The following is a 70,526-nucleotide window of genomic DNA, read 5'->3' as shown; positions in this document are numbered from 1 at the left end:
GCCCCCCCCCCCCCCCCCCCCCCCCACCCTATCTATCCTCCTGAGAAGAAGTTTGTTTTCGAATTCCGATTCAAACAGGAGTATGCCATGCTAATGTGCCTTGGATGATCCACGTCTGGTCAGGCGCTGATGAGCACATTGAACTATCCATGTGGCCAAGAACCCTCATAACCTAAGCACAACAACGCAATTATCAGAGGCACGCTCTACCACTGAGCTAATAGCTCATCGCGCGGGCCTCCTTTGGGAGGGAGGCCTGCTACGCCAAAAGCAAGAAATACGGCATCTCCATGCCGCCACACCACAGGGGGAACATGGGGACGCCAAAAAAGGACTGGTTTTCAGCGTGTTTTTTCGCCTAATTAACGAAGGTGCCACGCCACGCCACGCAAGATGAGACAAGTACGTCAAGTCAAAGTTAACCAACAACCAAATGGCCTCAGGAGCCCAGCTACATACACTTTTGTTAGCAGCGCATTGGCATCAAATCCAAACCCCTAACTGAGAATTATACTGTGTATATTTTGCACATATCATCACGGACACGGGTGTACAAAATTATATCCAACAAACTGCATGTCGGTCATCACTGGAACTGGGGGTCTGCTGCACCCACACCACCGAACCTTGCAGCCGCGACACCGGCGTTGGGGGGGCGGGCCGCCACGACCACATTGTCGTCGGCGAACAGCGCCTTGATGAAGGAAGGGGTCTTCAGGGGACGCCGACCGGTCATCCGAGGGTACACGTCTTCCAGGAAGTAATACACATGGCCAGCAATCATACCCTGAAAGAAACATGATTTACAAGTTAAGAGCTATCGTAGCCACTCGTCCAAAAGAGAAAACAAATACCTGCGGATTTATGATTCAATTAATTTGTCCAAAAGTAAAGAATAAATGACGATCAGGAGGTACGCAAGACAGAGTACTTAAGAGAAAGGGGCTAGCTATTTGTAACGAATATGACAGTAACATGTGAGCAGTGGGAAAGGTAAACTAGTCAGACAAGACACTGGCCAGTCAGCCAGCCAGCCAGCCAGCATAGTAGCAGCCATCCACTTTCTTAGCATCAATACAAGCTGCTACATCAACCAAAATGAAGTCGCGTAAAATCCCAACCACAATCTCTAATGGTCGATTTGCAGGTTTGTAGCGCTAGCGGCATTCATAAAACAGTAGCTCATTCTGTAGATTTGAACCATGTTAAAACTTTCAAAACTGCCCAGTAACATCCGGTTAGCTGGTTATAAAACCATCATCAGGTTTTGGACAACCATGGGATAAAAGAAGGTACGTCTATACTGGCAAGTGGCAACCAAACTCAAACTTTGGCTAACAAAACCTAAATATGGCAGCCTTTAGGCAGAGCGGATAAGAGAAATATTGAGTGGTTGCAACATTACTGCAGCAGAAAATGGTACAAATAAACAACATGTCAACATTCCTACAAATCCACGCGAAGAACTAAGCACTAACAGCTAATCCTAAATATTGTTCAGTCAGTTAGCAATCAATGGCTTACATGACCAGAAAAGATGTTCAAATCATAAACACTAACAAAATCGCTACTGCAACCATTACTCTGAAATTCATCAGTTAAGCAAAACTCACCAAAAGATCAACCCATGTGCTGCTCCCCACCAGAATAGAGAAGCCAAGAAGGACCTGCAAGTTAAAAGAAACAGTTCAGACCACTATTTTTCATCTCCGATAAAATAATATAACATGAATAAAAAATTCACTAACTTTGCCAGTCATGGTATGAGATGACCAAGTAAGGATCACAGGAGAACAGTATCAGAGCAAAATGTGGCAGTTTATTCAGTTTGTCATGTTTTCCAACAGTGGCATGCCATCCTGTACGATGGACAGATAGCCAGGTGTCTTCCTACTGTAACTGTGCATATTACACAGCAGTTTACAGGTCACCCAGTAATGGCTAGGTTTTGCCTGGTTGGAGTTAATAGGACCAATGATTAGTCCAATTCTCTAGCTGGAACAGGTCAGTCTAAGGTACTTCCATTTCCAGAATATAACTAGCTATTTTACATTCTCTATGCCCGTTAATGCAGAGTTATCACACGCTACCTCACATACACCTTCCAGTATTTATTTACTCATACATGATCTATCCAGGACTTATTCCATGATGACTAAATGAACTAAAATGTTACTTCATTCACTTTATCTTGCATCTCGCACCATTTAGAACGCAAGGATTCCATAGTAAAGGAAAGATCCTTTCCCGTGAAATTCATCTCTACTCCCAATGCACTAGGCCCTCTTTTAAGGGCCTGTTTGGTTCCAATAAGTCACCTGACTTATAAGTCAGGTGACTTAAAATCAGTGACTTATAAGTCACGTCTGTTTGGTTGTCATCTGACTTATAAGTCACCTGAGCACACCTTCCCACCTTGTTTTTTAATGTAAAGGTGATGGGACCCACGTAAAAGGGGGTGACTTATAAGTTTTAAGTTGGGGTGGAGCAACTTATGACTTATAAGTTGGGGTGACTTATAAGTTGGGTCCGTTTGGCAAAATAAGTCACTTTTTGCACTTTTCGACTTATAAGTTGGTGACTTATTTGAAACCAAACAGGGCCTAAGCCAAAACCTATAGTTAGTTACATACGCTGCGAAACCGAGGAGGCAAAGAAAAGAGGTTCATAAATGTTTTGTCTTGAAAATAAAACAGCCTGAATCGATACATGTACCCGCCAGATAGGGTTTTCAAGTCATACAATAACTTATGTATTCCCCCGATATACAGATCTCAGATCTTGTGCATCAATACTCAGGCATGAAAAAATATCAGTTTTTATATGCATAAGCTTGTCAAAGTCATTACAATTAAGTAGTGATTTCCCCTATATACATATCTCGGATCAGGTGAATCAATTCTCAGGCATGAAGAAATATCAATTTGCATGCCTACACTCGTCATCAAATAAGTACTTTTAGAGGAGTATCAAGTGGACAGGTGCAACGCTTACCCAAGGTAAGTAGGCAGCAGTGAAGGTGAACAGACCCAAGAAGCTCATGTGAATGAAGGGATTGTGCTTGCTCCAGACATAAACCTGCCATGCCATATCAGGGGTATTACTAATGTTCTGCCTCCGGCACCCAAAAAGGAGAATTCTTAAAGACAGGATTTCTCTACTATGTGTCCTAGCATAGGCAACTTTTTATAGAAATAGTAAATGCTTGAATCCTTTAAATTAATCGCATACCATCATAAACGTCAATGAATTGCTGAGGAAAAGAATCCTGGCGAATGTCTCAGAAATGTAAGGTATTGTCCCACCAATCAGAACGATGCTAGTCAGGACAGTAGCACCAAACAAGAGCATGTAGAAAAAGTCAGCTGTTCTTCCCCTGAATGAGTTCTCCTCGAGAAGTTTGCAGTAGCGCGCAAGAAAAAACATGTGGAACAGGAAATCCAAATCTGGAAACAAGAGTAACCAGGTTCAGTAATAAGAGTGAAGGGCTACAGCTATACATAAACTTTATCCCATAAATGATATAATAACAGAAAGTATACGTCTCAAAGAGTAAAGGGCTGCCGACGAGCATGTGAATCAAACACGTGCAACAAGCTAGGAACATGTAAGCACTTGTGTTTAGCATGAGCACAGACAAATTAGTAACGTATATCCGAGATAACGACTCTAAATGTCGGATACTCAACGGCAACGCAATCTAGATTCTGCTCATTCATGGCAACATATTATATTAGACAAGCCATCGGTTACCAATTCTCCATTACCGTTTGAAGCACGCAAATATTAACTTCACAAATCTGTGCTTATTGTTCCGTGCTGACTTTGATGCGGCAGCCAACGCAACACGACAAACAAGCAGGCCGTGTCCGTTTCCAATGCGACAAATTACCATATGCACAGCGCCACAAAACACAAGGGAGGGCAGCAGCTCAGCAGCATGTAAAGCGAACGAGCCTTCGCCGACTGTCGCCACGTACCCAAAACCTATCAATTCTAACATATCTCCCTGTGCCGCGGCTTGACCGACTCAATAGACCATACTCTCGGAGCACATGAAATGAATCGCCCCGGTGAGACTTTTATCCTCAAGTGGCAAATGGAGTGGCATGGGAGCAACGAATCCACGCAGCCCTCAGCAAACCCTAGCCCTACGCCATGCCGTGCTACGGAATTTCACAACGCATTGCAGACTTGACTAGGGAGTGGATAGGAGGCGAGCATCGTTGGTTCGTTGGCATACCCATCTTGCGGAAGTAGAGGAAGTTGGTGACGAGGCGCCAGATCTCGTAGTGCTGCACCACCAGCTTGGGGTTGAGGTAGAGGTGGTAGGGCGAGATGATCTGCAACCAACCAATCAATCAATCAATCACTAGGTCATCGACTCGACTCGGCAGCAGAAGCAGCAGATCGCGCCGCGAACGGCCCCCGGGGTGGGCGCAGGGGGGGCGGAAGAGAGGGGGACGGGGGACGTGCGTACCTCGAGGGTGCAGCCGACGGTGGTGAGGACGGCGGCGGTGAGGTAGGAGCGCGTGATGATGGGCATCTGCCGGTACCACTCCTCCACCGCCTGCGCCATCCCTGCTCCTCCTCTCCCCTCCCACACACACGCGCGCGCGGAAACCCTAGCTCCCCGCTCCCTCTACTACTCACCTCTACCTGAGATGGAGATGGGCTCTGGCACGGATCGCCGGCGGAATCGAAGAGCGACGACGGGGATGGGGGAGGAGGGTGGAGGGGGACTGCGGCGTGGTCTCGATCTCTTTCTCGGTTTTTTTTTTCTCTCTTTTGCTTCGGAGTGGATGAGAGAGCCTGGGTCGTGTGGCTGGCATGTGGGGGCCCGCGGGAGGAACCCGTGGGCGGGGCCGCCGCGTCGGTGGCGGTGACGTGCCGTGCCCCAATGGGGCGGCGCCACGTCGGAGGAACACGTCGGACATTGGTGGTGGCCGTCGCCGGCTGCCTCCGTGGACTTCCAGGCCACGGCTGCCGCCACTTGTACTATCTTTTTGTTTTGGGGACTTTTTGAGGTCCCATCCGGTGAAGGAGAAAATGATACTATGAGCCATAGAGCGTCATGAGTTTTTTTTTCAATTTGCGTAAGTCATGAACATGCTAACTCGGGAAAATATGCTCTTATAACCGAACGGTGTGTTGGCTTAGGACTTATCTGCGGCAAATTGTTGAGTCGACCATTTTATCGACAATTGTAGTTCCATCATTGGTCGACGGTGGTTCAAGCAAAGTATGATGCAGGACCTCCTGATCTCAAGATCACACACAAATGTGCTCTGGCATTTATGTAGTCCATGAGAAATACCATATCCTTAACGTTAGCGTTGGCGCGATAACAGGAAAGCGCGTTCTGGATTCTTATGTGAGAGACTCATTCCGTCGAAGCTCGCCGTCGTTCGTCACCTCGGATTTGCTCCCCCACCGCCTACAGACGGCGACCGTAAGCACCCTCAACAACTCAGCACATGCATATGGGTCCGAAGAAAGTTGTAGCGTCCTCCACGGGACCTGCTTCCAAAAAACGAGTGGAAGATCCGCATCAAGAAAGAAGGAGTAGCAGGATACGACACAGCTACAAAATAGTGGTACTCCTTCTATCTTATTCATGTAAATCTTACATGTCTGCTCACACGGTATTCATCTGGTGAAGGAACTGTACCTTCTTCCTGACATCTTACAAAGTTACAATAGTTCACAGAAGATATCGATTTGAAAGTTTCTGGTGTGGTTTGCATCTTTAGTCCTGCATCAGTAATGTCAACCATATGACTCAATCTTGCCCATCCGGATTCAATATCCTGAACTAACTCGCGATGCACAAGGTTTCCCCCATTTATTATTTCACTTTAGTTAGACACCAGTCACCTAACTTTCAATTGGGTTAGTCAACTCCCAATGGAAGGAAGCAGCACCCACGAAGGTGCGCATAGCACCTAGGTCGTCGGTTCACGGGGAAAGGAGTGCCTCGGTGTCTATCTTATTGATCCGGGGGGTGCGGGAGCTGTTGCGCCGAAACTGGAGGTCTACGGGGCTTAGAGGGTAGGCGTTCATCCATGTGAGGATTGATGGCCGACCACTCGGTGGCCTGCCGTTGACCCCTTCGTCTCTTTTTACATCCTCCCAAAGTTGGAGGCCCAAATCGCCTTGCAAATATGTTGAGCGTTATTCAAGGCATGACGGCAAAGGCGAAGTTCGCCAGATATGGCAGTTCCATCGTTTCAACGACGTGGACAATGGAATAGGGACTTGATCACTTTCCCAGGTCCTTATTGAAGGATCTTTGAGCATAATCGAAGGACCCATTTGTAATATTTTATTTGTTAGAGGTCCTTCTACGGATCGTGTTGGTACAACTTGTGTTGATAATGCCAACTTCTCGCGCCTTCAGGAATCTGTGGTTTTCAAATAAAGCAGTGTATAAATGCGCTAGTGCTAATGACAACTATATTTTTCATAGGAGTAACAAAATAATAAGTCAGGACATCCATATAAGAAAAAACGACTCATTATCTTTGATCATTGTTGAAGCGCCGACCTGCACCGCTTCAATGGCCTTCGGGGCACATAATTTTACAATTTCAATCTATACATTTTAACTTAAACAACAAAAATGTTAAACTACTGCCGATATCAAGCAAATTTTAGTTACCATGAAAGAGGCTCAATCATAAAAGTATCCATACACATAAAGTGCAGAACACTCTACATTTATTTTGCAAAGCACACACTTTTGCCGCTTCGTGACTTCAGCCAACCAAATATGTGTAAGCCAAGCCGAGGTATCCAACTAGGCAATACATTTTCTCTATAGAATGCACAAGTGCAAAAAATAGTGTCAGTCATTTGCAAAAAAAAAAAAGAGGAATCCAGCACAAAACCGAAAATGTTATTCTCACTTACTTATTTGAATCTGCTTCTACTTGGTTCTCCATTAGAGATTGACTCCAGTAATTTGAGGTCTTAGCTGTGGTCCTATTTTCACGGTAAAGTGAGCAGAAGTTTTCATTTTCCCTCCAAAACAGAGTAGCGGTGAAAGTAGTACAGAGCTGTAGCGAGGAGTAGTACTCGGAAAAGGAGAACCATTGGATCTGATTTGTGCGGTGGATATGGTCTTTGTTAGGCTCCTAAAACCCCAGCGCAAAAGCCCCCGTCTCCCATTTGTTTCCAGAAGTCTCCGCGCGGCCATGATTTTTTTTTAACTCCGCAGCAGCCGCGCTTCAAGAGCTCCCGGCGAGGGTTTGGGCGGCGGCGGTGGCTGGCCGGAGGAGGAGAGAGGCATGACCAGGAAGAAGCACGCCGCGGTGACCCCCACACCTTCCGAGGGCAAGGAGGGCTCTCTCACATTTGGATCAAATGAAGAGCAGAACAATGTGCAACGTGGAATTGTGAGTGCCGTAGGGCAGGGCTAATACCAGTGAATCTTTGAATTGAGGAACGAGGTTACGGGAAGCAAGAACACACACCATCTTGATCTCTCCAACTCTAGTTGATGGGCAGTGACCAGATCATTCGGAAGGAAGGAGAGGACCATTGGGGAGTGAATTCGCGCCCTAGGTATCACGGCCGTGTCCTTGTAATCGGAGAGGCATCAGGCATGCGAGGGGCGGCGATGTTCAGGAGTCGGGATTTGGGGAAGCGGAGCAGTCGCAGAGCTTTTTTTTGTTTTTTAGGATCACCAAGCTTTATTAATCGAATACCACAGATTGTGGGATACAAGCAAGGTCATGGGGTTGGCCAAACAAAAGGTGGCGCCCCCGATTTAAAGACAACAAGTGCTTGGCTAGCTTATGAGCTTCTATGTTTGCACCACGACTTTCGAAAAAAAATTACATTGAAACAGAACTGGAATATGAGTTAATCTCACTAATAATAGCTCTGTTTACGCCTCTGGATCTGGTGTTTATATCTAATGCTACGATCAACTGTTGTAGCAGTCACGAAGCTGAAGAGACGAGAACGATGATGATCCAATGCGAACAGACGTGACTTTTGCCAGGTGGGTTTTCCATAGCACGGCTCCTTGGGCCTTCATTTTTTTCCATTGTACATTCCTTTGCCCATTCTACTCACCAGAGAAGGAATACCTGGGCCGGGGCCCAGGGCGGGCGCCCTGTTTGCATGGCCTATGGGTCGGCCCTGAGTACTCCTACTGAACTGAATATTAGTTTGGTCACTAGAATTTTCCTAAAAGAAGAAAACAAGTGATGATGAGAAATTTATGCAACCCGGATTCGGCGCGAGTCCAAAATCTGAGCTGCCATAGAACCAGTGCCCCTCATCTTCATTCTTCAAGCTCCATCGTCCACACAAGTCCACAACGCTGGCCGAAGGAATACAACTGACACGGTTTGATCCGATTATCTGCACGTATTCGTTCGCCGTCCTTTTCTAAATATAAGACGTTTATGCAGTTTGATACTTCATTCGTCCCATAGTATAAAAATAGTTTTAACACGGTTAAAAACGCTTTTATATTATGAGATGAAGAGAGTAGTATTTTATTACGGCAGACTATGTGTAGAGTCTGCATATTAGAGGCGAAAATGACAGCTATATTTACACGGAGGGAGTACGCATGGCAGGGTGTAGTAATTTCCTATAGGACAACTGCACAGTGCAGTTAGTATGCCAAATAAAATGGCTGACCGTCATTAGTAGTTAGAGTTAATAATAAAGGTAGTACACTTGATCTTATTCAAACAGTACATTCATGTTTTTTTTTCAGGGCAAACAGTGCCATCATTGTTCATGCTAATTCAACACTACTCCCTCTGTAAAGAAATATAAAGAGTGTTTAAATCACTATTTTAATATCTATAAACATTGTTATATCTCTCTTATAAGTGTCTAAATGGGTTTGCCTTAGTGTGGGAGACGAACCACAACACGCGACCCCTCCTGCATTTCGTACAACAGATAAGTGGGAGTGGCGCCTCATGGTTGACAAGATGACTGCCGACGCCAATGAACTTGAGTTTGACATGTATGAGCACATAAAAACATTGTGCTGCCCTTCCTAATATTGCCTTGAGTTGCATGCCTTTTCCTTGCAAATCGGAGTAAAGTTGGGGCTCTTACGCAAAACAATTATCTTTGTTTGCGTTTTATATCTATCCCAATGTTTAACGACAAACAATGATGATCGTTGGCCATATCTTTCTCTAGCAATACGTACGCTGTTTTTGCTTGAGAAGGTGAATGGAGTCATATGAGGATGTCATCACCCTCGAAGATAGCAACCAAACTATCGATCCTTTATATTGGAAAGGAGGGAGCAACCTTTTTCCTTAGATAATCGGAAAAGCCTCGATCCGTCGTCCGCTTAACTGGCATATGAAACAGGCACATAATTTCACACTTCCACAAAAATAAGCAAAGCTAGCGGGGGCATCTATTTGATACCAAGAAATACCCTCGATCCCAAAAGCACGCAAAGTCGGAACTTGCATCGTCCAATTGAATACGCACAACCGACAAAACATGTGCCGAGCCATAGACGTGTCAGAATAGGCAAAAACTAGCGGTGACATTTATTGATACCAAGAAATACCCTCGAACCTCAAAGCAAGCAAAGTCAGACCTCACCGACAAACATGCGCCAAGCCACAGACGTGTCAGAATAGTCGCGACAAATCTTGGATTTACAAATTTCGTTCACATGCAGGAAAACCTTTGAAATGGCAAACCCGTTCGAGATGTGGAGTTGTGGACGTTTGCTTTGGAACACAAAAGGCGTTGGGTTTTGGTTTGGTTTGTGAAAACAACCGTAGCCGTGGCTAACATAAAAAAGAGCGCCCATTTCTCGGTTGGTTCGCGAAGCTTCCGCGCGGCCCCGATTGATTTTGAACTCCAGAGCTCTCGGCGAGGGTTTGGGCGGCGGAGGGAGGCGGGCATGGCCGGGAAGAAGAGCGCCGCGCCTTCCGAGGGTGAGGAGAGTGCCGTCGTCCCCGGCTCCACTGCCAAGCGCGGGCCCGGCAGACCTAAGATGGACCCCGTCCCCGCCGGTGCCAGCCCCGGCTCCACTGCCAAGCGCGGGCCTGGGAGGCCTAAGAAGGATCCCGTCCCCGCCGCCGCCGGCGCCAGCCCTGGCTCCACTGCCAAGCGCGGGGCCGGGAGGCCTAAGAAGGTCGCCGCCCCCGCCGAGTCCGGCAAGGGCTCTGCTCCGGAGCCCGGGAAGAGCGAGATGGGGGAGAAGGGGGCGACCCCGAAGAAGCAGGGGAAGGGGGAGAAAGAGAAGGCGAAGGCGGCGACCCCGAAGAAGAAGGAGAAGGGGGACAAGGCGGCGGCGCCGGAGAAGAAGGAGAAGGGGGACAAGGCGGCGGCGCCGGAGAAGAAGGAGAAGGGGGACAAGGCGGCGCCCCCGAAGAAGAAGGGGAAGGGGGAGAAGGCGGCGGCGCCAGAGAAGAAAGAGAAGGGGGAGAAGGTTGCTACCAAGAAGAAGGAGAAGGGGGAGAAGGGAGGGAAGGAGAAGATGGGGGACACGGCGGCGACCCCAAAGAAGAAGGAGAAGAAGGGCGGCGAGGCGGCGGAGCCCGGATCCGGATCCGGGAAGCAGGAGCCGTCCGGCGAAGCGGGGAAGCCCAAGCCCAAGCCCACGCCCAAGAAGGCGAAGCAGCAGGCCTCAGACGGGGCGGCCAAGGAGACGCCCAGCAAGAGGAAGCGCGACGACGCCGGGGAACCCCAACCCCAGAAGCCGGCCAAGAGCGCCAAAAAAGTGGACGAGGCCACGCCCACCAAGAAGAAGCAAGCCTCCTCCGGCGGTGCTGAGAAGGCCACCACACCCAGCAAGACACCCCAGAAGAAGGAGGCAAAGAGCGCCAAGAAAAGCCCCGGCAAGGCGGAGAAGGCCACGCCGACCAAGAAGCAGCAGGCCTCCGGCGGGCCGGAGAAGGCCACGCCGAGCAAGAGGAAGCATGGCGATCTGGAATCCCCAAAGGCGGCGAAGAGCGGGCAGAATGGCTCTTCGCCTGCGAAGAAACAGAAGGGCAAGGCAGCAGGGGCGGCGCCGGTGGCTGCCGAGCCGGGCACCTGCAGCTTCCCGATGGCGCGGGTGCGGCTGCTGATGCGGGACAAGGACGCCACCATCCGATCTAACAATGAGACCGTCTTCCTCGTCAACAAGGCCTCGGTAAGACTTCCCCAACTTTTACTCTGAAAAATCTGAATGCAAGTTATGCAGTGATCTGTGTTGGCAATTAGAAATTTCAGTCAGGACTGAAGCTTGGTGTCATCCTATCAGAATGCCATGATTTTGGGTGGAATCTATGCTAGCTAGTGAGATTTAGATTGGTTGTGCTATCAGCCCATCAACGCCCACAAGGTGTTCGATGAGTTGTCTGTCGTGTTCTCACTGTCGATCGTTTGTCTCTACCCTTGGTCAGTCAATATTCCAGTGTAAAGTTGTCTGAGATGTCAAAGCTTGATTTTGTGCTGAGCCAAATGTCAACATAATAAGCTGTGTCTGCTTCTGCTGCTGGCAGTACAAAACTGTCTCACAAGTGAACTGTGAGGACGTCTTTCTTGGCATGTTTTGCAGTGATTTGTAGATAGTACTGTCTATTTCTGCTGTAGATGTGCACATTTCGTCCATGTTTTCGCTTTGGTTTTTCCTAAGCATATCCACTTGAAATATCGTGTCGAAGTGGTAGGAAACCGTGTTATCTAGAGAGAAAAATTGGTGTTCTTTTTTTGGATGGAAGAATATGACCGGTGTTAGTAAAATGGTGTTGTATTTCCAGATTGTTTCTACTATTGCTGAACTTGTATGTGATTGTTAGTCATTCATGGATGAGCTAAATTTATGAGATTGCTCATTATGTAGCTTAATATTCCCAGGCTCACCTTAAACATATTGTTTCTTGTAAATTCATAAATGTCATGGATGAGCTAAATTAGTAGATGAAATGTTCGTTTTAAAATTTAATTTATACTCCCACTGTCCCAAAATAAGTGTCAAGTTGTACTAAATAAACGACACTTATTTTGGGATGGAGGGAGTATGTAGTAAGATTTGCACTGGAATATCAAGCTTCAGCCATCATCCAAAAGACGAGTAGAAGGAATCCTAGACTACCCAACCAGCCAGTTTACTTGGTGGTCGATGCATTTCTCTCCTCCCCGACAGTTGTGCAGTGCTGCCAGCCTGGCAACATTGTTCTGAAAGCTGGCTTATGCTACTGCCTACTAGTTGTAGTGGTTTTGTCCGTAATCAAGGCAGCAACAACATTATGCACAAGTACATAGTCACTGCACTGCCCACCTCCCGTTGCCTCTACTTGCTCCAATAGTTTGATTCATCTTCGTGCTGTTTCTTCTTTATCTTGCTAACTCACGTGCTTATCTTCCAGCAAAATTCTAATTGCTTCTTGTAATTCTTTTCGAGCACCAAACAAGATGGCCATAAGTTGGAAGTCCAGTCTGGCAAGTGAATTTGTTTCTTACTTTCTGGTCCTGCTGAGGAGACCATAAGTTCATAGCACCAACCGCTGGAAGTCCTGTAATTCTTCACTAACCAATAGAGTTCTTTTCTTTCGGGATTGGTATTTGTAATTCATCAATCACTAGATGAAGGTCTTTTGGTTCAACATGATTAAACTGTACCTGCAGCATAGCAGACTGAGGAGGAAGTTGACCTGTGTAAGCTGACAGTGTGGTATAAGTGTATAACAAGCGTGGCCTGATTGCATAGTTACCTCCTGTAGTGCACTAACTCATGTAGATTTCAGTTGTCAACTAAAAAGGTTGCAATGATAATTTACATTTATGGCATCCAGGTTCATAAGAATTATAAGCTTGCTGAGATCATCCAAGTATCTGACTGGGAACATATTCTATTAGAATGGCATCCTTCTTGTTCTAAAAAGTTCAGTTCAATAAAAAAAATCCAGTGTCCTGAATTCTAGACAAGATAATGCAAGCTAGCCTGAAGGTGATGCCCGACCAATAAGAAAAGGAAATTTGCCCCGAGAACAAATTTATCTTTTATTTAGGCGGAGAGTATTTAGGCATGCACGTGACAAGTAAAGTGACCCAAAGCAAAGCTAAAATTGTCGCCCCCCCCCCCTCCCCCAACCAAATGCTTCTCTTTCCTTGCTGTTTGACCATTTTTCATTTTTTTTGAAAATATTGGGGGGAAACAATGGTTGGTGTACCCTGTTTATCTTCGTTGCAACCTGTATTTATGTATCGGTGCCATTCTTTTGGTACTCAGTGATTATGACATCTACTGAATCTTCAATGGGATAGTGTTGTCTATTTCTGCTGATTCAAAATTCAAAATTCAGATTTCCAATCTGCCAAGTGAGTTCTGGTGCTTAGACTTCTGTAATGTGCATGGATTTCAGTTTCAGTGAGGATGCTATTAGAATGTCATCATTCTTGTTCTAAAGTTCAGTTCTAAAATAGCCTCTTGAATTCTAGGAAATGTAATGTGAGCTACCCTGAAGCGATGCCCAACGAGTAAAAAATAATCCCGAGAAGTGAGAACGACAGGGAGTAATTACGACATGGATGTGACAAGAAAAGTAACACCAAGCAAGGATCAGATTGTTGGAGTGGCTTCTCTTTGCTTGCACGATACTCCCTCTGTAAACTAATATAAGATCATTTGGATCACTAAACTAAAGTAGTGATCTAAATTATTCTTATATTAGTTTACAGAGGGAGTATTTCAAAAGTGTTATGGGAAACAGTGGCTGGTGTACCTCGTTTATCTTTGTTGCAACTTGTATTTATGTACCAGTGCCATTTTCTTTTGGTATGCAGTGATTATGACATGTACTGAATCTCGAACTGGATAGTGTTATCGTGTTATATATATATTCATGTTACACATGCACCTGCAGGAGTTATTCTTGGAGGTATTTGCGAAGGATGCTCATGAGAATGCCCTGAAGGAACGTAAAAAGTCAATTACCTACGAGAACCTTTGTAAGTTGACCCTCCTTTTGTTTGCTGTATCCTTATCTAGGAACCCATTTATCTTGTTTGTTGACTATGCTGCCTGAAAGACAGTTCATGTCGAAATAAAGAGCCTCTGTAGACCATACAGTGGATGCATTTGATATGATACTCATTAGTAAAGCAAGTGGTCATAATGTCTTACCCTATTGTTACGATGGTTTTCGCCACTCTTGTCTGAGTAGGCTATGTCACATCCCCTAGGACATCTTGCATGAGTAATTGAAGTGGGTATCTGTTTTCCCATTATCGGTTGCAATCCTTAGCCTGTATCAGCGCTTGATACATTGGGTGTTGTGCTAGCAAATTTGATATCAAGTTTGTTTTTCAAGGAACCAGACATGTTTTGTTGGATGCCAAATATTACTTTCCAAAGACTTGAGGGTTCTTTATTTAAAAGAACTGCGAGTACCCTAAAGTTATTATCATTTCCTCTACTGTTGGTGTTGATAAATCTGAACCGTTCTTGTATCAATTCCAAGTTAATCTAAAACCACAAATCTTACAATGACTCTGCTGTCCTCTATATCTTTTCAGCAACGGCGGTGTGCAATGAGAAACGGTACAAGTTCCTATCAGGTAAAGCTTGTTTTACCCTATTTCTGTTTAAATCCGCAGATGCCTGCGTAGTATGTATGTAGCAAAGACTGGGTGGTGCTGACAGACAGACATCTTGCCGTTTGTTTTGCGTGTGTCCAGATTTCGTGCCACTGAGGGTGACGGCCGGGGATGCACTCAAGGCTGTGGTGAAGGAGCCGTAGAATAGACAGACAAGGTGGTGCATGTCATGCCAGTGCTTGTCCTGTGCTAGCTAGCCTGTGTAGTGTAGGGAGGGAGAAGGAGAAGGACGTGATCTGAGGGTAGAGCTGTTTGTACTAGCGTGTTCTTCTGTCTGTCTGTCTGTCTGTACTAGGCAAGGACAGGTTGAGTAACAAGCAGAGTAAGACCAGTGATGTTTGTGGATGTATGAACGACTACGTGCTGAAGCTCATGTACCTGTGCCTGTGTGTTGTCTTGTGGGAGAAGACATGATTTGTTTTGTCTGTGTGTACCTGTACCTGTACCTGTGCCTGTGTGTTGTCTTGATGTTGAGGAAGGAGTGCAGAAGCTGGTTAAACTGGGAATGAAGCAAGCAAGCAAGCATGCGTGCATGCTGGGGTACATACATTAGTTTTTCTCAAACATTTGTCTCCTGAAACCTGCTGCTTGGTACGTACATGCCTCAGCAATTTCTCTGCTAGCTGAAACATTGATGAAATTGCACGAACCCTGCTAGATATATGCTTGGAGAAATTGCCCACCGCAAAGGCAGCGTCTGCACCGGAAGAGCGGGCTCGAGGTGAGTCATTCTCCCTGTGTTGTCTCGCATGAACCCTGCTAGATGTATGGGGTGAACTCATGTCTTGGACATTGTTTCTTTTTGTTGCTTATTACAATGGTTTTAGAGATTATCAAGTGCTTTTCCAGGGTCAGCAGTCTTCAGCCCAACAATCAATGCCGTCCGTGTCCCTTGGCTGTTTTTTTCAACCAAACGTCTCGCTCCACAGCAGCTAGCCAGCCAGCAAGCAAGTTTGGCTAACACCAACATCCGCAAGCAGAAGAAAAGGAACTTACTTTTGTCCTAGGGCGAGGGAGTCGAAACATTTTCCAGGATGATTAGGACTTGTCATGAATGACTCAATAATTTCCACACACTTTTCGAGTTTATTGAGTGTTTTTGGAGTTGCTTTTATTCAGCCCAAACATTTCTAAATCACCACCCTCGACTCAACTTGCTTTTGGAGTTGGTTGAGTGTTTGGAGTTGGAACATCCACATAGAGAAGCCAATGGAGAAGCCAACCAAGACCAAGCATATGCCTTCGTCGTCTCGCTTTGCAGTAATACTTCTCTACTTGATGATCAAGGTCATGTCTTCAGGTTCTAAATTTGCGTATGCAACTGATACTCTCCTTCCGGGCCAATTTCTAAGTGGTAACCAGACCTTGCTTTCGAAAAATGGTGCCTTCAAGTTGGGTTTCGACTGCCTGTTTCCTCCTTGTGGTTATGATTCTACGTTTGGCATATGGTATATTAAGTCATCAGCTTGTCGCCCTCTTCTAGTTTGGTCGCCCTTAGGTGATTCCACAAACTGTTACCCTGTGTACTCGAGCTTTGGCTTCACAACCTATGGCAACTTAGAACTAGACTGTATTCCAGTTAGCGGTGGAATAATTCCTGGATGGTCATCATATCCGTATTCATCAGAAGTTATAAATAGTACTACTTCTCTACTCACAGTGCTTCTTGACAATGGAAATCTCGTAATAAGAGATCCAGTGAAGAGTTCACTGGTGATCTGGCAAAGCTTTGATAATCCAATTGGTACACTGCTGCCTGGAGGATGGCTGGGATTTAATAGAAACACGAGCAACAACATCTTCCTCATTCCCCATGCTTCTGTTATATCCTGGGATTACAACTATGGTTTAGTTCTGGCTATGAATCCAAACCAAGGTGGAGGGTTTATTGTCGAACAGATTGATGAATATGTTTCCAATAAGGAAGATTATCATGAAATTTATCACGGCACTTTCCCCAGCTGGATGGGGATACATCAAGATGGAGGCAATTTTCTCCTGTTCAGCGATGCACGTGTATATGTACAGCTGAATAACGGCGGTACTATCACTGCAGCTAAACTTGGGGAATGTGGATCTGTGTTGTGGTCTGCTCATGCTCCACATATTCACAAGATACAAATTGTTATTTCAACAGTGATAGTTGTGTTAACCCTCGTCCTCACTGGTCTAGTTCTTTTGCGGATAATCCAGAAGAAGTCATTTATGGACAGACCGGTGAATTCGAACAGCAGCCTCACGATCTTCTCAAACGCCCAGATAAAGAAAGCTACCGGAAATTTCTCGGTAAAGCTTGGAGAAGGAGGTTTTGGCTGTGTTTTCAAGGGAACATTGCAAGGTTCCTCTGTGGTGGCTGTCAAGAAGCTAAAAGAATTTGGACAAGGGGAGAAGCAATTCCGAGCGGAAGTGCAAACGATTGGAATGATCCAACACATCAATGTTGTTCGTTTATTTGGATTTTGTGCCGAAGGAAGTAAAAGGCTGCTGGTGTACGAGTACATGGAGAATGGATCTTTGAGTTCTCATCTGTTTTCGAAAAGCCCGGCAGCTTTGGGCTGGGAGGTCCGGTACCGGATAGCACTTGGAACTGCAAGAGGCTTGGCTTACCTGCATGAGGGATGCACGGACTGTATCATACACTGTGACATGAAGCCGGACAATGTACTCCTTGACGCAGATTTCTGTCCTAAGGTTGCAGACTTTGGTTTGGCCAAACTTCTTGGCCGGGATTTTAGCAGGGCATTGACAACGATGCGTGGGACCATCGGATACCTTGCGCCGGAGTGGATCTCAGGGCTACCGATCACGCATAAGGCTGATGTCTACAGCTACGGAATGATGCTTCTTGAAATCGTATCGGGGCGAAGGAATGCGGAGAAAATCAAACAGGGGAGGTTTACTTACTTTCCCATCTTTGCTGCAGTCAAGGTGAATGAAGGAGATGTTATGTGCCTGCTGGATAGCAGGTTGGAAGACGATGTGGATGTGGATGTGGAGCAGCTGATCAGGGCTTGCAGAACTGCATGCTGGTGCATTCAAGATGCTGAAGATCATAGGCCGATGATGGGGCAAGTTGTTCAGATGCTTGAAGGCGTTCTGGATGTCCAAGTACCTCCCGTTCCAAGGTCGCTCCAGAATTGGGTGGGCATGGACGACTGCTCTCGCTCTACTGATTTATATAGTCTCTGAATTTTCCTGTTTCTATATGTCGAAATGTATGTCAAGAATTAAGCTACTATCAGAGTTATATTCTCTAAACCGAAGTAATGCCTTGTAATTTGTTATCATAGATTTGTCTGAGCACTGAATTTTGGAAGTATGACCAAGTTAGTTTGTGTTCTGTATGAATTTGGGTCAGATGCACATGCCACTGAAATATTTAGGACCCACTTAAACCGACTTAAATGTGCAACATTTTGATTCAGCTTTATTCGAAACGAGAAGCTGAATCATAACCGGCACAGAAGTGATATAAAAAAAAAGATATCTTCTGCGCCCTTTGATCCATATTAACTGTCGCTGCTTTAAGTTGAACTAAAGCCATGACACTTAATGTGGATCGGAGGGAGTACATGTTAGGGCCTGTTCGGCCCTCCTCCACTCCACACTTTCGCTCCGGGAGTTGGCGGAGCGCTAGTTAAAAGTGCCGGAGCAGGTTGTAGATCCTTAAATTTGGTGGAGCCAGTGGATCACCGAACAGCTCCTTAGTAGCTAGTTTCTTGTGATCTTCATTATATTAGAGCAACTCTAACCGATCTCTTGGAGGAGTAAACATTTCTTTGGGGTTTTGCCTAGTTTATTGGCACAATATCAAAACAAAAGCGGTCACACTGGAACTGGTCCTCACCCACCCACCCAGCGGACCTGACCTCATCCCGCCTCGTCCGGTCACGTCTCTATGACATTAAACAGGGTGGAGACCGGGACGCGGCGCGAGCGACGCTCTCGGTCGACACACCTCTTCAATGCCGGCTCCAGTGATCAGCATGAATGTGACGCGAGGAGCAGAGGAGCGGTCAAGCGGGAGAGGGTATTGGGGTGGGACCGGCGTGCCAAACGCGTACGTGGCGGTGGTGGCCGGACTGCTCTGGATGGCTTGCAGCGCCTGGACAATTATGCCCGGACGTTTACAGGCGGAGTGAGGTCCGCATTGAAGATGCCTAACCGCTTACTTAGTTAATGTAGATTAACGAAAAGACCATTTTAAAGTTTTCTAAGGGGCCAATAATATAATTTTATAAGGAGCTCTCTCATCTAATTCTTTTAATTACTATATTCCCTAATATTAGAGGTATTCACTTTTGAATTCCGTTTACGATTTTGATTGGATCAATGATTTTTCATCAATCGACAACAATTGGCCTATAAAACATATCAGCACTGATACTATAGCATCAATAATTCTTTTAATTCACTATGCTTCCTAGTTTTGGAGCTCTCTGATTCGATTAAGGTACTTAATTTTGGATTTGGTTCATGTTTGACCAGGTCAACACTTTTCAAATCAATTGACAGCAACCGAACTATAAAACATATCAGTCTCGTGCACCCACTCACCACCTAGAAAGAAGAAACGCTGGTATGTAATGTAACACCAATATAATAAATGCATCCACCGACATAGAATTTTTTTCCATATAAGCATGGGTTGATCGGCAGATAACACTGAATCACACCGCAAAGACCCCACCAAAACACCGCATTCTGTTTTTTTTTTTAATTTAAGAGAGGTAATATCATCAGAAGTCATAGTACTTGCACTCGATATTCAGTTTGGTGCTATAACTTTGAAAATATAGAATTGCGGTCATTAAACTTGACTCAAGCGTGCAAATACAGTCACAAATGCGTATGCAGGGGTATCCGTATGTATGGACCCATATGTCAGCGAGTGAAGGCGCTTGGCCGAGACTTTTTTTTGCACAAAAACACACTCGTTTTTTTATTTGCGGAAAAGCTGACCATCACGAGGGATTTCTGAGCAAAATCCTCTCATATTTTTTAATTTGCAGAAAAGCCACACTGCTCAGCTCTTAGATACCAGAATTAACAAAAAGAAAAAGAAAAAGGGGAAGCCAGGTTCCGAACGCTTACGACGCGAGGTACTCCAGCCAGTCCACTAATCAAGTTCCAGCGTAAATAGTACGTGTACTAACAAGCAAACGCATGTGCAACTTAAATATGCTGAACATACTGCGCCTATTTTGCGCGCTACTTGTAACACGTAATTAATAAAGTAACATTCTAAAAACATTATACATGCAATGCAAATGATCATTAGAATAAAAACATTTAAATATAAACCTTTCTATTATATAAAAATATTTAGTTAATACCGACATTGAAAATGTTTATTAAATAAATATATTTAATGAATCCAAAAAATATATACACTCTAGATATTTATGAATGTTCACTTATGTATAATATTTACCCATGACTAATATTCAAAAAATTATATAATTTAAATATTAAACACTGTTGAATATTCGTGTCAACAGTTTAACTTTTAAATTATGAAATTATAACTTACATTTTTTATTAAAATATTTATAATTTATGTACATACTATCTACCAATTTCTAAAAAAACAATCAGGTGCAAAATGGGCTGCAGTAACCATAACACTTATGTTCTAGTACTCCCTCCGTCCCGAAATATCGAAGCAGTCTTACAAAATCCTTCCAAGGTGCAGAGAAGCGCTCATCTTTACTCATCCACGTGATTGTCCTAGCATTCTCATTAGCAAAGTGGATAGTGGCAAGGATCTAAGCTACCAAAGTGTCATCAAAGTCACAGTTAAACTTCATAAGAGGAAACAGACCAAACTGCTCACAGATTGCCAGAGCCTCACCAAAATACTCCAGCTTTGCCCTCATGTGTGCAACGCCGATCGTGTGCTGCTTCACAAATTTGTTCTTTCGTGACACAAACACCTCATTGTAGATTTTCTCCTGAGTTTCAGTCTAGAAGTGTGCATTGGCCCAAGCTAGATCACGACCATTCAGATAGGGGTTAACCTGACGTAAATTCGCGTCGATGTCATCGAAGCCACCACACAGCCGTAGTTTTCGGCCATGGTGACACCAGATCTTGTGGCCGTGAGCTCGAGGCCACCACTGGAGTTGGGGTCGATGTGGGGCCACCGTTCTTCAAGACACTACCGAGGGAGGGGTGGTCGCATGAAGCCTGCAGGCCCAAACCGAATCTGCATGCTACAACGACTGGAATAGAAGATAACACCAGATCTGAGAGCTCCGTCCCCTGCCCCTAAGATGAGGTGGCGGTAGGGGACGGAGCCTAGCTAATCCTAACTTAACTAGACAAATATGGTTAGCAGAGTTAATTTTATTTGTAATGGCGCTGTGTGACCTTCTCTAACTCATATTTCAACAATATATTTATATATGTAGATGTATTAGGGACAAACACGTTTGGCTCTTCGATGTATATACACCCTATATATAAATAAGTAACTACAAAAAAGTCCAAAACTTTTTCTTAAATGAAGTTGACCTTTTGTTGTGCTTGTATAAACAGTTCGGCCAAGGAATAAATTTCATGGTATTCTGGGTGAAAAAGAGCAAAATCAACACTACATACAAATTACTATCCACATATTTTGTCACTGAAATTTTGTTTTTTAATCCAGAAGTTGATGGTTTTTTTTCCTTCGTGAAACTTTTTATACGAGGACAATAGAAGGTTAAGTTTATTTTAAGTAAAGTTTATTTTTGCTTTTTTCATAATTACTAATTTTTTCCTTCTCATATTAGGTGTACATAAATTGGAAGGGAGGGATTTGGTGACAATTACGAATTCGATGACATCTAACTATAAATACACCATGCTCCCTAATTTTAGAGTACCCACAGTCAATTGTGGTCCTGAATGTAGAATTGGGTCACCCGATTTTGATTGGGTCAACAATATTTTTTATCAAGGAGCTCTCTCATTTAATTCAGTTAATCCACTAACTTCCTAATTTTGGAGGTCCCTCACTTGGTCGAGGCATTCAATTTTGGATTTGGTTCACAATTTTAACTAGGTCAATGATTTTTTAAATCAATCGACAGACAGAACGTCCACATCCTCAATACTAAATAAATAAAATATGGAAATTCATTTCGTAATGAATCAAATGGCACCAATTTAATATTATGGATATTGATATATTTCTATACAATTTTGGTCAAACTTACAGAGGTTTGATTATTCAAAGAGTACATCTTATATTTTGAAACAAAGGGAGTAGAAAAATTATTGACACCTAGCAACACCAATGACGCAACAAAGCGCGCCCAATCCTTCTAGTCCTCTATAACACTAAGCTCCCTAGTTTTAAAGAGCCCACATTCAAATGAGATCTCCAATTAGAATTGGGTCACCCAATTTTGACTGGTTCAAAAATTTCTCAAAGCTCTATCCTTCAATTCTTTTATACTATACACTATGCTTCCAAATTTTACGGCCTCACAATTAATTAAGGTATTCAATTTAGAATTGGGTCATCCCATTTTGACCGACTCAATAATTTTTCAAGCTCTCCCATTCAAATTTTCTAATTCATTATGTTCCCTAATTTTGAGCTCTTTCTTTCAATTTAGGTATTTAATTTTGGATTTGGTTTACGATTTTGACCAAGCCAACGAATTTTTAAATCAATCAGCAGCAACTGGCCTATAAAAACATCAATCCTGCGCACCCTGCCACCACCTAGAAAAAGAAGAACCATCATGTGATATTGTAGCACCAATATAGTACATGCAACCATATTGACACAAAAAATTCCCAACATAATAATAGGTTGGTTAGTAGATCACGGAATCACTCCACGAAAGGCCCACCAAATCACCGCATTATAAATAAAAATAAAACACACTCTATCATCTCCCCCACCCACCAAACTAAATATTCCATCGGTTCCAAAATATAAGGGGTATTATTTTTTGAAAAATCAAATTTCTTTAACCTTGATCAATTTCATAGTAAAAATATCGACATCCAAAATATAAACAAAATAAGTATGGGGAAATTCATTCCATGATGAATCTACAAATACCGATTTGATATTACAGACTTTGATATATTTCTCTACAAATTTGATCTAATTTAAAAGGTTTTACTTTTCAAAAAAGAAATACACCTTATATTTTGAAACATAGTGATTATTTTTTTAAAAAAACAACACCAACGGTGCAGCAAAGCGCGCCTAACCCTTCAAGTAAATGCACTATGCTCCCTAGTTTTTAAGGCCTCATAATCAATTGAGGTCTTCAATATGGAATTGGTCACTCGGTTTTGATCAGGTCAATAATTTTTTCTGACGAGTTCTCTCATTCAATTTCTTTTAGTTCAATATACTCCCTAATTTTATAGGTATTCAGCTTTGAATTTGGTTCATGATTTTGATCGGATCAATGTTTTTCATCAATCGACAGCAACCGGCCTATAAAAACATAGCAGTCCCATGCACCCTATCATCACCTAGAAAAATGAAACGTCAATATGTGATACATTAACACCAACAATTATTTTAATTAATTATGCTTCCTAATTCTGGAGCTCTCTCATTCGATGAAGGTATTCAATTTTGCATTTGGTCCATGTTTGACCAGGTCAACATTTTTCAAATCAATCGACAACAACCGACCTATAAAAACATATCATTACGCGCACCACTCACCACCTAGAAAAAGGAAATGCCAATATGTGATAATGTAAGACCAATATAATAAATGCACCCACCGACGTAGAAATTTAGCCCACATAAGTATGGGTTGTTTAGCAGATAACACAGAATCACATCGCGAAGGCCCCACCGAAACACCACATTCTGAATAAATAATTAAAAACACACTACATCACCTCCTCCACTCGCCAAATAAAATCTCCCCTAGTTTCAAAATATAAGGTGCAATAGTTTTTAAAAAGTGAAATTTCTTTAAGTTTGACAAAGTTTATAGCCAAGAACACCGACATCCACATTACTAAATAAATAAAATATGAAATCATTTTATGACGAATCTAGTGATACCGATTTAATGTATGGATATCAATATAATTCTCTACAAATTTGGTCAAATTTAAAGAGGTCCGACTTTTCAAAAAACTAATACTCCCTCCTTCCATCTATATAGGGCCTAATGCGTTTTTTAAGACATCCTTTGACTATTGACAAGATTAATAATACATGACATGCATAATGTGAAAATTATATCATTGAAAACTCCTTTCACATACGAATTTGACAATGTGCTTTGTGTAAGTTGCATGTCATATATTATTGCTCTAACATTTGGTCAAAGTTAGCCTCGAAAAACGTATTAGGTCCTATATAGATGGAAGGAGGGAGTACACCTTATGTCTTGAAACACGGGTTGTAGAAAATTTATGAAAATCCAACAACACTAGCACTGCAGCAAAGTGCGCTCAACCCTTCTAATAACTTTTTAGGGTGTGTCTAGGGCACATCTAGATGTGCTCTAGTTATTGCACATCTAAGTGAATGAATCAAATATAAAAAGAAAAAGAAAAAAGAGAAAGAAAATATTCACACGAATCTCAATGTAAGATCAATAACATATGACTTAGATGTGCATTAGCAAAACTGAACTTTTTATCATGGAGTTCCTGTCAGTCGGGCCAAGAAAGAGTCAACGATTGGATGAATGCGGCGTAGGTGCTAGCTACGATTTTTTTTGCCTCAAGCAGTAGTTTTTTTAATAATCCGTACCAGCTGCAAGCCAAACGTTGTCATGTGAAGTACTCCAATGGTCAGATGCAACATCGATCAGTTAAGAATTACTGTTTCTCTATGATACGAACCACTAGATGTTGGACCAAAACATCGTGTGTGATTTAAGGTAGGCGTGCACTTGGCAGCACCACAGCCACCTGATCCATAGACACAGTTGTGCGGCCTTTAGGCATCACTCATTCCGTTGATTTCGACCCAACCCAGAGCCAGAATCGACGCAGCCAAATCGATGGAACACTTTCTGGATTGTAGGTGTGCCGTGTGCGGGGTCTCAGGAGAAAATCTACTAAAATTCTTTGTCAGAATTGTGGTTCCGAATTGTGGTTTCCGAAAATAGCTTGGTCATAGTCGAATCCTCGAGTTTCACTGTGTTTCCACACGCGGGTGGAGGGAAGGTGGGTGGCTGAAAAATTATGTTACGATAATTCAAAACAAGTTTGATCTTTTTGTTAAGCGTGTCGGCGTAATGTGTTAGAAATATGAGCAATTTACCAAATAATTTTATTAACAGAAATACTAGATAAAGCATGACTAATATAGAAGAGATAAAACAAGTCATGCGTTCTGACAGAGAGAAGGTAAATAGTTTCTGCATATATGAACCGTAGTCTATCATATCTAAAGCAGACAGTATAGCAAGTAGTATATATGAAATAGAACCTAACATGTGTAGGACAAGAACTAGAACAAGGAACTGTGTCAGAACCTTTAACAGGAAAGATAAGAACACGTACGGGACAACAGCAGCAGAAGCGCTGGACTTGGGATCGGTGTCCTCGCCTGCCATGTCGTCGAGGAGGTCGTGGACGTCGGGGAAGAAGTCATCGGCGACCGAATCGTCCGTGATGAAGCGGCCAGTAGTCGCGCTGAGTGCTCCTCAAAAACCTTATCACCCTTCTCCCGTACAGGACTCAAAAGGTGCGGTCTCGGAGGCCTACTGTCCCGACGTGCGGTGCACGCCGCAAACCGGGATGGGAAAGATCGTAGCAGCAGCTCAGTGCTCAGGAACTTTGTGACGAGAGGAAGGGGATCTTCTGGTGTATCTCTCTGGAGAGGAGCGACCTCTCTTATATAGGCACAGGAGAAGGACGCGAAGAGGCTGCGACGGGAGGTGAAGCAACGAAGGGAGACGAAGCGAACATGCAGAGGCCGAAGAGGTGCGCCGTTCGAATTCAGTGTCCACTACAGAAAAACGTTTCAACTCCCACGTGACCTTTCGTATACCCGTCGTGCGTGGCAAAAATTTAGACATCGGCTCGGCTCATTCCCGCAACCCGCGGCGCGGCGCGGCGCGGCGGGCGGCGGAGGAGGAGCGCGCGTGGATATCCCTCTTGTTCTCATGCTCGTACAAGTGGGGAGAGAACCTCCCTTATAAGGAGGTCCAACTCCCACTCAACTAGCAATGTGGGACTAAACTTTTGTTCCACCTCTTGCCTTGCACAAATGGGCTGTTTGGGCCTCTAGAATTTATTAGGAATTTCTGAAACTGCTATTGGGCTAGGCCCAAAATAGACAAAATTCTAGCAATCCCCCACCAGATCCTAGAGGCACACAAAAATTTGCCTTTGATTCCAAAACACTGTTTTATATACCGGTACTGCAGTGGAAACTGTTAAGTTGAACTTCCACCTAGAACTCTATGCTACACTAGTAAGCAACTTGAACAGTGGACTGGGCCTTGAACTGCAAGTTTTTTGCGAATCTAGCTTCACATAAAGCCTTGACTGATACGTGGCTACCGTGGGTCTTCCCCGCGGGTGTAGCTTATGCGTCATACTCCGTGACCTTTCATGAGTTTACTAGAGAGAACCCTACTCTCATAGATTGCGACGTTTGACAATCAGACTCATATAGGTGTGTTCTTCAAAAGATGTTCTGCAGGATAACATCTCTGCTTAAATAAGCCACTTAGAACACATTAAGATATACATCAACCTGCCATGCAGATAAAGAGAGTATTGCATCTTCATGGAGTGGTATTGTGAATAATAAGGATACTCTCCTCTTAGTTGACCAACAGCTTGTCTTCCACATCTAATTCACGGGATCTCCGATCACAAAGAATAGGTTACCACTGTGAACAACTCATATTGTGGGTCTCATACCCATCTCCCTCGATGCATTATCTATCACATTACGTGATAGATCCTTAGTAAAAGGATCTGCCAGATTTTTAGACGTTTGGATATAATCCAATGCAATAACTCCGGAGTTTTTCATTTTTCTGACAGACTTTAACCTTCTCTGAACGTGTCTTGATGACTTCATGTTATCCTTTGAGCTGCTCACTTTCGTGATCACAGTTTGATTGTCGCAGTTCATAAGGATACCCGGTACAGGTTTCTCAATAACCGGTAAGTCATTCAAGAGCCGACGAAGCCAATCTGCTTCGACTGTAGCTGTATCTAGTACTGTGAGTTCTGCTTCCATTGTTGACCTCGTTAAGATGGTCTGCTTGCAAGACTTCCAAGAAACAGCGCCACCTACATGAGTGAATACATAACCGCTCGTGGCCTTTATCTCATCAACATCTGAGATTCAGTTTGAGTCACTATACCCTTCAAGCACCTTTGGATGCCTGGTGTAGTGAATTCCATAATTTGCAGTGCCTTTCAAATAACGCAAAACTCTCTTTAGAGCTTTCCAATGCACATCTCCTGATTTTGAAACAAACCGACTCAGTTTGCTAACAGCAAAAGAGATGTCAGGTCTTGTAGCACTGGCTAAGTACATAAGCGAGCCAATAATCTGAGAATACTTCAAATGGTCTCTAGCAATTCTTCGATTCTTTCGAAGCAACACACTAGCATCATATGGTGTTGGAGAGGGCTTGCAGTCACTATAGCCAAAGCTACTCAAGATCTTTTCCACATAGTGAGATTGAAGCAAAGTAATCCCACCATCATCGTCTCTCAACAACTTGATGTTCAGAATGACATCAGCCACTCCTAAATCCTTCATCTCAAAACAACGAGATAGGAAATCCTTGACCTGCTTAATAACTTTAAGATTTTTTCCAAAAATTAGTATATCATCGACATACAAGCACAAGATAACTTCCTCGCCCCCACCATGGCGATAGTACACACATTTGTCGGCTTCGTTCACAACAAAGCCTGCAGCTGTTAAAGTTCTTTCAAACTTCTCATGCCACTGTTTGGGTGCTTGCTTAAGTTCGTACAAAGACTTCAGCAACTTGCACACTTTCTCTTCCTGACCATCTAGTACAAACCCATCTGGTTGTTCCATATAAATTTCCTCGTCCAACTCTCCATTTAGGAAAGCAGTCTTAACATTCATTTGATGAACGAGAAGACCATGCGAGGCAGCTAGTGAAAGTAGAACTCGAATAGTGGTCAGTCGAGCCACAGGTGAGTAAGTATCAAAGAAGTCTTCACCTTCCTTTTGGGTATAACCCTTAGCCACGAGCCGAGCCTTGTACTTTTCAATAGTACCATCAGGCCTAAGCTTCTTCTTGAATACCCATTTGCATCCTATAGGTTTGCACCCATAAGGACGATCAGTTATCTCCCAAATTTCATTTGCCAAGATGGAATCCATCTCGCTATGAACCGCTTCCTTCCAGTAGTCAGCATCTTCAGATGCATAGGCCTCTGAAATAGAACTGGGAGTGTCATCTATGAGATACACAAGAAAATCATCACCAAAGGACTTTGCAGTCCTCTGTCTCTTGCTCCTGGTAGGAACTTCATTGTTCTCCTCCACAGGACTTTCGAAGTGTTCCCTCGAAATGGTAGGTTCGGTAATTGTAACTGGTTCCTGATTCGATGAACTAGACATCTCCTGATTAGACGAGGTAGCCATATCCTTCATCGGAAAGATATCTTCAAATAAAGTCGCATCATTCGACTCCATGATCGTACCGACATGCATGTCAGGTACCTCAGATTTTACAACCAAGAATCTATAGCCAATGCTATGAAAAGCATATCCCAGGAAAACACAATCCACAGTCTTTGGTCCAAGCTTCCGCTTCTTTGGAATTGGAACATTGACTTTCGCCAAACAACCCCATGTTCGCAGATAAGAGAGTTTTAACCTTTTCTTCTCCCATTCCTCGAATGGAGTTATCTTTTTATTCTTTGTGGGGACTCGGTTCAGAACATGACATGCTGTCAATATCGCCTCCCCCCACCATGCCTTGGAGAGACCCGATATGTCTAACATGGCGTTAACCAAATCAGTTAGAGTACGGTTCTTTCTTTCGGCCACCCCATTTGACTGAGGTGAATAGGGAGGCGTCCTCTCATGAATTATACCATGTTCCGCACAAAAAGCATCAAATTCACTGGAAAAATACTCCACCACGGTCGGACCTAAGCCTCTTGATTTTTTGATCAAGTTGGTTTTCCACTTCGGCTTTATAGATCTTGAAAAAGTTCAGAGCCTCATCCTTAGACTTCAAAAGATACACACGACAATATCTAGTGGAGTCATCAATTAACGTCATGAAATATTTCTTTCCACCTTTTGTCAACACACCATTCATTTCACATAGATCTGAATGTATGAGCTCTAGTGGTGCAAGATTTCTTATTTCCGCAGTCGTGTGAGACTTACGAGGTTGCTTAGCTTGCACACACACTTGACACTTAGATCCCTTGACGGTGGTGAAACTAGTAATTAAGTTCAACTTCGCTAGTCGCGACATGCAACCAAAGTTAACATGACAAAGACGTGAATGCCACACATTGGATTCACTATTGTTGCAAATATGATTAACAACTTTATTGCAAACGTCTGATAAGGATAAACGAAACAAGCCTCCTGACTCATAGCCTTTACCAACAAAGGTTCCATACTTGGATATTACAAATTTATTCGACTCAAAGACAAGCTTGTAGCCATCTCTACACAGAAGAGATCCGCTAACAAGATTTTTGTTGACGGAGGGGACATAATGCACGTTCTTCAGCCGCACGATCTTCCCCGAAGTAAACTTCAGATCGACCGTGCCAACACCACGAACAGAAGCACTTGAACCGTTGCCCATCAGCACGGTTGAAGTCCCTGCGGTCTGATAAGACGAAAACATGGAAATATCACCGCATACATGCACATTAGCACCCGTGTCAATCAACCAGTCAGGAGAATGACATACTGAAAGAATAGTGGGAAATATACCATACCCAGCATCCTTCATGTCAGTGTCTCCAATGAAAACATTAGCGGTCTTGCCGCCTTTCCCAGGATTACGCTTGTCATAGCGATTAGGGCAACTAGGAGCCCAATGATCAGGATCCCCACACACATGACAAGCACCTTTCTTCTTGCCATTCTTCTTCTTGAAGTTCGTGTGTTGCACAGCCTTGTTCTTCCCATCAAACTTTGCTTTACCATCAAACTTGCCCTTGTTCTTGAACTTGTGGGGCTGGAAGTTCCGCTTCTGTACCACATTGGCACTAGATCCTCCCTCAATACCTCGAGCACGTGTGTCGTTTGCTCTCGCCTTTTCTTCCACATCAAGAGTGCCAATGAGATCCGGGACGGAAAACTCCTGCCTCTTATGCTTCAGCAAGGCAGCAAAGTTCCTCCATGAAGAAGGAAGCTTAGTGATGATACCTCCGGCAACAAACTTGTCCGGTAGCATACAACTGAAGTGCTCAAGTTCTCTAGCAAATGACTGTATCTCATGAGCTTGCTCAACCACGGAGCGCTCTTCAGTCATCCTGTAATCATAGAATTGCTCCATGATGTACAACTCAGTGCCAGCATCTGAGACCCCAAACTTGGCCTCGAGTGCATCCCACATATCTTTTCCATTATCAATTGACGCATAAGCATCAACTATGTTCTCACCAAGAACACTCAAGAGAGCAGCCTTAAACAGAGTATCCATTTTCTGAAAAGCTTGTGCCTGTTGAGCATCAAGCTCTCCTTCAGGTTTGCCGAGAGTGGCGTCATAGAAACTCATGGTTTGAAACCATAAGACTGCTCTCACGCGCCACCTCTTATAGTGGATACCCTCAAATATAGGAGGTCTCATGGAAGCAGCAAAACCACTTGGGGTAAATTGCCTATAATAAGGTTTTTGGATTGTTGGAAATATGAGCAATTTACCAAATGATTTTATTAACAGAAATACTAGATAAAGCATGACTAATATAGAAGAGATAAAACAAGTCATGCATTCTGACAGAGAGAAGGTAAATAGCTTCTGCATATATGAACCGTAGCCTATCATATCTAAAGCAGACAGTATAGCAAGTAGTATATATGAAGTAGAACCTAACATGTGTAGGACAAGAACTAGAACAAGGAACTGTGGCAGAACCTTTAACAGGAAAGACAAGAACACGTACGGGACAACAGCAGCAGAAGCGCTGGACTTGGGGTCGGTGTCCTCGCGTGCCATGTCGTCGAGGAGGTCGGGGAAGAAGTCGTCGGCGACCGAATCGTCCGTGATGAAGCAGCCAGTAGTCGCGCTGAGCGCTCCCCAAAAACCTTATCACCCTTCTCCCGTATAGGACTCAAAAGGTGCGGTCTCGGAGGCCTACTGTCCCGACGTGCGGTGCACGCCGCAAGCCGGGATGGGAAAGATCGTAGCAGCAGCGCAGTGCTCAGGAACTTTGTGGCGAGAGGAAGGGGATCTTCTGGTGTATCTCTCTGGAGAGGAGCGACCTTTAGACATCGGCTCGGCTCATTCCCGCAACCCGTCGCGAGGCGGGCGGCGGAGGAGGAGCGCGCGTGGATATCCCTCTTGTTCTCATGCTCGTACAAGTGGGGAGAGAACCTCCCTTATAAGGAGGTCCAACTCCCACTCAACTAGCAATGTGGGACTAAACTTTTGTTCCACCTCTTGCCTTACACAAATGGGCTGTGTGGGCCTCTAGGATTTATTAGGAATTTCTAAAACTGCTATTGGGCTAGGCCCAAAATAGACAAAATTCCAGCATAATGGCTGCGATATTTTGACCCGGAAGGCAATTGATAATTTCATTATGTACACAATGTCAGAAATTCCACTCAAGGTGGAAACCACCTATTAGAATCAACACGAGAAGATGCCGGATGAGATGTGCTACTTCCTTTGTTCCATATCCTATATACTTAAAAAGTTCACCCCCACTATGTTATTTATCTAAACATGCAAGCTGTCCACATCAGCATTTGGCCACGTCATCCATTCTCCACCACAGCAATGCGTCCGCATGCAGCCGTGAGACATGCAATCTTTGGCCCGCCATATCCTCCATGAAAAAAATGCAAAAGAAACAGATTACAATCTTATACTGTGCACCGAAGCCTAATCGTCTCATTCACAGTTATTCTTCTAAAAGGAAAACAAGCCCAATAGTCGCGTCCGTTACCAACTTTCAGCTGAACCGCCCACATCAGAGTTTTTCCTTTCGTTGCCCCCGGCCCGCACGATGGAGGAATCAATTCTTTCCCCTGCTTGGATTTCTTCCACCGCTGTATTAATACGACCCATTCATCTCCGCTCCTTCGCCATTGATTTCCATACCAAATAATGTTCATCTTCCCCAACCTTCATGCTTCCGTCCTCAGCACAACGATTAGAATATTACGATTATGATGTTGGTGACGATTAAATCGAAATCACCGCCGTCGGCGCCCATCGCCTGCCTGTCAGGTAGGTCTCGAGGAGGAGGCATAGTGTGGAAGGTTCTAGAACTAGCCAACCATCGATAGGAGACCCAGCAACCCGCCTCCGTCGCGCAGCCGCTGTCCGCGGAGTCGCCCTTTTTCTCCTGCCTGACTCTGTTTGGCATCACCCAGTCCATCAAGATCTTCATCACTGGTATGTCTCTCACTCACTCTCGCGCCTCACCCGTACATGGGCATCTGCCACCGGCTTGACATGAGCTCTCCACCACGGGACACTACCGGCGGGATGGGACGCGAAGCAGTTCATGGGGTATGGAGGATGCCATCATCGCAGTCGGCCACTGTCACATCACTTGCCGTCGTCATCAGCTTACAAAAAGGGTTCATAAAAACCCTCTTCACCACGGCTGCGAACTTTGCCTATTAGGTTAATGATGTTTCTTCTCTTGATTATTCTAGCTATTGGAAATGCAGGATCTCTTGATATTTAGTCCTTGATCTCACAAGTAGTACCTTTTTCATAAATAGTGGTAACCTACATTATTTGGTTCATTTCTTGAACCACTTTCAGTAGTTGTTAATTGATTTTAAGTCAAGATTCAAGTTTTAACAGAATCTGTAGAACGCACATCATGGTTCAGTTATTGATTAAAGGTACAGTAAATATAAGAGAAGCTGCAAGTGCATTATTGCTGAAATATCTAATGACATAGAGGTGTAGCCATGTTGGTGATATTGATTGACCGTGAAGATCAAGGGCAGAACCAGATTTGAAGCATGCTCTTCGCTGACCATTCTAAATTTGCTATGTGATGTTAATGAACATAATTTGTTTCTTATCTCTATACATCTTTACTGGTCCGATAAGGTATACTACAGGGTTACCATGATACATGATTTTACCAGAAACGAAAATTCTGGAGTACAATTGTTTTCGGACAGTGTGTGTTAATTAGAAGGATGCGTCGACTCAGCGCTCCTTGAGCACCTATGAAGCGTTTCATAATGTGGTTCCTCCAGGTTGTTGTGGATGCACCATGAAGATCCATGTCTCACTTGCGTATCATAGACATTTGCCGACCCCATACTACTTTCTTCTTTCGATTATAACCAGGATTTGTTCCTGGCCAGGTAACTACTCTCTTACCTTAATCCTCTATTATATCACTCAAATTAGCCTGCCATTTGCTTCCTTCATGTATGTTTCTCTTATAGTGCCGGCAGAAATTTGAAGTTCCCACTGCCTGGTACAATATCTTGCTACTTAATGTGAGGTTATCCTATATCATTTATTGATTATTATTATTTTCCTTGCCTTCTGTAATTATGTTGGCACATGAATGAATGTTTGCAGTATTTGCCATCCCATCAATTCACCTTTATTGATGTTTCTTTAGGGTTACTGTTAAACTGTGCTATCTGATTTTCTACATCAGAACAACAAAACATGGATGGTTATGGTACATGCAGGGCTTGAGTTTCATAATTCATTTTCATGCACACTATAAAAAGAAAACGAAAAGATAACATCAGACTGTCGAGCAATCATTGAGCACTGCAAGTTGTTTCCCTAGCTCTATGGGATGTCGTATTTACTACTTTCCTTACAGTTGTCGAAGCACACTTTGTCCCACCGTTGTGCCTCACTTTCCTAAGAGATCTTGCAGCTTCTCCCGATCAGCAATCTTAATGGGGTGGCTATGAACCATAATATTCCGAGTAAATATGAAGAGTCCATTCTCCCATTTCAGTTTCTTTGAAGAATCAAGAATGCCAAGTACAGCCCAGATTCTTATTGTTGCTCTGCTAGGAATAAGAAAGATAAGATCATCTAAGAAGAAAATTTCTAGACAAGGTATGACCTACAGCTATAAGCCTTTCAGAAAAAGTTATCATTCCAGTATAAGCAAATAAAATTTAGTTCTATTTATGTACAGTACTGCTTCCTTAGTAGTTTAAACAACTATATCAATGTATGCTATTTATGTACAGTACTGCTTCCTTAGCAGATTAAACAACTATATCAATGTATGCTATTCATGATGCCTCTCTCAATGTTTGTTTGGAACATATATCTTAGGTGACTGCTCAGGTCTACTTTACCTGTAAATCAACATTTCAAGCCATATTTTACTTTCATTCATACAGTAATCTGCCTTTCTTTGAATCTGCTCATCGAAACTACAAAGTCCCGCAGCAACGTGCGGGATATCATCTAGTTGTATAAGACGGGCGGCGGGAGTAAACATTTCCTATTAAAAATAATCGCTTTGATCCGGTTTTTTTTTTTGGTTTTGCTTTGAGCCGTGCTTACGGAGACGCTTCACACGTACTACTCATAGTGGCTTGGCTTGCGGAGCACGGTTACATTTATGCCGAGTAGGAGTAGGAGTAGTGATGCTTTTCAACGGAGGAGGTTACCTTGACGTGTGTGCGTGCCGGCCGGCCGGCCGGAGTACGTGCCAAGCGTCAACGCCTCGATGCCCGCCCTGCCCCGAGCACGCCTGCCGTCCGACGCCGACGCCGCGCAACAGCCAGAGTCTCCAGGAGTATATCAAATAAATTAAGGTGCCTGTCCGCATACACTTGTCACTTTCCCGTGAGTAGAAATTCGGTCGTCCCTGAGCCGAACCTGAATGTTGGGTTGGCAGTACAGTCAACAAACAGCTCACGGTGCGTGTGTGCGCCAAACATTTGATTGATGCGCGCAACGGCCGCAAGGACGGACGGAGAAAGAAAAAAAAGGACATTTCGCCGCTGGTGTCGTGTCACATGTGTGTTTATGCAGGTGTCTTGTATGGGCAGCAGATGGAACGTCAACCGACCCAACCCAGAAAGAAAGAAAGAAAGAATTGGTTGGTTCCGGATAGTACTACTCCCTCCATTTCAAATTACTCGTCGCAGAAATGAATGTATCTAGAACTAAAATACATCTTCCTTCAAAAAAAGAAAAAAAAGAACTAAAATACATCTAGATACGTTCATTCTTGCAACAAGTAATTCGGAACTGTCCATGCAATGCAACGCGGTCTGTAGGTGGCCTGTACCATCACGTACGCACTCTTTCTGTGGCCAAAACAAGCACTAGTCACAGCTCGACCGCTTCGAGTAGAAATGCAGGGTCAAAACAAGAGCATCAAAAGACGACGCGTTGCACTTTGACGACTAGGCCCATTCAGATTCAGAGAAGAAGCTCAACTCCGAGAGAGAGGCAACCGACAGACACCAAGAAAATAAACAACGGGAAAGAAAACCATGTTGTTTGTAATTCAAGTCTGTCCCCAGCTGGAGTAGATCTCAGCAACGACGCAGACAGATAGATGGAACAAACCTCACTCCTGCTCCACTTGGAGACCCCATCTGCCCAAATTTTGGATCTGAAGGCTACCTCTTTGTTCATGCAAGCCACCCCAGTGACAACAAGAATGCAATGTACTCCCTCCGTCTCATAATATAATAACGTTTTGGATACTATAAGAGCGTTTGATCTAAACGCTCTTATATTTGTTTACACAACTAGTGTAAGTATTTGTACCAGTGACAAATGGTCAAAATACATATAATGTAATGCATCTCTGTATGTAGTGTACAAAAGAGAGAAAAACTCCCAAGTATAATCTTCTCTTCCTCGACCCAATGTTATTGCTCTCCTCGATCTCAACCTCCCACTAATCAAAGAATATTATGTAATAATCTCCGAGCCCCAAGAATGGACACCATGCGTGAATCTAATTAACACGGATCAAAACAACGCTGTATGTGTGTGGCACGTCGACCCACAGATCTCAGAGCCAGGATTGCATCTCCAGTCGTCGATCTCCATACCGTACGCGGTAGCGCTCGGACGGACGGACGGTAGCGGTCGCCGGTCAGACGAGCTCGAGCCGCGCGGAGTAGTCGGCGTACCTGGACCGCCGGATGTTGGCCTGCCGCTTCCGGTACACCACGGCGGCCAGGCACAGCACCGCCGCCGCCGAGAACACGCCCACCACCACGCCCGCCTTCTTCCCGCCGTTCATCTCGCCCTCCCCGTCCCGCCTCTCCGCGTCCACCGCCCGCTGCTCGTCGGCGCCGGCCGTGCCGGCCTTCACCTCCATCGCGGCCGGGGCGGGCGCCGGGGCCTTCACCTTCTTCTTCCTGTAATCGTCGTCGTCGTCGCCTTCCTTGTCGGCGGCAGGAGCAGGGGCCGGCGCGGCGGCGGAGTGCAGGGACGACGACGGCGCCGGGGCCGGCGAGTGCGCGGCGGAGGAGGGGGCCTCGGTGGGGGACGGGAGCGGGGACGTGTCGGTGGGCGCGGGAGGGGACGCCGCCGCCGCCTTGTCCTCGCCAGGGGAGCTCGCGGGGGGCAGGGAGGGGGACGCAGCGGATCCATTGTCGCCGCCATCGGAGTCGGCGTCGGGGCGGAAGAGCGGGGACGCGGTGGGCGCGCCGGACGACGGCGGCTGCGAGATGGGGCTCTGCGCGGCGCAGAGCACCGGCGCCGCCACCACCACGAGGAGGAGAACCAGGCAGGCCGCGCGAGGCAATGCCATCATGCCTCTCCTGGAGACTGAGATCGAGAGGGAGGGGGAGGGAGCGACGGCGGCGAGCCGGTGCGGCGGAGGCAGATCTGGAGCGGCGGCGAGGTGGGCTGGGTTGGTGGCGCGGGGAGGGGGGCGGATATATAGGTGGTTTGGGTGGGGTTGGCGGCCGGTGGCAGGAAAGGTGTGGATCATTGGCTTGACTGCGACGGATCAGCGGCGGCCGACACCAGTGAGGCGAACGACAGGACACGTGGACGGCTGGGATGGCGTGAACCATGCTCAACGATGGCCATGTGAGTTTGAGTTGCTTCCAAGGAATTCAGTTGAATTTGGCTCACAAGCCGCGTGAAGCCTCTACATTTTGAATGTTAGAGCTTGCTTGGTTTGGTGCCAACGTTCTTAGGCTCTGGCTGTGGATTTCTAAAAGCAGCCGTGAAAAATCTACTGTGGAAAATCTGACGTGAAAAAGATGTAGGTCATTTGGCAAACCAGCTGATACAACTTTTTTAGATTTTGACCCGCAGCGGAATCAGATTTTGGAAAGCACATCCTGAGCTGCTTCCGTTTTTAGTTCAGATTTTGGCAGCGAATTTCTAGAATCGGACTTTGCTGGGTTCACCCTTTGGTTCAGATTCTGCTGCATGGCAGCGGAATTCGTTGATAAAAGCTGAACCAAACAGGGCCTTAGCAACCCTAATAAATTGGCAGCCGATTTGTTTGTTGGGGTCCAATTTTTGGCACTTCTTCAAATCAAAGACTAGGAGCCAATTTTCTTTTGGTGACCCTTATAAATTGGCAGCCGATTTGTTTGCTAGGCTCTAGTTTTTGGCTGTTCCTCTGATCAAACACTAGCGAAAATTTGTTAGATGTTGTCATTTCCTCAAAAACATTAGCCAAATGTTGGCTCTAGGTTTAGAGCTTCACCAAATTATGGCTCCAAACCAATCAACAACTTTTTTTTTTGCGATGAAACCAATCAACAACTTAAAGCCTATCGTCTAACATGTGACCAAAGGCGAATTCGTGGTTAAGCACCCCTTATACTTTTTTTTTGTGAGAACACCCCTTATACTTATACTTGTTAAAAGAAAGATAACTCTGTTTTACCCTTGCAAAGAAAAAAAAGATAATTGAAATATACGCAAACCATATCCTCCATACAAAAGCAAAGGGATGCACATTGACGTTCATAATTTGCACACATGCGTTGATTTTTTTAGCACAGTACAGATGTAAACGCTCATAAATACGTGCATACGCTCATCCTATGAACGCACACACGCACAACCTATCCCTATGAGCACCTTCGAGAGACCAAGTCGGCATATCATCAAGCACTTAGGGCATCTCTATCAGCAACCCACAAATTTCCTCCTACATCCATCGCGGACAGGGGAGGACCAGTCCAGGGACATGGATGCGGGAGACAGCCATCCAAAACTATAATGTATATGTTCGTTAGTAAATTTCTTCTAACCTTCTTCAGCAGTTCTTGGGTTGGGTCGGTAGGGTCACCGGTTTCCCTTGTTGGCTTGGGCGACGGTCTTGGCAATGAAAATGTTCCACTTAGGTTGTCCATTCAACTTCAACCAACAATGCATGACGGTGAAGAACTTCTTCTCCAACTTCTTGTACACAACACAAGCACGAGTAGGCCACAAAGTTAAACATTGTCGACTGCATATCCGTCTAGTGAGCAACAAAACAATACATGTTCGGCTAGTGATCAATAAAACTAAGCATATCCGACTAGCGATCAACTTACTTGCTCTGTGATTTGCGCACCGCTAGGCCACCGTATGATGAGATGCTTCAAGTGCCCGCAATACTTAGATACGGCCTATTGGATGGCGTATGATCGATGGTTGAGGGACTTCCATTCACGATTACTGATGACCGCGTCGGAGTAGGGCGCGAAATGCTTGTGTTCATGGAACCATATGTGAATGTTCCTCCAAAAGGTTGTCCCCTTTTGCTCCATGCCATGGACAGGAACGAGGCTAGTGGCCAACCATGCATCACACAACAGCTTGTCCTCCCACGTGTTGAAGCTTTCTCCTCTACCCTTCTTCTTCGGATCGCCGCTTGTATCCTCCTCCTCCTTCCCCTCCGGCTGCTTCTATCTGACGACCCAATGCTGCTGTTGCCGTGTCCTGTATGCCATCACCGGTCTGGGTGTAGGATTGCTGCGTGGCCGTCTAAGTGTAGGACTGCTGCTGCTGGTAGTTACCGGACTAGGTGGGATCCGAGTCTTCCACCTGCCTGTCCTCATAGAGCCCTCCTCCTCCCTCGCCACCGTCGTGGATGATGTTGTGCATCCTCCTGTCCGGGTCATCGTACGCCGGCTCCCCCACTCTAGGCATAGCAACGAACAGCCTGCGGGAACCCATCCGCTCTGCACCCGGACGAGCTGCGGCAAAGAATACTCGGAGAAGAGCGGCGTCGCTTTAACGTCAACGATGGAAGGCACCGTACCGACGGGGTTTCCGAGCTGCTTGGAGGGGTAGTCGTACATAGGCTTGTAATGCCCCGTCTACGACGCCATCTGTACTGTGGGAATGCCCCGTCTGGCGGCGTCCGCCACGACCGCCTCGTCCGCCACGACCTCCACGCCCAACGCCACCTCCAGGCCCATCGGAGCCCAACCATTTCTTGAGCTTCTCCTCTTTGCGGCCTTCGCTTTGACGCGATGGGTTTGCCGCGTAGCCGAGCTGATCTTCCGGGGGAGCATGATGCTCGGGTTCTCCGGCACCTCCATCGGCTCCATCTCCGACGATTCCATGCAGCGGCAACGGAAGGAAGGAGAGGGTGGGAGAAAAGAGCAGGAATTGGGTGGAGAGCGGCGGGGATGGAAGAAGAGAATGGGGGATTTTAGCATGGAAACAATGCGGGATACTCCAAAAGCGCGGGCTTTGTCTTCCTTTTGGGTGGGCTAGAAGGGCAGAGAGCAATGTTTCGCGTGCCCGGACTCCCACGAAGCCCCCACATTTGTCTCCGGTTTACGAGAGAAAACACGTCCGGACCGTGCCTCAGACTAATACAGGGTCATGTTGAATGGCTTTCTTTGTCCGGACATATGCGGGCAGTTTGCGAGTCGCCGTTAGAGATGCCCCTAGAGCTTGTTTGGTTTGGAGCCAAAAAATATTAGCGAGCCTAATAAACTGGCAGCCGATTTGTTAGGCTCAAAACTTTGGCAACTGTTTTAATCAAACACTAGCCGCAATTGTCAAATGTTGACAATTCTGTTAGAGCTTTACCAAAATTTGGCTTCAATCTTCTTCAGGTTGGGCAGAAATGGTGAGCGCTGAGGGCACTAGCGTTTTTGTGTGTGTGACATACTGGCCCGGACTGAAAATGCTCCGCTGGACTCGATGGGCACCTGACTTCTAGAGGCTAGCTGTTCCACAAGTGGCTAGGATCCATGAGGATGAGCATGACAGGGAAGAGAAGAGGCGGATCGAACGGCTCACGCGTGTCCTAGTGAAGCGGCAAAATCGGGGCCGCACGTCTCTCTCACCTTATCCTTCTCCTCCTCTAGCCTTATCTTTTTTTTTTCTCAACCGCACGTTTTTCTCTCTCGTAGCAACTGCATCGTCTTCCTTCGCAAAGTCATTTTGCACGGTTAGGTCAGGTACCGGTACATCTAAAATCATCCACTTGTTTTGAGATTTGTGAGATTGTATGGCCCGCCTAAATGTATAGCACTAGTATATTTTTATATTTTTTAGTCAAATCAGTAGCAGCATAATGAACCCCAAAGTACACCATTTGGCGGGGAAGATACCCATACAGAACAAATCCATATACTTTATTTCCTCTAAGACAATTTAACTCAACTCTATCTTTTAAACTATATACTCGTTTTTAAAACTTTTATATATTTGCACTCTTGGCACCAAGAACATTAAAATTAGATCAATTTTGGATACATTTCAAATACATTTAATTTTTGACGATTCACATTTCATATGAGAAATAAATCCATTTCACTAGAAAAATCTGAAACAAACCTATTTCACCAGAAATATGTGAAAATAACATTTTTTACATAAACCTATTTAACCCAAATATGAAAGTCAAATGTCAACTTGTGAAACAAATTATTTGGAAGTGTGTAACATTTTATTTCAAAAGAGTAAAATATGTTATTTCAAAAATGAACAATTGAAATAGATGTGATTTTGTGAAACAAGCCAGTGAAAAGTAAAATGCACCTACTAAAAGTTAAAAAAGTAATATGAAACTAAAATCTGAACTTGTGAAATTGAAAATTATGAAATGTGTGACAATTTACTTCAAAAGAGCGAAATATGGTTTTTCAATAACGAGAAATTGAAATAGATGTAATTTTTTGAAACAAGCTAGTGCAAAGTGAAATGTAGGTTCTGAAAGTGAAAAACAATATAAACTGAAATGTCAACTTGTAAAACTATTTTTTTCCGAAATGTAATAGTTTATTTCAAAGAAGTGAAACATCAACTTATTTAAAAAATGTGCAATTAAAATATATCAGTTTTTATAAAACAAGCCAGTGGAAAGTGAAATGTAGGTTCTCTAAGTGAAAAATAATATGAAACTGAAATGTTAACTTGTGAAAGTGATTTTTTCCCAAATGTGTAACCGTTTATTCAAAAGAGTGAAACATGCTATTTCAAACATGTGCAATTGAAATATATGTGTTTTATGTGAAACCAGCCACTGGAAAGTCAAATTCATGTTCTGAAAGTGAAAACAATATGAAACTAAAATGTTAACTTGTGAAACCGTTTATTTTTAAATGTGAAACAATTTATTTTAAAAGAGTGAAACATGTTATTCCAAACATGTGCAATTGAAATATATGTGTTTTCTGTGAAACGAGCCAGTGGAAAGTCAAATTCATGTTCTGAAACTGAAAACAATATGAAACTAAAATGTTAATTTATGAAACCGATTATTTGGAAATGTGAAACATTTTATTTTAAAATATTGAAATATGTTCTTTCAAAAATGTGCAATTGAAGTAGATATGATTTTTCTGAAACACGCCCGTGGAAAGTGAAATGACAGTTCTGAAAATGAAAAACAACATGAAACAGAAATGTCAACTTGTGAAACTGCTTGAAATCAATCATTTATTTCAAAGATTTCAAGCGGGTGAAATATGTTTCATGAATTTTAAACTCATTTAAAATGTATCAAAATCGTTCTTGTTTTAAAGGTCTTTGCGACATGACTTCAAATATATAAAAAAGTTTTTAAATCATAATATTGGTCTAAAAGATATGAATGATTTAAGTTAGCAAACATAAAATAAATGGGTATATTTGTTTGGGAGAGAGAAGGGAGAGAATGGGTGTATTTTTGTTACTAAGATTAGAACTTACACTACCTACATATTTCTAAATAAAGCTAATAGGAGCAAATGGGGCAGACTGACGGCAACCCATTTCAGCCCCACAAGCTCCTCTATTCGACTATTCTGAAAAAAAGCACCTCTAGTCGACTACATTAACACAGGTATCCACTTAAAGATGTCAAGACGTGAATGGTGTAGGTGTCAGGACCGACCTTAACCGAACCAAGGGTCGCGTGTTCGATATGAGGAGCCCTCTAATTTTTTTTGTGTTATAATTTTAGTATGTACACACAGGACCCACTGGCCGTAGAGTCGAACAAAAATGAAATGCCATCTTTCCAACGTCAACTGGGCTTTTTTGTGAGAAAAAATCGAGGGGGTTTTCAAAAAAAACCTGGCCACACGCCCTCTTTTGTCGTTGGGTCGCTGGCGGCGGGACCCATGTTGGCGCATCTAGTCAAGGGCTCAAACGTACACAACCGAGATTTGCACCGTATTTGCACACCGGAGCCAAGTTATTACACCAGTTCGATGTATGCTGCGAGTTCTAACACCAAAGTGAGCGTTCGCGTCAAGTTCAAGCACCACCCGTGTAATTGACTCACGATGATGTATATATATATATATATATATATATATATATATATATATATATATATATATATAGCCTGCGCGCATTAGTTCTTAGTGTTGGGGAACGTAGTAATTTCAAAATTTTCCTACGCACACGCAAGATCACGGTGATGCATAGCAACGAGAGGGGAGAGTGTTGTCCACGTACCCTCGTAGACCGAAAGCGGAAGCGTTAGCACAACGCGGTTGATGTAGTCGTACGTCTTCACGATCCGACCGATCAAGTACCGAACACACGGCACCTCCGAGTTCAGCACACGTTCAGCCCGATGACGTCCCTCGAACTCCGATCCAGCCGAGTGTTGAGGGAGAGTTTCGTCAGCACGACGGCGTGGTGACGATGATGATGTTCTACCGACGCAGGGCTTCGCCTAAGCACCGCTACAATATTATCGAGGTGGACTATGATGGAGGGGGGCACCGCAGACGGCTAAAAGATCAATGATCAATTGTTGTGTCTTTGGGGTGCCCGCCTGCCCCCGTATATAAAGGAGCAGGGGGGGGGGTGCGGCCTGCCAGGAGAGGGGGCGCGCCAGGAGGAGTCCTACTCCCATCGGGAGTAGGACTCCCTCCCTTTCCTAGTTGGGATAGGAGTGGAGGGGGGAAAGAGGTGGAGGAGAAGAAGGAAAGGGGGGGGGGGGCGCCGCCCCCCTCTCCTTGTCCTATTCGTACTAGGGGGGGGGCACATGGCCCTTGCTCTGGCCGCCTCTCCTCTCTTCCACCAAGGCTCACTATGGCCCATTAACCTCCCGGGGGGTTCCGGTAACCTCCTGGTACTCCGGTAAAATCCCGATTTCACCCGGAACACTTCCGACATCCAAACATAGGCTTCCAATATATCAATCTTCATGTCTCGACCATTTCGAGACTCCTCGTCATGTCCGTGATCACATCCGGGACTCCGAACAACCTTCGGTACATCAAAACATATAAACTCATAATATAACTGTCATCGAAACGTTAAGCGTGCGGACCCTACGGGTTCGAGAACTATGTATACATGACCGAGACACGTCTCCGGTCAATAACAAATAGCGGAATCTGAATGCTCATATTGGCTCCCACATATTCTACGAAGATCTTTATCGGTCAGACCGCATAACAACATACGTTGTTCCCTTTGTCATCGGTATGTTACTTGCCCGAGATTCGATCGTCGGTATCTCAATACCTAGTTCAATCTCGTTACCGGCAAGTCTCTTTACTCGTTCCGTAATACATCATTCCGCAACTAACTCATTAGTTGCAATGCTTGCAAGGCTTAAGTGATGTGCATTACCAAGAGGGCCCAGAGATACCTCTCCGACAATCGGAGTGACAAATCCTAATCTTGAAATACGCCAACCCAACAAGTACCTTCGGAGACACCTGTAGAGCACCTTTATAATCACCCAGTTACGTCGTGATGTTTGGTAGCACACAAAGTGTTCCTCCGATAAACGGGAGTTGCATAATCTCATAGTCATAGGAACATGTATAAGTCATGAAGAAAGCAACAACAACATACTAAACGATCGGGTGCTAAGCTAACGGAATGGGTCAAGTCAATCACATCATTCTCCTAATGATGTGATCCCGTTAATCAAATGATAACCCATGTCAATGGCTAGGAAACTTAACCATCTTTGATCAACGAGCTAGTTAAGTAGAGGCATACTAGTGACACTTTGTTTGTCTATGTATTCACACATGTATTATGTTTCCGGTTAATACAATTCTAGCATGAATAATAAACATTTATCATGATATAAGGAAATAAATAATAACTTTATTATTGCCTCTAGGGCATATTTCCTTCAGTCTCCCACTTGCACTAGAGTCAATAATCTAGATTACACACTAATGATTCTAACACCCATGGAGCCTTGGTGCTGATCATTTTTCCTCGTGGAAGAGGCTTAGTCAACGGGTCTGCAACATTTAGATCCGTATGTATCTTGCAAATTTCTATGTCTCCCACCTGGACTAAATCCCGGATGGAATTGAAGTGTCTCTTGCTGTGCTTGGTTCTCTTGTGAAATCTGGATTCCTTCGCCAAGGCAATTGCACCAGTATTGTCACAAAAGATTTTCATTGGACCCGATGCACTAGGTATGACACCTAGATTGGATATGAACTCCTTCATCCAGACTCCTTCATTTGCTGCTTCCGAAGCAGCTATGTACTCCGCTTCACACGTAGATCCCGCTGTTGGGTTTTGTAGTAATTTCAAAAAATTTCCTACGCACACGCAAGATCATGTGATGCATAGCAACGAGAGGGGAGAGTGCTGTCTACGTACCCAGGCAGACCGACTGCGGAAGCGTTGACACAACGTAGAGGAAGTAGTCGTACGTCTTCACGATCCAACCGATCAAGCACCGAAACTACGGCACCTCCGAGTTCGAGCACACGTTCAGCTCGATGACGATCCCCGGACTCCGATCCAGCAAAGTGTCGGGGAAGAGTTCCGTCAGCACGACGACGCGGTGACGATCTTGATGCACTACAGCAGCAGGGCTTCGCCTAAACTCTGCTACAGTATTATCGAGGACTATGGTGGCTGGGGGCACCGCACACGGCTAAGGAATAGATCACGTGGATCAACTTGTGTGTTTCTGGGGTGCCTCTGCCTCAGTATATAAAGGAGCCAAGGGGAAGGGGGCCGCCGGCCAGGAGGTGGGCGCAGGAGGAGTCCTACTCCTCCCGGGAGTAGGACTCCCCCCCCAATCCTAGTTGGACTAGGATTCCCCGAGGGGGAAAGAGGGAGAGGGGGGCCGGCCACCTCTCCTAGTCCTAATAGGACTAGGGGAAGGGGGAGGCGCGCGGCCACCTTGGGCTGCCCCTTTCTCCTTTCCACTAAAGCCCATTAAGGCCCATATGGCTCCCGGGGGGTTCCGGTAACCTCCCGGTACTCCGGTAAAATCCCGATTTCACCCGGAACACTTCCGATGTCCAAATATAGGCTTCCAATATATCAATCTTTATGTCTCGACCATTTCGAGACTCCTCGTCATGTCCGTGATCACATCCGGGACTCCCAACAACCTTCGGTACATCAAAATGCGTAAACTCATAATATAATTGTCATCGTAACCTTAAGCATGCGGACCCTACGGGTTCGAGAACAATGTAGACATGACCGAGACACGTCTCCGGTCAATAAGCAATAGCGGGACCTGGATGCCCATATTGGCTCCTACATATTCTACGAAGATCTTTATCGGTCAGACCGCATAACAACATACGTTGTTCCCTTTGTCATCGGTATGTTATTTGCCCGAGATTCGATCGTCGGTATTCCAATACCTAGTTCAATCTCGTTATCGTCAAGTCTCTTTACTCGTTCTGTAATACATCATCCCGCAACTAACTCATTTAGTTGCAATGCTTGCAAGGCTTAAGTGATGTGTATTACCGAGAGGGCCCAGAGATACCTCTCCGACAATCGGAGTGACAAAACCTAATCTCGAAATACGCCAACCCAACACGTACCTTTGGAGACACCTGTAGTACTCCTTTATAATCACCCAGTTACGTTGTGACGTTTGGTAGTACCCAAAGTGTTCCTCCGATAAACGGGAGTTGCATAATCTCATAGTTATAGGAACATGTATAAGTCATGAAGAAAGCAATAGCAACATACTAAACGATCGGGTGCTAAGCTAATGGAATGGGTCATGTCAATCAGATCATTCTCTCAATGATGTGATCCCGTTAATCAAATAACAACTCATTGTTCATGGTTAGGAAACATAACCATCTTTGATTAACGAGCTAGTCAAGTAGAGGCATACTAGTGACACTTTGTTTGTCTATGTATTCACACATGTATTATGTTTCCGGTTAATACAATTCTAGCATGAATAATAAACATTTATCATGATATAAGGAAATAAATAATAACTTTATTATTGCCTCTAGGGCATATTTCCTTCAGTCTCCCACTTGCACTAGAGTCAATAATCTAGATTACACCGTAATGATTCTAACACCCATGGAGCCTTGGTGCTGATCATGTTTTGCTCGTGGAAGAGGCTTAGTCAACGGGTCTGCAACATTCAGATCCGTATGTATATTACAAATCTCTATGTCTCCCACCTGGACTAGATCCCGGATGGAATTGAAGCGTCTCTTGATGTGCTTGGTTCTCTTGTGAAATCTGGATTCCTTTGCCAAGGCAATTGCACCAGTATTGTCACAAAAGATTTTCGTTGGACCCGATGCACTAGGTATGACACCTAGATCGGATATGAACTCCTTCATCCAGACTCCTTCATTTGCTGCTTCCGAAGCAGCTATGTACTCCGCTTCACATGTAGATCTCGCTACGACGCTTTGTTTAGAACTGCACCAACTGACAGCTCCACCGTTTAATGTAAACACGTATCCGGTTTGCGATTTAGAATCGTCCGGATCAGTGTCAAAGCTTGCATCAACGTAACCTTTTACGGTGAGCTCTTTGTCACCTCCATATACGAGAAACATATCCTTAGTCCTTTTCAGGTATTTCAGGATGTTCTTGACCGCTGTCCAGTGATCCACTCCTGGATTACTTTGGTACCTCCCTGCTAGACTTATAGCAAGGCACACATCAGGTCTGGTACACAGCATTGCATACATGATAGATCCTATCGCTGATGCATAGGGAACATCTTTCATATTATCTCTATCTTCTGCAGTGGTCGGGCATTGAGTCTTACTCAACTTCACACCTTGTAACACAGGCAAGAATCCTTTCTTTGCTTGATCCATTTTAAACTTCTTCAAAATCTTGTCAAGGTATGTGCTTTGTGAAAGTCCAATTAAGCGTCTTGATCTATCTCTATAGATCTTTATGCCTAATATGTAAGCAGCTTCACCGAGGTCTTTCATTGAAAAACTCTTATTCAAGTATCCCTTTATGCTATCCAGAAATTCTATATCATTTCCAATCCACATATAATATTAGAAATGCTACAGAGCTCCCACTCACTTTCTTGTAAATACAGGCTTCTTCGAAAGTCTGTATAAAACCAAATGCTTTGATCACACTATCAAAGCGTTTATTCCAACTCCGAGAGGCTTGCACCAGTCCATAAATGGATCGCTGGAGCTTGCACACTTTGTTAGCTCCCTTTGGATCGACAAAACCTTCCGGTTGCATCATATACAACTCTTCTTCCAGAAATCCATTCAGGAATGCAGTTCTGACATCCATCTGCCAAATTTCATAATCATAAAATGCGGCAATTGCTAACATGATTCGGACAGACTTAAGCATCGCTACGGGTGAGAAGGTCTCATCGTAGTCAATCCCTTGGACTTGCCGAAAACCTTTCGCGACAAGTCGAGCTTTGTAGACAGTGATATTACCGTCAGCGTCAGTCTTCTTCTTGAAGGTTCATTTATTCTCAATTGCTTGCCGATCATTGGGCAAGTCAACCAAAGTCCACACTTTGTTCTCATACATGGATCCCATCTCAGATTTCATGGCTTCAAGCCACTTTGCGGAATTTGGGCTCACGATCGCTTCTTCATAATTCGTAGGTTCATCATGATCTAGTAGCATGACTTCCAGAACGGGATTACCGTACCACTCTGGTGTGGATCTTGCTCTGGTTGATCTACGAGGTTCAGTAGTATCTTGTTCTGAAGTTTCATGATCATTATCATTAGCTTCCTCACTAACTGGTGTAGGTGTCATAGAAACAGTTTTCTGTGATGTACTACTTTCCAATAAGGGAGCAGGTACAGTTACCTCGTCAAGTTCTACTTTCCTCCCACTCACTTCTTTCGAGAGAAACTCCTTCTCCAGAAAGTTTCCGAATTTAGCAACAAAAGTCTTGCCTTCGGATCTGTGATAGAAGGTGTATCCAATAGTTTCCTTTAGATATCCTATGAAGACACATTTCTCCGATTTGGGTTCGAGCTTATCAGGTTGAAGCTTTTTCACATAAGCATCGCAGCCCCAAACTTTCAGAAACGACAACTTTGGTTTCTTGCCAAACCACAGTTCATAAGGCGTTGTCTCAACGGATTTTGATGGTGCCCTATTTAATGTGAATGCGGCCGTCTCTAGAGCGTATCCCCAAAACGATAGCGGTAAATCAGTAAGAGACATCATAGATCGTACCATATCCAGTAAAGTACGATTACGACGTTCGGACACACCATTACGCTGAGGTGTTCCGGGTGGCATGAGTTGCGAAACTATTCCACAATTTTTCAAATGTACACCGAACTCGTAACTCAAATATTCTCCTCCACGATCAGATCGTAGAAACTTTATTTTCTTGTTACGATGATTTTCAACTTCACTCTGAAATTCTTTGAACTTTTCAAATGTTTCAGACTTGTGTTTCATTAAGTAAATATACCCATATCTGCTTAAATCATCTGTGAAGGTGAGAAAATAACGATATCCGCCACGAGCCTCAATATTCATCAGACCACATACATCTGTATGTATGATTTCCAACAAATCTGTTGCTCTCTCCATAGTACCGGAGAACGGCGTTTTGGTCATCTTGCCCATGAGGCACGGTTCGCAAGTACCAAGTGATTCATAATCAAGTGGTTCCAAAAGTCCATCAGAATGGAGTTTCTTCATGCGCTTTATACCGATATGACCTAAACGGCAGTGCCACAAATAAGTTGCACTATCATTATCAACTCTGCATCTTTTGGCTTCAACATTATGAATATGTGTGTTACTACTATTGAGATTCAACAAGAATAGACCACTCTTCAAGGGTGCATGACCATAAAAGATATTACTCATATAAATAGAACAACCATTATTCTCTGATTTAAATGAATAACCGTCTCGCATCAAACAAGATCCAGAAATAATGTTCATGCTTAACGCTGGCACCAAATAACAATTATTTAGGTCTAATACTAATCCCGAAGGTAGATGTAGAGGTAGCGTGCCGACTGCGATCACATCAACTTTGGAACCGTTTCCCACGCGCATCGTCACCTCGTCCTTAACCAATCTTCGCTTGATCCGTAGTCCCTGTTTCGAGTTGCAAATATTAGCAACAGAACCAGTATCAAATACCCAGGTGCTACTGCGAGCATTAGTAAGGTACACATCAATAACATGTATATCACATATACCTTTGTTCACCTTGCCATCCTTCTTATCCGCCAAATACTTGGGGCAGTTCCGCTTCCAGTGACCAGTCTGCTTGCAATAGAAGCACTCAGTTTCAGGCTTAGGTCCAGGTTTGGGTTTCTTCTCTTGAGTAGCAACTTGCTTGCCGTTCTTTTGAAGTTCCCCTTCTTCTTCCCTTTGCCCTTTTTCTTGAAACTAGTGGTCTTGTTGACCATCAACACTTGATGCTCCTTCTTGATTTCTACCTCCGCAGCTTTCAGCATCGCGAAGAGCTCGGGAATAGTCTTGTTCATCCCTTGCATATTATAGTTCATCACGAAGCTCTTGTAGCTTGGTGGCAGTGATTGAAGAATTCTGTCAATGACGCAATCATCTGGAAGATTAACTCCCAATTGAATCAAGTGATTATTATACCCATACATTTTGAGTATATGCTCACTGACAGAACTGTTCTCCTCCATCTTGCAGCTATAGAACTTATTGGAGACTTCATATCTCTCAATCCGGGCATTTGCTTGAAATATTAACTTCAACTCCTGGAACATCTCATATGCTCCATGACGTTCAAAACGTCGTTGAAGTCCCGATTCTAAGCCGTAAAGCATGGCACACTGAACTATCGAGTAGTCATCAGCTTTGCTCTGCCAGACGTTCATAACATCCGACGTTGCTCCTGTAGCAGGCCTGGCACCCAGCGGTGCTTCTAGGACGTAATTCTTCTGTGCAGCAATGAGGATAATCCTCAAGTTACGGACCCAGTCCGTGTAATTGCTACCATCATCTTTCAACTTTGCTTTCTCAAGGAACGCATTAAAATTCAACGGAACAACAGCACGAGCCATCTATCTACAATCAAACATAAACAAGCAAGATGCTAATCAGGTACTAAGTTTCATGATAAATTTAAGTTCAGTTAATCAAATTAATTAAAGAACTCCCACTTAGATAGACATCCCTCTAATCCTCTAAGTGATTACGTGATCCAAATCAACTAAACCATAACCGATCATCACGTGAGATGGAGTAGTTTTCAATGGTGAACATCGTTATGTTGATCATATCTACTATATGATTCAACCTTTCGGTCTCCGTGTTCTGAGGCCATATCTGTATATGCTTGGCTCGTCAAGTATAACCTGAGTATTCCGCGTGTGCAACTGTTTTGCACCCGTTGTATTTGAACGTAGAACCTATCACACCCGATCATCACGTGGTGTCTCAGCACGAAGAACTTTCGCAACGGTGCATACTCAGGGAGAACACTTCTTGATAATTTAGTGAGAGATCATCTTATAATGCTACCGTCAATCAAAGCAACATAAGATGCATAAAAGGATAAACATCACATGCAATCAATATAAGTGATATGATATGGTCATCATCATCTCGTGCTTGTGATCTCCATCTCCGAAGCACCGTCGTGATCACCATCATCACCGGCGTGACACCTTGATCTCCATCGTAGCATCGTTGTCGTCTCGCCAAGCTTGTGCTTCCATGACTATCACTACCGCTTAGTAATAAAGTAAAGCATTACATCGCGATTTCATTTCATACAATAAAACGACAACCATAAGGCTCCTGCCAGTTGCCGATAATTCGGTTACAAAACATGATCATCTCATACAATAAAATTCAGCATCATGTCTTGACCATATCACATCACAACATGCCCTGCAAAAACAAGTTAGACGTCTTCTACTTTGTTGTTGCAAGTTTTACGTGGCTGCTACGGGCTTAAGCAAGAACCAATCTCAACTACGCATCAAAACCACAACGATAGTTTGTCAAATAGACTCCATTTTAACCTTCGCAAGGACCGGGCGTAGCCATACTTGGTTCAACTAAAATTGGAGAGACAGTCGCCCGCAAGCCACCTATGTGCAAAGCACGTCGGGGGAACCGGTCTCGCGTAAGCGTACGCGTAATGTTGGTCCGGGTTGTCTCGTCCAACAATGCCGCCGAACCAAAGTATGACATGCTGGTAGGCAGTATGACTTATATCGCCCACAACTCACTTGTGTTCTACTCGTGCATATAACATCAACATAAATAACCTAGGCTCGGATGCCACTGTTGGGTTTCGTAGTAATTTCAAAAAATTTCCTACGCACACGCAAGATCATGTGATGCATAGCAACGAGAGGGGAGAGTGCTGTCTACGTACCCACGCAGACCGACTGCGGAAGCGTTGACACAACGTAGAGGAAGTAGTCGTACGTCTTCATGATCCAACCGATCAAGCACCGAAACTACGACACCTCCGAGTTCGAGCACACGTTCAGCTCGATGACGATCCCCGGACTCCGATCCAGCAAAGTGTCGGGGAAGAGTTCCGTCAGCACGACGGCGCGGTGACGATCTTGATGCACTACAGCAGCAGGGCTTCTCCTAAACTCCGCTACTGTATTATCGAGGACTATGGTGGCTGGGGGCACCGCACACGGCTAAGGAATAGATCACGTGGATCAACTTGTGTGTTTCTGGGGTGCCTCTGCCTCAGTATATAAAGGAGCCAAGGGGAAGGGGGCCGCCGGCCAGGAGGTGGGCGCAGGAGGAGTCCTACTCCTCCCGGGAGTAGGACTCCCCCCCAATCCTAGTTGGACTAGGATTCCCCGAGGGGGAAAGAGGGAGAGGGGGGCCGGCCACCTCTCCTAGTCCTAATAGGACTAGGGGAAGGGGGAGGCGCGCGGCCACCTTGGGCTGCCCCTTTCTCCTTTCCACTAAAGCCCATTAAGGCCCATATGGCTCCCGGGGGGTTCCGGTAACCTCCCGGTACTCCGGTAAAATCCCGATTTCACCCGGAACACTTCCGATGTCCAAATTGTTGGAAATATGCCCTAGAGGCAATAATAAAAGCATTATTATTATATTTCCTTGTTCATGATAATTGTCTTTATTCATGCTATAATTGTGTTATCCGGAAATCGTAATACATGTGTGAATAACAGACACCAACATGTCCCTAGTAAGCCTCTAGTTGACTAGCTCGTTGATCAACAGATAGTCATGGTTTCCTGACTATGGACATTGGATGTCATTGATAACGAGATCACATCATTAGGAGAATGATGTGATGGACAAGACCCAATCCTAAACATAGCACAAGATCGTATAGTTCGTTTGCTAGAGTTTTCCAATGTCAAGTATCTTTTCCTTAGACCATGAGATCGTGTAACTCCCGGATACCGTAGGAGTGCTTTGGGTATACCAAACGTCACAACGTAACTGGGTGACTATAAAGGTATACTATGGGTATCTCCGAAAGTGTCTGTTGGGTTGACATGGATCAAGACTGGGATTTGTCACTCCGTATGACGGAGAGGTATCACTGGGCCCACTCGGTAATGCATCATCATAATGAGCTCAAAGTGACCAAGTGTCTGGTCACGGGATCATGCATTACGGTACGAGTAAAGTGACTTGCCGGTAACGAGATTGAACGAGGTATTGGGATACCGACGATCGAATCTCGGGCAAGTAACATATCGATTGACAAAGGGAATTGCATACGGGGTTGATTGAATCCTCGACATCGTGGTTCATCCGATGAGATCATCGTGGAGCATGTGGGAGCCAACATGGGTATCCAGATCCCGCTGTTGGTTATTGACCGGAGAGTCGTCTCGGTCATGTCTGCTTGTCTCCCGAACCCGTAGGGTCTACACACTTAAGGTTCGGTGACGCTAGGGTTGAGAAGATATGTATATGCAGTAACCCGAATATTGTTCGGAGTCCCGAATGAGATCCCGGACATCACGAGGAGTTCCGGAATGGTCCGGAGGTAAAGAATTATATATAGGAAGTGCTGTTTCGGCCATCAGGACAAGTTTCGGGGTCACCGGTATTGTACCGGGACCACCGGAAGGGTCCCGGGGGTCCACCGGGTGGGGCCACCTATCCCGGGGGGCCCCATGGGCTGAAGTGGGAGGGAACCCAGCCCAAAGTGGGCTTGGGCGCCACCCGCCCAAGGGCCCATGCGCCTAGGGTTGGGGGGGAACCCTAGAGGGGGCGCCCCCTTGCTTGGGGGGCAAGCCCCCCACCCTTGGCCGCCGCCCCCCCTAGTAGATTCCATCTACTAGGGCCGGCGCCCCCCCTTGGCACCCCTATATATAGTGAGGGAGAGGAGGGACTTCATACACCAGCCCCTGGCGCCTCCCTCTCTCCCTGTTACGTCTCCCTCTTGTAGCATAGGCGAAGCCCTGCTACTGTGACGCCCTGCATCCACCACCACGCCGTCGTGCTGCTGGATCTTCACCAACCTCTCCTTCCCCCTTGCAGGATCAAGAAGGAGGAGACGTCTCCCGTCTCGTACGTGTGTTGAACGCGGAGGTGCCGTCCGTTCGGCGCTGGTCATCGGTGATTTGGATCACGTCGAGTACGCCTTCCTCATCCCCGTTCTTTGAACGCTTTCGCGCGTGATCTACAAAGGTATGTAGATGCAATCCGATCACTCGTTGCTAGATGAACTCCTAGATGGATCTTGGTGAAACGAGTAGGAAAATTTTTGTTTTCTGCAACGTTCCCCAACAGTGGTATCAGAGCTAGGTCTATGCGTAGTTCTTCTTGCGCGAGTAGAACACAATTTGTTGTGGGCGTAGATTTGTCAACTTTCTTGCCGCTACTAGTCTTTTCTTGCTTCAGCGGTATTGTGGGATGAAGCAGCCCGGACCAACCTTACACGTACGCTTACGTGAGACCGGTTCCACCGACTAACATGCACTAGTTGCATAAGGTGGCTGGCGGGTGTCTGTCTCTCCCACTTTAGTTGGAGCGGATTCGATGAACAGGGTCCTTATGAAGGGTAAATAGAAGTTGACAAATCACGTTGTGGCTTTAACGTAGGTAAGAAGACGTTCTTGCTAGAACCCTAATTCAGCCACGTAAAACTTGCAACAACAATTAGAGGACGTCTAACTTGTTTTTGCAGCAAGTGGTTTGTGATATGATATGGCCAAAGTTGTGATGAATGATGAATGATCTATATGTGATGTATGAGATGTTCATGCTATTGTAATAGGAATCACGACTTGCATGTCGATGAGTATGACAACCGGCAGGAGCCATAGGAGTTGTCTTTATTCTTTTATATGACCTGCGTGTCATGGAGAAACGCCATGTAAATTACTTTACTTTATTGCTAAACACGTTAGCCATAGTAGTAGAAGTAATAGTTGGCGAGCAACTTCATGGAGACACGATGGAGATCATGATGATGGAGATCATGGTGTCAAGCCGGTGACAAGATGATCATGGAGCCCCAAGATGGAGATCAAAGGAGCTATGTGATATTGGCCATATCATGTCACTTTATTATTTGATTGCATGTGATGTTTATCATGTTTTTGCATCTTGTTTACTTAGAACGACGGTAGTAAATAAGATGATACCCTCATAATAATTTCAAGAAAGTGTTCCCCCTAACTGTGCACCGTTGCGACAGTTCGTGGTTTCGAAGCACCACGTGATGATTGGGTGTTAGATTCAAACGTTCACATACAACGGGTGTAAGACAGATTTACACAGGCAAACACTTAGGTTGACTTGACGAGCCTAGCATGTACAGACATGGCCTCGGAACACAGAAGACCGAAAGGTCGAGCATGAGTCGTATAGAAGATACGATCAACATGAAGATGTTCACCGATGTACTAGTCCGTCTCACGTGATGATCGGACACGGCCTAGTTAACTCGGATCATGTAATACTTAGATGACTAGAGGGATGTCTAATCTAAGTGGGAGTTCATAAGTAATTTGATTAGATGAACTTAATTATCATGAACCTAGTCTAAAATCTTTACAATATGTCTTGTAGATCAAATGGCCAACGTAGTCCTCAACTTCAACGCGTTCCTAGAGAAAACCAAGCTGAAAGACGATGGCAGCAACTATACGGACTGGGTCTGGAACCTGAGGATCATCCTCATAGCTGCCAAGAAAGATTATGTCCTACAAGCACCGCTAGGTGAAGCTCCCGTCCCACAGAACCAAGACGTTATGAACGCTTGGCAGACACGTGTTGACGACTACTCCCTCGTTCAGTGCGGCATGCTTTACAGCTTAGAGCCGGGGCTCCAAAAACGTTTTGAGAGACATGGAGCATATGAGATGTTCGAAGAGCTGAAAATGGTTTTTCAAGCTCATGCCCGGATCAAGAGATATGAAGTCTCCGATAAGTTCTTCAGCTGTAAGATGGAGGAAAATAGTTCTGTCAGTGAGCACATACTCACTATGTCTGGGTTACATAACCGCTTGTCTCAGCTGAGAGTTAATCTCCCGGATGATGCGGTCATTGACAGAATCCTCCAGTCGCTTCCACCAAGCTACAAGAGCTTTGTGATGAACTTCAACATGCAGGGGATGCAAAAGACCATTCCTGAGTTGTTCTCAATGCTGAAATCAGCGAAGGTAGAAGTCAAGAAGGAACATCAAGTGTTGATGGTTAATAAAACCACTAAGTTCAAGAAAGGCAAGGGTAAAAAGAACTTCAAGAAGGACGGCAAGGAGGTTGCCGCGCCCGGCAAGCAAGCTGCCGGGAAGAAGCCAAAGAATGGACCCAAGCCCGAGACTGAGTGCTTTTATTGCAAGGGAAGCGGTCACTGGAAGCGGAACTGCCCTAAATACTTAGCAGACAAGAAGGCCGGCAAAACAGAAGGTATATGTGATATACATGTAATTGATGTGTACCTTACTAGTGTCCGTAGTAGCTCCTGAGTATTTGATACCGGTGCAGTTGCTCACATTTGTAACTCAAAGCAGGGGCTGCGGAATAAGCGGAAACTGGCAAAGGACGAGGTGACGATGCGCGTCGGGAATGGTTCCAAGGTCAATGTGATCGCCGTCGGCACGCTGCCTCTATATATACCTTCGGGATTAGTTTTAAACCTTAATAATTGTTATTTAGTGCCAGCTTTGAGCATGAACATTGTATCGGGATCTCGTTTAATTCGAGATGGCTACTCATTTAAATCCGAGAATAATGGTTGTTCTATTTATATGAGAGATATGTTTTATGGTCATGCTCCTATGGTGAATGGTTTATTCTTTATGAATCTCGAACGTGATAGTACACATGTTCATAATGTGAGTACCAAAAGATGTAAGGTTGATAATGATAGTTCCACATACTTGTGGCACTGCCGCCTTGGTCACATAGGTGTCAAACGCATGAAGAAGCTCCATACAGATGGACTTTTAGAGTCTCTTGATTATGAATCATTTGACACATGCGAACCATGCCTCATGGGTAAGATGACCAAGACTCCGTTCTCAGGAACAATGGAGCGAGCAACCAACTTATTGGAAATCATACATACTGATGTATGCGGTCCAATGAGTGTTGAGGCTCGCGGTGGCTATCGTTATGTTCTCACCCTCACTGATGACTTGAGTAGATATGGGTATATCTACTTAATGAAACACAAGTCTGAAACCTTTGAAAAGTTCAAGGAATTTCAGAGTGAGGTTGAAAATCAACGTGACAGGAAAATCAAGTTTCTACGATCAGATCGTGGAGGAGAATACTTGAGTCACGAATTTGGCACACACTTAAGAAAATGTGGAATAGTTTCACAACTCACGCCGCCTGGAACACCTCAGCGTAACGGTGTGTCCGAACGTCGTAATCGCACTCTATTAGATATGGTGCGATCTATGATGTCTCTTACCGATTTACCGCTATCTTTTTGGGGCTATGCTTTAGAGACTGTCGCATTCACTTTAAATAGGGCTCCGTCGAAATCCGTTGAGACGACACCGTATGAATTATGGTTTGGGAAGAAACCTAAGCTGTCGTTTCTAAAAGTTTGGGGATGCGATGCTTATGTCAAGAAACTTCAACCTGAAAAGCTCGAACCCAAGTCAGAAAAATGCGTCTTCATAGGATACCCGAAAGAAACTATTGGGTACACCTTCTACCTCAGATCCGAAGGCAAGATCTTTGTTGCCAAGAATGGGTCCTTTCTAGAGAAAGAGTTTCTCTCGAAAGAAGTAAGTGGGAGGAAAGTAGAGCTTGATGAAGTATTACCTCTTGAACCGGATAATGGCGCAACTCAAGAAAATGTTCCTGAGGTGCCTGCACCGACTAGAGAGGAAGTTAATGATAATGATCAAGATACTTCTGATCAAGCTCCTACTGAAATTCGAAGGTCCACAAGGATGCGTTCCGCACCAGAGTGGTACGGCAACCCTGTCTTGGAAATCATGTTGTTAGACAACGGTGAACCTTCGAACTATGAAGAAGCGATGGCGGGCCCGGATTCCGACAAATGGCTAGAAGCCATGAAATCCGAGATAGGATCCATGTATGAAAATGAAGTATGGACTTTGACTGACTTGCCCGTTGAACGGCGAGCCATAGAAAATAAATGGATCTTTAAGAAGAAGACAGACGCGGATGGTAATGTGACCATCTATAAAGCTCGACTTGTCGCTAAGGGTTATCGACAAGTTCAAGGGGTTGACTACGATGAGACTTTCTCACCGGTAGCGAAGCTAAAGTCCGTCCGAATCATGTTAGCAATTGCCGCATTCTACGATTATGAGATATGGCAAATGGACGTCAAAACGACATTCCTTAATGGTTTCCTTAAGGAAGAATTGTATATGATCCAGCCGGAAGGTTTTGTCGATCCTAAGAATGCTGACAAGGTGTGCAAGCTCCAACGCTCGATTTATGGGCTGGTGCAAGCATCTCGGAGTTGGAACATTCGCTTTGATGAGATGATCAAAGCGTTTGGGTTTACACAGACTTATGGAGAAGCCTGCGTTTACAAGAAAGTGAGTGGGAGCTCTGTAGCATTTCTCATATTATATGTAGATGACATACTGTTGATGGGAAATGATATAGAACTCTTGGACAGCATCAAGGCCTACTTGAATAAGAGTTTTTCAATGAAGGACCTTGGAGAAGCTGCTTATATATTAGGCATCAAAATCTATAGAGATAGATCAAGACGCCTCATAGGTCTTTCACAAAGCACATACCTTGATAAGATATTGAAGAAGTTCAATATGGATCAATCTAAGAAGGGGTTCTTGCCTGTGTTACAAGGTATGAAATTGAGCTCAGCACAATGTCTGACCACGGCAGAAGATATAGAAGAGATGAGCGTCATCCCCTATGCATCAGCCATAGGTTCTATTATGTATGCCATGCTGTGTACCGGACTTGATGTAAACCTTGCCGTAAGTTTGGTAGGAAGGTACCAAAGTAATCCCGGCAAGGAACACTAGACAGCGGTCAAGAATATCCTGAAGTACCTGAAAAGGACTAAGGAAATGTTTCTCGTTTATGGAGGTGACGAAGAGCTCGTCGTAAAGGGTTACGTCGACGCTAGCTTCGACACAGATCTGGATGACTCTAAGTCACAAACCGGATACGTGTATATTTTGAATGGTGGGGCAGTAAGCTGGTGCAGTTGCAAGCAAAGCGTCGTGGCGGGATCTACATGTGAAGCGGAGTACATGGCAGCCTCGGAGGCAGCAGATGAAGCAATATGGGTGAAGGAGTTCATCACCGACCTAGGAGTCATACCCAATGCGTCGGGGCCGATCAAGCTCTTCTGTGACAACACTGGAGCTATTGCTCTTGCCAAGGAGCCCAGGTTTCACAAGAAGACAAGGCACATCAAACGTCGCTTCAACTCCATTCGTGAAAATGTTCAAGATGGAGACATAGAGATTTGTAACGTGCACACGGACCTGAATGTAGCAGATCCGTTGACTAAACCTCTCCCTAGGGCAAAACATGATCAACACCAGAATTCCATGGGTGTTTGATTCATCACGATGTAACTAGATTATTGACTCTAGTGCAAGTGGGAGACTGTTGGAAATATGCCCTAGAGGCAATAATAAAAGCATTATTATTATATTTCCTTGTTCATGATAATTGTCTTTATTCATGCTATAATTGTGTTATCCGGAAATCGTAATACATGTGTGAATAACAGACACCAACATGTCCCTAGTAAGCCTCTAGTTGACTAGCTCGTTGATCAACAGATAGTCATGGTTTCCTGACTATGGACATTGGATGTCATTGATAACGAGATCACATCATTAGGAGAATGATGTGATGGACAAGACCCAATCCTAAACATAGCACAAGATCGTATAGTTCGTTTGTTAGAGTTTTCCAATGTCAAGTATCTTTTCCTTAGACCATGAGATCGTGTAACTCCCGGATACCGTAGGAGTGCTTTGGGTATACCAAACGTCACAACGTAACTGGGTGACTATAAAGGTAGACTATGGGTATCTCCGAAAGTGTCTGTTGGGTTGACATGGATCAAGACTGGGATTTGTCACTCCGTATGACGGAGAGGTATCACTGGGCCCACTCGGTAATGCATCATCATAATGAGCTCAAAGTGACCAAGTGTCTGGTCACGGGATCATGCATTACGGTACGAGTAAAGTGACTTGCCGGTAACGAGATTGAACGAGGTATTGGGATACCGACGATCGAATCTCGGGCAAGTAACATATCGATTGACAAAGGGAATTGCATACGGGGTTGATTGAATCCTCGACATCGTGGTTCATCCGATGAGATCATCGTGGAGCATGTGGGAGCCAACATGGGTATCCAGATCCCGCTGTTGGTTATTGACCGGAGAGTCGTCTCGGTCATGTCTGCTTGTCTCCCGAACCCGTAGGGTCTACACACTTAAGGTTCGGTGACGCTAGGGTTGAGAAGATATGTATATGCAGTAACCCGAATATTGTTCGGAGTCCCGGATGAGATCCCGGACGTCACGAGGAGTTCCGGAATGGTCCGGAGGTAAAGAATTATATATAGGAAGTGCTGTTTCGGCCATCAGGACAAGTTTCGGGGTCACCGGTATTGTACCGGGACCACCGGAAGGGTCCCGGGGGTCCACCGGGTGGGGCCACCTATCCCGGGGGGCCCCATGGGCTGAAGTGGGAGGGAACCCAGCCCAAAGTGGGCTGGGGCGCCACCCCCCCAAGGGCCCATGCGCCTAGGGTTGGGGGGGAACCCTAGAGGGGGCGCCCCCTTGCTTGGGGGGCAAGCCCCCCACCCTTGGCCGCCGCCCCCCTAGTAGATTCCATCTACTAGGGCCGGCGCCCCCCCTTGGCACCCCTATATATAGTGAGGGAGAGGAGGGACTTCATACACCAGCCCCTGGCGCCTCCCTCTCTCCCTGTTACGTCTCCCTCTTGTAGCATAGGCGAAGCCCTGCTACTGTGACGCCCTGCATCCACCACCACGCCGTCGTGCTGCTGGATCTTCACCAACCTCTCCTTCCCCCTTGCAGGATCAAGAAGGAGGAGACGTCTCCCGTCCCATACGTGTGTTGAACGCGGAGGTGCCGTCCGTTCGGCGCTGGTCATCGGTGATTTGGATCACGTCGAGTACGCCTTCCTCATCCCAGTTCTTTGAACGCTTCCGCGCGTGATCTACAAAGGTATGTAGATGCAATCCGATCACTCGTTGCTATATGAACTCCTAGATGGATCTTGGTGAAACGAGTAGGAATTTTTTTGTTTTCTGCAACGTTCCCCAACACAAATATAGGCTTCCAATATATCAATCTTTATGTCTCGACCATTTCGAGACTCCTCGTCATGTCCGTGATCACATCCGGGACTCCAAACAACCTTCGGTACATCAAAATGCATAAACTCATAATATAACTGTCATCGTAACCTTAAGCGTGCGGACCCTACGGGTTCGAGAACAATGTAGACATGACCGAGACACGTCTCCGGTCAATAACCAATAGCGGGACCTGGATGCCCATATTGGCTCCTACATATTCTATGAAGATCTTTATCGGTCAGACCGCATAACAACATACGTTGTTCCCTTTGTCATCGGTATGTTACTTGCCCGAGATTCGATCGTCGGTATTCCAATACCTAGTTCAATCTCATTACCGGCAAGTCTCTTTACTCGTTCTGTAATACATCATCCCGCAACTAACTCATTTAGTTGCAATGCTTGCAAGGCTTAAGTGATGTGTATTACCGAGAGGGCCCAGAGATACCTCTCCGACAATCGGAGTGACAAAACCTAATCTCGAAATACGCCAACCCAACATGTACCTTTGGAGACACCTGTAGTACTCCTTTATAATCACCCAGTTACGTTGTGACGTTTGGTAGTACCTAAAGTGTTCCTCCGGTAAACGGGAGTTGCATAATCTCATAGTTATAGGAACATGTATAAGTCATGAAGAAAGCAATAGCAACATACTAAACGATCGGGTGCTAAGCTAATGGAATGGGTCATGTCAATCAGATCATTCTCTTAATGAAGTGATCCCGTTAATCAAATAACAACTCATTGTTCATGGTTAGGAAACATAACCATCTTTGATTAACGAGCTAGTCAAGTAGAGGCATACTAGTGACACTTTGTTTGTCTATGTATTCACACATGTATTATGTTTCCGGTTAATACAATTCTAGCATGAATAATAAACCTTTATCATGATTATAAGGAAATAACGCTTTGTTTAGAACTGTACCAATTGACAGCTCCACCGTTCAATGTAAACACGTATCCGGTTTACGATTTAGAATCGTCCGGATCAGTGTCAAAGCTTGCATCAACGTAACCATTTACGATGAGCTCTTTGTCACCCCCATAAACGAGAAACATATCCTTAGTCCTTTTCAGGTATTTTAGGATGTTCTTGACCGCTGTCCAGTGATCCACTCCTGGATTACTTTGGTACCTCCCTGCTAAACTTATAGCAAGGCACACATCAGGTCTGGTACACAGCATTGCATACATGATAGATCCTATGGCTAAAGCATAGAGAACATCTTTCATTTTCTCTCTATCTTCTGCAGTGGTCGGGCATTGAGTCTTACTCAACTTCACACCTTCTAACACAGGCAAGAACCCTTTCTTTGCTTTATCCATTTTGAACTTCTTCAAAACTTTGTCAAGGTATGTGCTTTGTGAAAGTCCAATTAAGCGTCTTGATCTATCTCTATAGATCTTGATGCCCAATATATAAGCAGCTTCACCCAGGTCTTTCATTGAAAAACTCTTATTCAAGTATCCCTTTATGCTATCCAGAAATTCTATATCATTTCCAATCAGCAATATGTCATCCACATATAATATCAGAATTGCTACAGAGCTCCCATTCACTTTCTTGTAAATACATGCTTCTCCAAAAGTCTGTACAAAACCAAATGCTTTGATCACACTATCAAAGCATTTATTCCAACTCCGAGAGGCTTGCACCAGTCCATAAATGGACCGCTAGAGCTTGCACACTTTGTTAGCTCCCTTTGGATCGATAAAACCTTCCGGTTGCATCATATACAACTCTTCTTCCAGAAATCCATTCAGGAATGCAGTTTTGACATCCATTTGCCAAATTTCATAATCATAAAATGTGGCAATTGCTAACATGATTCGGACAGACTTAAGCATCGCTACGGGTGAGAAGATCTCATCGTAGTCAATCCCTTGAACTTGTCGAAAACCTTTCGCAACAAGTCGAGCTTTATAGACAGTAACATAACTGTCAGCGTTAGTCTTCTTCTTGCAGATCCATTTATTATCAATTGCTTGCCGATCATCGGGCAAGTCAACCAAAGTCCACACTTTGTTATCATACATGGATCCCATCTCAGATTTCATGGCCTCAAGCCATTTCACGGAATCTGGGCTCACCATCGCTTCTTCATAGTTCATAGGTTCGTCATGGTCTAGTAACATAACTTCCAGAATAGGATTACCGTACCACTCTGGTGCGGATCTTACTCTGGTTGATGTCACGCCCGAGATGCGACCCTATCCTAAAGGAACTCGAAGGTCCCACCAAGGATAGAAGCGCATCTTGAAGACACTTTTGCAAGGTAGATATCATTACATCGTACCATTACATAATAGTGGGGATACATCCAAGACATACAATGTCACATGAATACAACAATACATCATACATAAGATCAACATCCGACTACGGATGAAACATAAACAGAAACTCAAACGAAATCCACCCTGCTATCCCAGGCTGCCGACCAGGAACCTAACCCAAGATCAACAAAGAAGAAGAAGAACTCCAACACAAGTACACATCACTCTCGTGTCATGATCATCGTATAACCTGTACCTGCAACTGTTATTGTAGTAATCTGTGAGCCATGAGGACTCATCAATCCCATTACCATGGGTATCAAGACTAGCAAAGCTTAATGGGTAAGGAAGGGGTAAAGTGGCGAGGTTGCAGCAGCGGCTAAGCAAAGTATGGTGGCTAACTTACGAAACAAGAGCGAGAAGAGGAGCTTAGCAAACGGTCGTCAACTAGAAATGATCAAGAAGTGATCCTGAACTCCTACTTACGTCAAAACATAACCCAAAAACTGTGTTCTCCTCTCGAACAACCCCGAAAAGAGACAATCACGGTTATGCACACGGTTGGTGTATTTTAGAAGAGTTTACTTCAAGTTCACTACAACCGGATATCAACAAATTCCCATCTGCCACAACCGCGGGCACGGCTTTCGAAAGTTCAAACCCTGCAGGGGTGTCCCAACTTAGCCCATGATAAGCTCTCACGATCAACGAAGGATATTCCTTCTCCTGGGAAGACCCGATCAGTCTCGGAATCCCGGTTACAAGACATTTCGACAATGGTAAAACAAGTCCAGCACGACCGCCCGATGCGCCGACATCCCGATAGGAGCTGCACATATCTCGTTCTCAGGGCAACACCGGTTAAGCGAAGCGTACAGGTACCAATGTAACCCAAGTTGCCAAGGGACGGTCCCGCACGGTGCTCTAGTTCGGACCAACACTTAGAGAAGCATTGGCCCGGGGGGGGGCTAACATAAAGATGACCCTCGGGTTAATTACTCCCAAGGGAAAGGTAATAGGTTGTTAGGCAAATGGTAAAACCAATGTTGGGCCTTGCTGGAGGAGTTTTATTCAAGGCGAACTGTCAAGGGGTTCCCATAACACCCAACCGCGTTAGGGACGCAAAATCCGGGAACATAATACCGATATGACGGAAACTGGGGCGGCAAGAGTGGAACAAAACACCAGGCATAAGGCCGAGCCTTCCACCCTTTACCAAGTGTATAGATGCATTAATAATATAAGAGATATTGTGATATCCCAACATAAAACATAATCTAACATGGAGCAATCTTCATCTTCACCTGCAACTAGAAACGCTGTAAGAGGGGCTGAACAAAAGCTGTAACATAGCCAAGCAACGGTTTGCTAGGAAGGGTGACAAAGGTTAGAGGTTCATGGCAATATGGGAGGCTTGAAAAGCAAGTGGTAGGAAACACGACATAGCGACAGAACGAAGCATCTAGCATAGAAATGATAGTAGTGAGATCGAAGGTGATGGTCATCTTGCCTGAAATCCCGCTAGGAAGAAGATCGAGTCCATGAAGAAGATGAAGCCACGAAGACGAACCAAGTGTAGACGAACGAATCCTCACGATCACAACGAAACGGGAACTATCGAGAAGAAGCACACAACATGGTAAACACACCACACATGAACAAGGCATGATGCTCAACCAAGTATGATGCATGACAAGGCTACATGAAGCTACTCATGGCAAGGGATGATGCATACAAGAACAACACAACAAGGCAAGTTTAAATGAGGCCGGAAACAACATGTAACAATTCCGGTAAGTCCCCATATGCAAAATTTCGACATTGGTCCAGATCTGAATAAACCTTATGTTCAAGTTGTTAAACAGCAAGTTAAGATGCACCACGATGATCTACACGAAATTCTAGTCAAGTTACATATAAAGTTCATTAGATTCGGAGCTACGGCCTAGAAGATATGAGCAAAACAAGTTAAACATGGCATTGATGCAAAATGCATTCAAACATCAAGCACACACCTCAAAACATGGATGCAACAAGGTAACATGAAGCTACATGCAAAACTAATCAAGTTTCATATAGAGCACACTCAAAACGGAGCAACGGTTCAACACATACACATGAAACAAGTTTAAAGGACAAGCTGTCCAAAACAGCAACTAGGCAACTTGCAAGTATCAAAACAACATTCTACAACACCTCAACATGAAAACAAAAGGCATGGACATGATTTACAGGTAAAGCATTACAAAACATGAACACTGAGCTATCTCCAGAAATCAGTAGAACATGCTCAAAAGGACATGGCAAGATTGCAAATAATAACAGTTCACAGACTTGGTGAAAATCACCGGGCATGGCAGAAATAACATCATGTTACAAAGTTCAGAGCTATCAAACAACATGCTACAGGAACTTATCATGGCAACCAAAAGGCATGGCATGAATCTACTAATTGCATATAACAAATGTCCCTTACTGATCATGAGCCAAAAAGGCACAACGGATATGATGGCACCCATGTAAACATAGCAAGTTTCATATACAGGTTCAGACTTAGCAGAAAAACTGAGCATGGCATAAACAGAATTATGAAGGCATCTTTGCGAGCTCAAATCACTCATCACAAAGCATTGCATGACAAGACAAGCATAGCATCAGCAAGAATACATGTTCATGAAGCTAACCATGGCAAGAGCAAGTTCATAGCATGCTTGGATCACTAACAACAACCATGGCAAAATTGATTAACATGTAAACAACCTGCCAGGAATATTTTATAGCAAAAGTAGAGCAAGATTAAGACATACTAGAGCATTCCAAAAATGCAGACAGGGGCATGGATGGATAGAGCATAACATGTGTAACAAAATTCCATTAGTGAACATCTCCAGATTATGCATAGAACTCATGGTATCAACAGGTTTACATAGCATCACAATATATCATATTCAGCATAGCAAAACAGTAACAACAAGTAGCCCACTTCACAAGCTTGATGCACTCACTACAGGGCATAACAAAATACATGGATGGAACCACTGTAAAGATGGCATGTTACAGCTCATAACACATGTAGACTTCATGCTCAAAATAAAATCACACAAAAGGATACAAAAATAACAAATGAGCAAGTTCTGTTAAACTACAACAGACAACATCACATAGCACTCTTGCAACGGTGATTAGGGCATCAAGATAAACTCAAACAAGCATGACCCAATGGAATGAAATGAAGAGCATCTCATGATGAGCATTTCGATACATTACATGCACAAATCGGAGCACCGAGCATGAAGTTATGATGCGAAGAAGATGCACACATAGTCTTGGAATCTGGGGACTTAGAGAAATTTACCCCGCGCAAAGAAAACGGGACGGAGCGGGACGGAGCGGCCGTTTGGTTGGAGGGCTCGGGGTGGACGAGGCCGATTCGGGACGAGGCGGTCCCGGTGGCGAGCTCGGGCTCCGGCGAGCTCGCGGAGCTCCAGCGGCGTGGCGGGAAGGCGAGGGGAAGGCCGGAGAGGGCGGGGCCAGCTGGATCCGGGCACGGCGTGGCGGAGGCAGGCGAAGGGCGGCGCGGGTCAGCGAAGGCGGCGGATACGGCGAGGCCACGCGGGGCGCGAGGTGGCGCAGCCGCGGAAGGGCGGCGCATGCCCGCGGCGGCGGAGGACGCGGGCGGCGGGGCGCGCGTCGTGCGGTGGCGGGACGGCACCGGGCGGGAGGCAGGCGGCGACTCGCGGCCGGAGTGGAGGTGGAGGGGGCGGCGTGGCGGCGCGCGGTCGCCGGGCGGCCGCTGGGGCGCGGGCGCGCTAGGGCGGCGGCGACGCGATGGGCCGGGCGGTGGCGGTTCAGGCCTGCGCGGGCTCGCGATGGGCTCCGCGGGCCGGCGGCGGCGGGGTCTGGCTGGGAGGCCACGTGGCGGCGTGGGGTTGGAGGAGAGCGGCAGCGGGGTGACGTGGCGCTTCCTGGTTGGCCGGGGCGACGTGGACGGCGTACATGTCCGGCTCGGGATGGACAAGTACGTCGGCGGGAGGTGGAAGAAGACTAGAGTTTGGACTGCGAGATTTTCGGGGGGAGTCACATATTTATAGGTAGAGGGAGTTAGGAGAGTCCAAATGGGGAGCGGTTTTCGGCCACGCGATCGTGATCGAACGACCGAGAGCATGGAGGGGGTTTGGATGGGTTATTGGGCTGTTTTGGACGGGTGTTGGGCTGCAACACAAAGAGGGCTTTTGCGGTTACCCGGTTAACCGTTGGAGCATCAAACGGACTCTAAATGGCACGAAACTTGACAGGCGGTCTACCGATGGTGTACCAAGGACGCTTGGCAAACCTCGGTCCATTCCGAGAATGTTGAACACCCACTCACAACAGAGACAAAAGGGGGGACGGAGCGGAGGATATAGGAGTGTCGGAACTTGAAACGGACAACGGGGCAAAGGACCGGATGCAAGTTTTGAAAAACATGACGATGCAATGCATATGATGACATGGAAAAATGCAACACGCAAGCAAATGACATGGCAATGACGGCAAATAACTGGAAGACACCTCACGCATCGGTTCCGGGGCATTACAGTTGACCTACGAGGTTCAGTAACAACTTGATCTAAAGTTTCATGATCATCATCATTAACTTCCTCACTACTTGGTGTAGGTGTTGCAGAAACTAGTTTCTGTGATGAACTACTTTCCAATAAGGGAGCAGGTACAGTTACCTCATCAAGTTCTACTTTCCTCCCACTCACTTCTTTCGAGAGAAACTCCTTCTCTAAAAAAACTCCGAATTTAGCAACAAAAGTCTTGCCTTCGGATCTGTGATAGAAGGTGTACCCAACAGTCTCCTTTGGGTATCCTATGAAGACACATTTCTCCGATTTGGGTTCGAGCTTATCAGGTTGAAGCTTTTTCACATAAGCATCGCAACCCCAAACTTTAAGAAACGACAACTTTGGTTTCTTGCTAAACCATAGTTCATAAGGCGTCGTCTCAACGAATTTCGATGGTGCCCTATTTAACGTGAATGCGACCGTCTCTAAAGCATAACCCCAAAACAATAGCGGTAAATCAGTAAGAGACATCATAGATCGCACCATATCTAGTAAAGTACGATTACGACGTTCGAACACACCATTACGCTGTGGTGTTGCGGATGGCATGAGTTGTGAAACTATTCCGCATTGTTTCAAATGTAAACCAAAATCGTAACTCAAATATTCTCCTCTACGATCCGATCGTAGAAACTTTATTTTCTTGTTACGATGATTTTCAACTTCACTCTGAAATTCTTTGAACTTTTCAAACGTTTCGGACTTATGTTTCATTAAGTTGATATACCCATATCTTCTTAAATCATCTGTGAAGGTGAGAAAATAACAATATCCGCCACGAGCCTCAACATTCATTGGACCACATACATCTGTATGTATGATCTCCAACAAATCTGTTGCTCTCTCCATAGTACCGGAGAACGGCGTTTTAGTCATCTTGCCCATGAGGCACGGTTCGCAAGTACCAAGTGATTCATAATCAAGTGGTTCCAAAAGTCCATCAGTATGGAGTTTCTTCATGCGCTTTACACCGATATGACCTAAACGACAGTGCCACAAGTAAGTTGCACTATCATTATCAACTCTGCATATATTGGCTTCAACATTATGAATATGTGTATCACTACTATCGAGATTCAATAAAAATAGACCACTCTTCAAGGGTGCATGACCATAAAAGATATTACTCATATAAATAGAACAACCATTATTCTCTGATTTAAATGAATAACTGTCTCGCATCAAACAAGATCCAGATATAATGTTCATGCTCAATGCTGGCACCAAATAACATTTATTTAGGTCTAATACTAATCCCGAAGGTAGATGTAGAGGTAGCGTGCCGACCACGATCACATCGACTTTGGAACCATTTCCCACGCGCATCGTCACCTCGTCCTTAGCCAATCTTCGCTTAATCCGTACCCCATGTTTCGAGTTGCAAATATTAGCAACAGAACCAGTATCAAATACCCAGGTGCTACTGCGAGCATTAGTAAGGTACACATCAATAACATGTATATCACATATACCTTTGTTCACCTTGCCATCCTTCTTATCCGCCAAATACTTGGGGCAGTTCCGCTTCCAGTGACCAGTTTGCTTGCAGTAGAAGCACTCAGTCTCAGGCTTAGGTCCAGACGTGGGTTTCTTCTCCTGAGCAGCAACGTGCTTGCTGTTCTTCTTGAAGATCCCCTTCTTCTTCCCTTTGCCCTTTTTCTTGAAACTGGTGGTCTTATTGACCATCAACACTTGATGCTCCTTCTTGATTTCTACCTCCGCAGCCTTTAGCATTGCGAAGGGCTCGGGAATCGTCTTATCCATCCCTTGCATGTTATAGTTCATCACGAAGCTCTTGTAGCTTGGTGGCAGTGATTGAAGAATTCTGTCAACGACGCTATCATCCGGAAGATTAACTCCCAGTTGAATCAAGTGATTGCAGTACCCAGACATCTTGAGTATATGCTCATTGACAGAACTAATCTCCTCCATCTTGCAATCTAGGCATTCTTCTGAAATATTAACTTCAACTCCTGGAACATCTCATATGCTCCATGACGTTCAAAACGTCGTTGAAGTCCCGGTTCTAAGCCGTAAAGCATGGCACATTGAACTATCGAGTAGTCATCAGCTTTGCTTTGCCAGACGTTCTTAACATCGTCAGTTACATCAGCAGCAGGCCTGGTACCCAACGGTGCTTCCAGGACGTAATTCTTCTGTGCAGCAATGAGGATAATCCTCAAGTTACGGACCCAGTCTGTGTAATTGCTACCATCATCTTTTAACTTTGCTTTCTCAAGGAATGCATTAAAATTCAACGGAACAACAGCATGAGCCATCTATCTACAATCAACATAGACAAGCAAGATACTATCACGTACTAAGTTCATGATAAATTTAAGTTCAATTAATCATATTACTTAAGAACTCCCACTTAGATAGACATCCCTCTAATCCTCTAAGTGATCACGTGATCCAAATCAACTAAACCATGTCCGATCATCACGTGAGATGGAGTAGTTTCAATGGTGAACATCACTATGTTGATCATATCTACTATATGATTCACGCTCGACCTTTCGGTCTCCGTGTTCCGAGGCCATATCTATTA

At 44.8% G+C, this 70,526-nt stretch overlaps 4 protein-coding genes across 4 annotated transcripts; 2 read left to right on the top strand and 2 right to left on the bottom strand.

Moving 5' to 3' along the window:
- Positions 1-407: 407 nt before the first annotated feature.
- Positions 408-4,794, bottom strand: LOC125553219 (derlin-2). The gene is made up of 6 exons (XM_048717014.1): positions 4,481-4,794; positions 4,244-4,343; positions 3,232-3,446; positions 2,995-3,078; positions 1,614-1,667; positions 408-787 (listed from the first exon to the last, which is right to left on the bottom strand). The coding sequence occupies exons 1-6, from the start codon at positions 4,577-4,579 to the stop codon at positions 587-589; spliced, it is 753 nt and encodes a 250-aa protein (XP_048572971.1). The 5' UTR covers positions 4,580-4,794; the 3' UTR covers positions 408-586.
- A 4,992-nt stretch (positions 4,795-9,786) lies between these two features.
- On the top strand, positions 9,787-15,022 carry LOC125553217 (muscle M-line assembly protein unc-89). The gene is made up of 4 exons (XM_048717013.1): positions 9,787-11,140; positions 13,857-13,941; positions 14,509-14,550; positions 14,671-15,022. The coding sequence occupies exons 1-4, from the start codon at positions 9,905-9,907 to the stop codon at positions 14,730-14,732; spliced, it is 1,425 nt and encodes a 474-aa protein (XP_048572970.1). The 5' UTR covers positions 9,787-9,904; the 3' UTR covers positions 14,733-15,022.
- Positions 15,023-15,167: 145 nt separating this feature from the next.
- LOC125553216 (G-type lectin S-receptor-like serine/threonine-protein kinase At2g19130) lies at positions 15,168-17,876 on the top strand. Its single transcript, XM_048717012.1, has one exon. It carries the CDS (start codon positions 15,799-15,801, stop codon positions 17,776-17,778), a length of 1,980 nt encoding a protein of 659 aa, XP_048572969.1. The 5' UTR covers positions 15,168-15,798; the 3' UTR covers positions 17,779-17,876.
- Positions 17,877-35,484: 17,608 nt separating this feature from the next.
- On the bottom strand, positions 35,485-36,601 carry LOC125554431 (mucin-1-like). Its single transcript, XM_048717991.1, has one exon. It carries the CDS (start codon positions 36,472-36,474, stop codon positions 35,809-35,811), a length of 666 nt encoding a protein of 221 aa, XP_048573948.1. The 5' UTR covers positions 36,475-36,601; the 3' UTR covers positions 35,485-35,808.
- Positions 36,602-70,526: the final 33,925 nt, after the last annotated feature.

This window comes from Triticum urartu, chromosome 4 (assembly GCF_003073215.2).
Source record: "Triticum urartu cultivar G1812 chromosome 4, Tu2.1, whole genome shotgun sequence".
NCBI lineage: Eukaryota > Viridiplantae > Streptophyta > Magnoliopsida > Poales > Poaceae > Triticum > Triticum urartu.
This window is presented reverse-complemented; position numbering and strand designations above follow the sequence as displayed.

What these genes read in the sequence shown, in the direction of transcription:
- LOC125553219 (XM_048717014.1), bottom strand. Translation starts at nt 4,579, where the DNA reads ATGGCGCAGGCGGTGGAGGAGTGGTACCGGCAGATGCCCATCATCACG. An exon ending in CCGTCGGCTGCACCCTCGAG is followed by an intron (nt 4,344 to 4,480) that starts GTACGCACGTCC and finishes GGTTGGTTGCAG; the next exon opens with ATCATCTCGCCCTACCACCT. An exon ending in CTGCTGCCTACTTACCTTGG is followed by an intron (nt 1,668 to 2,994) that starts GTAAGCGTTGCA and finishes TTTAACTTGCAG; the next exon opens with GTCCTTCTTGGCTTCTCTAT.
- LOC125553217 (XM_048717013.1), top strand. Translation starts at nt 9,905, where the DNA reads ATGGCCGGGAAGAAGAGCGCCGCGCCTTCCGAGGGTGAGGAGAGTGCC. An exon ending in TCCTCGTCAACAAGGCCTCG is followed by an intron (nt 11,141 to 13,856) that starts GTAAGACTTCCC and finishes ATGCACCTGCAG; the next exon opens with GAGTTATTCTTGGAGGTATT. An exon ending in AATTACCTACGAGAACCTTT is followed by an intron (nt 13,942 to 14,508) that starts GTAAGTTGACCC and finishes ATATCTTTTCAG; the next exon opens with CAACGGCGGTGTGCAATGAG.
- LOC125553216 (XM_048717012.1), top strand. Translation starts at nt 15,799, where the DNA reads ATGGAGAAGCCAACCAAGACCAAGCATATGCCTTCGTCGTCTCGCTTT.
- LOC125554431 (XM_048717991.1), bottom strand. Translation starts at nt 36,474, where the DNA reads ATGATGGCATTGCCTCGCGCGGCCTGCCTGGTTCTCCTCCTCGTGGTG.